A 69,682-nucleotide genomic window follows, 5' to 3' on the forward strand; every position below is an offset into this window, starting at 1 on the left:
TATACCAATTATAATCAGCACTTAGGTGTTTATGTGTTTTTTTTTTGTTTGTTTTTTTCTTTTATAATTTAAAAGATTTTAAAAAAATTTATTTAAAATTTGGTAATTATATACTACTAAAAATTATGAAATTTTTGACCACCTGAAAGTGATCTTAAATCAAGTTGAAAGCCTTGTTCCGACCATTTTTGGTATCCTGAAAAATCTTTGTTGCTATTTCCGATCACTTTTTACCAGGGCCGTTCCAATCAAAATTGGGGTCCTGTGCAATATTTTAATTTGGGCCCCTTTTTAAGTAATTTTTATATATAAATAATAGTTGTTCAAAAAGTTGTGTCAAAAATTCATAATATAAATATTGTATAAAAAAATACATCTAAAATTTCATTTAAAAGTAACATGTGCCGTGCACACTTAGACGAAAATCATCCACCAAATTTTTTTATATGAACTTCTTCTAAAATCTCATTTTCAATAGAGATTAAAGCTAATCCATCGAGTCTCTCTTGAAATGTGTACATCCTAATCTCATTTTTTTGGGTCTAATTGAAATTAGGGGTGTGCAAACTTTGGATAATTTTCGGTTAACCGACCGAACCGACAAAGTTCGGTTAACCGTTTTCGAACCGAACTTTTTCGGTTCGGTTAATGGTTAAAGGAATTTTAAAACTTCGGTTAACGGTTAATTCGGTTCGAAAGGTCGGTTAACCGAAGTTTTTAATATATATATAAATAATAATATAAATATAAATATTAATTTGAAGTTATGGATGTTTGGAATTTATAATTCATGTTTTTTATATTTTGTTATGAATTTATTATGATATTTATTTTATTTTAATTGAATTTATTATTTTAGGTGTTATTTTTAGAATTTTAAATTTTAGCTTTAAAAGTTCGGTTAATCGGTTAACCGACCGATTAACCGAAAAAAATTTCGGTTCGGTGAATTCGGTAGAGCAAACTTCGGTTCGGTTAACGGTTAAAGAAAAAAAAACTTCGGTTAATTCAGTTCGGTTAACCGATTGAACACCCCTAATTGAAATGCTGGCTGAGTTTGAAACTATCATTCAAGAGCATGTTTTACGTGCTAGAAATTGTGATATTCACCATTATTATCTTGGTCATAAGATTCAAAACAAATTGATACTTATGATTGCTACTACAGTTAAAACAAAAGTCATCAAAAAAATCAAAGATGCAAAATATTTTTCAGTGATATTAGATTGTACTCCTGATGTCAGTCACCAAGAACAAATGTCTTTGATTTTAAGATGTGTGGATATATCAACATATCCAATTAAAATAGAAGAGTTCTAACAATTTTTCGTTGTCATTATCTTTTTGCTCATCTATTTGAGTTTTTTGTTGTATTGAATTTTTCAAGAGCTCCCTTTTGAGATTGAGTTAGTTGCTCAATCTTTCATTTCTTTTTACGCTTCTCAAACCCAGATGAATATTTTCTAGAATACATAAAATCCTAAGAACCAAAATAAAAATTTATTTAAAAACTCTATGAATAAATTATTAATCAAGAAACAAAATCTTGAATATATATTATTCTAAAAGCAGAATTATGAAGTCATGATAATAACACAATAAACAAAAATTGTGAAACAATACGTAATTTTAATTACGTGTCAATAGGATTGAAGAACTTTAGAGTTTGTATGATATAAAAAAAAAAAAAAAAAGAATTGAAGAATCAGTAGCAGACGAGTTAAATCTGTCGTTTTTGCGTCAATTCACTAAATTGCACTGCTTGAACAAAAAATAAAACTAAATTGTCTGATGCTTGCAAATTGTCATCTTTGATAACTTTTTATTGACTGAATTAAAAATTCCCAAATTGACAAATTTGATTTGTAATTTTGCATAATCAGTAACTCGTAAACAACACTACTTGTATACTCAAATACTCAAATTAAAAATTCAAATTAAATCTTTCAAAAAAAAACTCAAATTAATTATTTGAATTAGTTAAAATAGACAAATACCTAATTTGTTGTAGACTCTGTAGTTCTCATGAGTCATCAATTCCACACGACTTCCCTAATTTCCATCTTTGTTGTATGATAAGTGCATTTATGTCCATATTTTTACCCCTTGTATAGACATATTTTGAGTGACAAACACTTTGATTTTATGCAAAGAAGTGCCTTAATTCCTTTGTTTATATCTTTTGATGCATAAATTGTAGAGTTGCAGGCAATTGTGTGCTTTTGAGGTATTTTGGATGAATTTGGAGTCAATGAGAGCCAAATATGAAGCTATGGAGATGGATGCAACACTTCCAAAGGAGTCTAGGGTGGTTCTTTCAATGGTCTTGGTCATGTGGGCAAACCAAAGCAAAAGAGAAGCAAGCGACCATGCAATTGCAATTCCCGACCTGCACGTCGACGTCATGGTTTTTGGATCATATATCAAGCTAAAAACATCCAAATTACATGATTCTTGTCCCATTGCAAAGAAGACTCAAAGGGCTACAACTTATATTCAGACATCAAAGCCTAAAAAGGAAGCCACAGTGGTCAAAATCATCCTTGAAGTTGAAGTTCCGAACTTACAGATTTCACCCGAAACTGACCACTGTTTGGTAATTTGATCATATCTCGGCCTAGAAATGTCCAAATGCAGTGATTTTTGCTCCAATGGAAAGAAGACTCGAAGAGCTACAACTTTCATGAAGACATCGAAGCCTAATTCTGAGCATAAAGTGGTCAAAATCAGCCTACAAGTCGGAGTTGCGTTGCAGAGAAGCACTCGACGCGTCGAGAATTTTCGCGTCGAATCTGGGCAGTGAGATCGCGTTTTGCAATCTGTAAATGCTCGACGCGTCAAGAATTACTCTCGACGCGTCGAGCCCCCCATCTCTGCTCTATTTTAGCTAAGTTTTCACTCATTTTTACTCGGTTTTGAACCCCATTCGAACCCTAACTATTTTCTACTCTTTCTTTTCATATTTTAGTGTTAGATTAGGTGTAGATTTAGGTTCTTTATCATATTTCAAGCTTGTATTCAAGGAATCAACACTTGGATTCCAAGATTTACCATCCATGTCTTAGTGAAGTTTTCTTCTCCCTTTTATCTCTTTATCTTGCAATGTTTATGCTTTACATTTATGTTTTTGTGTTCTTTATGCTATTGAATCATGAGTAGTTAGTTTATGGACTTGAGTTAGGGTTGTATTATATATCTTGATGCTTGATTTGTGATTATTGCATAAAGGGGATTTTGCCTACCTAGGGTTTTTGAGTTTATGAAGGATTTGTGTTTATATTTTGTTAATGCTTGGTGTACAACATTCATTGACATGTGTTGGAGGATTATTGGCCTCAATGAGAGTTGGGTCAAGATTTCAAGCCACTCCTTGCATAAACCCGATTTTTCCTATGAAAATGGAAGAAATTGGGGGTTTTAGATGCTTTGTGTTCTTGAAGAACTTGGAGTTGATTCACCACGAGAGTGGGGCAATTCCTTGTTCTAATCCTAGCTAATTTGCTCACGTGAGTGACTTATAGACTAGGATTCCTACGTGCATCCCCTCTATTCCTTGGTTGTGTGATTTTCCCCAATCCTTAGGTTGTGCTATGCATCTAGATGATAATGCTCCCTAGCTTGAGTCCTATTTCTTTATTTTGTGTTTATCTTTGTGTATATGTGTTAGTCTTATCATTTCCTTAAACTTGTAGTTTGCTTAGCTTCTTGTTGATTTCCTTATGCTAGTGCCTAGTTTATTGTGATTGTATATTGCGTGCCATATCCCCCAATCCCCTAAGGACGATATAACACCCGAGCTCACATCTTATTTTTGCTACATCATTGTAATTCGTAATTCATGCGCTAATTAGGGACTAGGCCACTAGGGTAATATGTTTGCCGTTTGCGTTTATCGGCTACACCGCTTGGCTTTGTTTGAAACTTCACGCTGAATTTGTGAATCGGTAATATATATACGTAATTTTTTTTTTTTTAAATTAAGGGGCCCCCAAAATTTGGGGGCCCTGTGCGCCGGCCCTGGGCAGACATGCCCAGGGACGGCCCTGCTTTTTACTTTCGACTTGATTTAAGATCACTTTCAGGTGGTCGGAAATTCAATAATTTCCAACAGTGATTAAACTATTTAATATTTTAATTGTTAGTACGTACTAAAATATTAAATATTAACCTAAAAAATCTAAAATTGTAAATTGTATAAAGATTTATAGAATCAAAACACAACACAAAGTCACAACTTACAAATCATCAATATTAGAGTACCTATTTTGAATTTTTTTTAGTACATTTTTTGGATTTGCTACTGATTTGAACAATTTAGTGTTATTTCACTAAAAACAGCGTCACTTTGCGCAAAATAACCATATAAAAAGCACGAAAAAATAGCTAATCGACAGCCTAAATGTCAGACGGCTGTCGCGACCTAGTTAGCGCCTAAGCCGCCTAGAACGGCAATTCTGTCAAAATTCTAGGCGGGCGGCCACCACCTAGCACCTAGGCGCAATTTTTGCAACATTGAACTCATATTTAGCTTTATTTTACTTACGAAGTGCCACAATGGTGTTAAAAATTATCCTTATTTTATTCATTTAATCAATTATTAGGCACAATTCATCATCCAATTCGAGTAGAAATGAACAATTTTGGATCATTTTGGATGCATTTGAAGTCAAGGGAACCAAGGAGAAGCTAAGGAGATGGCTAAAATACTTACAAGTGAGCCAAACAGTGGTGTAACACCCCACTTTTCTTAAACCTTAATTACAAGACTTAACTTAAAAGGGAAATTAAACAGTATTAAGCTAGATAGCATTAAAAGCTTAACAGTCAAACTACAAGAGGTGTCACCGCCACAATCACCACACACGGTGATTGCACAGGCAAGGAAAAGTTCTAATTAAAGTCAAGCTTAAACAACTCCAAACAAACTTGGGGGTACTCCCCGGTGTCCGAGACCATAAAAAACAGCTAACAAAAACTAGCTTCCAAAATCTTAACAAAAAACTAATAAAGAGCTTAGACTACAACTCGCTCTCTAAGCTAAGCTAGTCTAATTCGATCGCGCTCAAGAACTGGGTCCATCTGAAAGGGGTTAACAAACAAACAAGTAGAAAAACAATCGGTTAGCACGAAGCTAAGTATAACGCCACTCAACCCTGTAAAGTACTATAGAATATACTTTTGGAAAACATTTGTCACGTTCACTGTACTTAGATCAAGTAATCTTAATCACTTCAAACAACACTTAAACATACTCAACAATAAGTTCTAGATGCTTGCAACCTAGTACATTATATTAAAATTTTAAATGTATTCAGATTTTAGATATTTAAATTTTAAATTATTATAAATAATAATTAATAATGTAAAACATTTTTATAAATTTGATATTTATATTTTAAGTAATAATGAACATATAACTCAACTATATAATGTTTATATATTATTATTAATGAAGAAGATAAGAAAATATATGGTGGATGCAAGTGCATGGTAACAATAGTGGAAAAGATAACGGAAGTTATAACGGTAGAGGTATGTTTGTTCAAAATATTTTAAAGTACAACTCTTATAGCATAATGTATAAAAAACTTAACAAAAAAGCCAGACATAAATGAGGAATATAACTTTCATTCACACTTATTATGTTTTTATTTAAATTAGATTTAGATATAATATATATTATAATTAGGTAGGATTACTTTATTATATGGATAATGGCTACAGTTTTTTGAGTTGGGTCAATTGTTTTGGGTCCAAGAACAAAAACGAAGTATACTCCTTGGGCTTAATAAATGGATTTAGATACTTGGGTCAAGATTATTTACAACATATGCTCATATGTATCTCTATCTGGGCTTAGCAAAAAATAAATAAAATTGGGTAGACTTCAAGGAATAACATGATTTTTGGGCTAAAACCTTGTAGAAATAAAATAACTTTATTTTTGCCTAGAATTCAAAGCAGTTGCATAAAAATTCTACTTGCAGGTAGGCACGGCCGAGGGCACGTCCATTCGCAAATTATGCTGTGCAACCGAATGCACCTTGCAAGGTGCATACGGTTGTAAAACGGCGCCGTTTTGGTTAAAAAAACGCGCGTTCCACTTAAAGAAGAAATCAGGTTCGATTTCTGGCAATAGCATTTTTATATATCCAGAAATTCATAACTATATAACCACAATTTCATAACTATATATCCACAATTTCATAACTATATATCCACAGTGAATGAATGAAGTAAAAATCCACAATGAATGAATGAATGAAGTAAAAATCCACAATGAATGAACTAAATATCCACAATATATGATTGAACTAAATATCCACAATGAATGAACTAAATATCCATAAATTCATAACTATATAACCACAATTTCATAACTATATATCCACAATTTCATAACTATATATCCACAATAATGCTATTGCTGAGAGTCGAACCTGATTTTTTTTTTTTAAAGTGGGACGCGCGTTTTTAATCAAAACGACGTCGTTTTGAACCGTATGCACCATGCGCATGGTACATTCGGTTGCACAGCATAACTATTGACGTCCATTCTTATGGACGTGCCAATCCGAGGCAGTGTGCAATGCATTTTTGGACCTATTTAGGCAAGGTCGTGCCTACCACGCTCTGTTCATATTTAAGTTTATTTTTAGCATTTCCAACTCGGCTCTGACCCTGGATGAACCTTAGTTGATTTCTTTTACTTCATTTCATATTTTTTAAGTTAGATTAGGTGTAAATTTAGGTACTTAGCTTATTCATCTTTGAAGCTTGTATATTGAATGATTACACTTGAATCTCAAGATTCAATCATTCATTTCAATAAAGAAGCTTTATTTTCCTTCTTTTTTTTTTTCTTTTTTTTTTTTTTGGCAATGATTATATTTATTACTTAATTGTATTTTGCTTATTCTTGAGTTAACTCTATTTTTTGTCTTAGATTTATAGATAGCAGTCCACATTTAAGTCTTTTTTTAATTAAAAACATTCACTATTGTTGCTAGTATTATTGTAGGCGGAAGATGGTGTTTGGAATGGTAGAAGAAGATGACTGCCACGGTTACAAGTAAAGCATGACGCAGAAACCGCCATATGCACCAGAAGTAGTAGTTATTCTCCCAGTATTGGAGCGCAATCATCTGGGTGAACATGGCCTGATACATGAAGTTGAGTTCCATTTCAAAGTCTTAATAGAAGTAGTAAATAACAAGAGTTGTCTCAAAAGGTTACACATACAATTAATGACTTGAGAATGGAACTTGTATGTCAAGATATGCTAGATTCTTGAAACATATTACATTGTAACAAGTTTGATTTTAGATCAGTGATCCACTATATTTTTAGATCAATCAGAATATGACATCTCAGGGAGTAAAAAGTGAGAATAAATATAGTATTAATAAGGTAATAAACTCTTCCCCTCTACTAAAGTATTATTATTGAACATCTCCTCTGCAATGGCTATCTGTATAAAGAACGCAGCAACTCCATCCAAACATAAAGAGAAAACTATTTCATTATTCATAAACTATTTTATATGTTTTAATTTGAGTATACTCTAACCTTTCTATAGTATCTGTTTAACAAATTATACCAACCCTTAATTTGATTAGGATGAGCACTCATCACTTTGATCTTCATGTACACCCTAAGACCCTAAAATAAATTAAACTTTAAAAATATAACTTTGATTTGACCGTACCATAATTGGATATGATCACCCACCCGGCCACCCTTATTATACATATATACAGAAGTATATTAAGAATGAATCTGATTGTGGAGTTAAAATGGACGATCCGCTTTGAGACTTTTTTCTAGCCCAAAATGAGCCATCAAAAGGCGAACAAATGTATAAAACTGTCCACCTTTGTTGAGGTAGTAAATATCTCCTCTACAATGGGCGGAGGCATAGACCAGCAACTCTACCCACACTTCACTCAGAACTTTCCAAAACTCCTGACGTTGCTGCTGCGTATTATTGCCAGGTTCTGGATCTGCATATTGTCTACTCATTATTGCGCTTGCAAGTTCAACAGCCTCAGGCAACACTGATTTCTCATATTTTTTATGATTATTATTCTCCAATTCTTCTTCATTGCATCTAATGTACTTGCCATTTAGCAGGTCTTCGCAGGCTATCTGTCTACGTGTTCGCTTCCAACATGGTATACCTGTATGTATGTATGTATGTATCAATGTATGTATATATGCATGTAATTATTAATTAATAAGATCGAAAAGGGTACACGAAAACCTGAATCTGGTTGATGGAAGGTATCGTAGAGCTGGTCAAAGGTGTCCCGGACATGTTCCCAACAAATATCTTTGAATCTCATTCCTATACTTCCCGGAAGTGCGGCCGTGATTTTCCCCTCCAACACCAGAAGGTGCGCCAAATATTGGGAGATTTCCATGCACGATTTTGCATCATCACTTTGGCTTTCCTCAGTGGCGGCGGTGAAGTAGCATATCTCAGTAGCAACATGCAAGATTAACACACACGTGGCAAATTCGGAAGTATGGCGGCGCATTATGTCCATGATCGTCTGATTCCCGACATCCTGGGAGTTGTTGTTGTTGTTGTTTGTTTCTGCTTCTGCCTTCCTTTTGATGTCCTCCACAACCAACTCCTTTAACCTGCGTCCAACCTTGGCGGTTTTAGTGAACACACAGGAATCAATAACATCCTTGAGTGAATAGAATTCCAGTTTGGGCTCTGCACATTTCAACCGTCCTGCTAACGAGTGCTTCACCAAACTGTACTGTATAATCTTCTCTGACCAACACTTATCCACCGTAACAACTTTCAGTCCAACATTAATGAGTGGGAGAATTTTGTTTCTCACCACCTCCTTAGTATTCATTATTTTAACGATTGTCCAGTGGCTAAATATGAGATGAAGGAGAGCTATCTCGTCCAGCACAACCTGACCCCCCAGCAAGCAGTAGGTGATACCAATGTCAGTAGGCTTAAGATTGTGTTTGGAATGGCAGAAGAAGATGACCGCCACGGTTATAAGTAAACCATCACACACAAACCGCCATAAGCACCAGAAATAGTTATTATCCCAGTACTGGACCGCAATCATCTTGGTGAACATGGCCTGATACATGAAGTTGAGCTCCGTTTCCATCACTTTAAACGCATTCTCTACACTTAGCTTGCTGAACCACTCCTTCTCCCTCCCACATTCGTCCTGGGTAAACGTGTGATCAATGATGAAGCCTTTGAATGTTTGGTAGAACTCGTAACCCCACGTTACAGTCTCGTAGTCGTCAAGTACCCCCGCAGCAGGAGGAGGAGGAGGAGGCTTCTTAGAATCTTGGCGCCGGATGGACTTCCTGACGAAATTGAAAGACGCGAGCTGGAGAGAGATGATGCGCTCAACGCACTTGACGATTCCGATGACGAAGACGATGGCCGTGGGGAGCAGCCATTCGCTTTGGAAGATTTTGTATTGGTAGAAGACGACCGAAACTGAGCAGATCTGAACGACTTGGGTGAGCAAATGGCGGTGCCATAAATTGTTGTCCTCCATGGCCAGTGCAGTGATGGTGTGAGGCCCGCCCAGGTGGACAAGAAGAAACGGCGCCCAGAAAGGGAAGATGTTAGATTCACTCACCTCATCTGGTGCGTCGTTGTAGATGAGGGATAAGGCGAAGGTGGAAAAGAAGCTTGCCAGTAAATACACAGCCCAGATCACCAGATACATGAATCCGTTGTTTACCCATCTTCTCATCGGCGCAAGGAAAACTAGTATCATTTGGAACACAAGGCTAGCCATCACGTAGAATTGGATGTTCCATTTTACCAATACGTCCTTTATAAATGCAGGCCTCATCATCGCTCCCCACACTAGTATATCTAAATCTATACTATATAAAAACATAATAAGTTTTAATATCCCCCTGATTTTATGTCCATTTTTTTTGTACCTTATACTATAAATTTTGTACTACATAATTTTTTGGACAAAAATATCTCTGTCCTTATAACTTCTATTATCTTTCATATTATTATTACTATGCACATGCATATACAATATCTTTTTCTTACATTCTTCACTTGGTAAGTTTGATTTTATTTGGGTTTTAATTAAATGTTATCATAGTTATATTTAGTAATATATCATTTCTATAATTCTTACTTCATTAATATTAATATGAATATGAATTCTACAATTATATATATATCATTTCTATATATATAGAACTATATTATATTGCTGCTAATAATTAAATAAGTGATTAAATATACCTGCTGGCTTTTGTAGCTTATCCTTGTGTGCGTGTTTTGTTATTTGTTATCCTGGAAAGTAATTTTTTATTTATAAGCATAGAAGAGAATATAGATAACAAGCTACTCAAGCTAAATGTCTGTCACAGTATTCCTTAATTCAAACACAAAATATCCCAAAATACTTAGCTTACCTTAAACAATACAATAATGCTTGTACTTAGCTTTATTCTCTTTTATTATATTCCCCACCATGCATGAGTTTCACGAGTGGATCATTAAATTAAATTTCTTATTCTTTTATCAAATATTGAATTCGACAGGTCACCTTAAAGTCTTGTTCACCTTTTTTTTCAGTTTGAAAATGCGTCCAACAAGTGTACTGTGTCGTTTGTTGATATATATATATATATATATATATATATATATATATATATATATATTAATTTGTTTTGTTTTTCATTTTGTCTTTACACATTGTGACTTTACACATAAGCGTTGCCAGTTTTTACAAGTGAATAACCGATTATTGGTGATGTAGCATAAAGAGAACACAGGTAGTTTCGTCGTTCTTTAGTGATTGTAGATTATAGCACGCAATATGCAATAACTAGACACTAACACTATGAAATCAACAAAAGTTAAACAAACAATAAGTTTAAGGCAACAATAACTAAACAAAATAATACCCACACATATTAACAATAGATACATAATAAAGAAATATGGCTCAAACTATGAAGCACTATCTTCTACATGCATAGCACAACCTAAGGATTTGGAGAAAATTAAATCACATAACCCTAGTCTATAAGCCACTCTTATGATCAATAAACAATATAATGCTTAGAACAGTGAATATAATTGTCTCACTCTTATGATGTATCAACTTCAAGCACACAAAGTATCAAACTAAAGGCTCCAATTTCTCCTATTTTTATAGAGAGACAAATTAATATGGATCTGTAGTACTATATCAAAGTATACTTTTGAATAGTTGATGTGTAGCAAAAATGAGTGATGGTGAGTGTATGGGTGTGTTATGTCGTCCTCAGGGGATTGGGGGTTATGGCACGCAATATGCAATCGCAATAAACTAGGCACTAGCATAAGGAAACCAACAAGAAGCTAAGCAAATCGTAACGGAGTTAAGACTACGGTAACTAAACAAAATAACACGAACACGGAACACATATGAACAAGATGTAAACACAAAATAAAGAAATAGGACTCAAGCTAGAGAGCATTATCTTCTAGATGCATAACACAACCTAAGGATTGGGGAAAATCACACAACCAAGGAATAGAGGGGATGCACGTAGAAATCATAGTCTATAAGTCACTCACGTGAGAAAATTAACAAGGATTAGAACAAGGAATTGCTCCACTCTCGTGGTGAATATAATCAACTCCAAGTTCTTCAAGAACACAAAGCATCTAAAACCCCCAATTTCTCCCATTTTCATAGGAAAAATCGGGTTTATGCGAGGAGTGGCTTGGAATCTTGACCCAACTCTCATTGATGCCAAGAATCCTCCAAAACATGCCAATGAATGTTGTACACCAAGCATTAACAATATACAATCACAAATCCTTCATAAACTCAAGAACCCTAGGTTAGAGTTCTTCCCCTTTTTGCAATAATCATAAATCAAGCATCAAGATTACAACCCTAACTCAAGTCCATAAACTAACTACTCATGATTAAATAGCATAAAGAACACAAAAACATAAGTGTAAAGCATAAACATTGCAAAGGAAAAGAGATAAGGGAAAGAACACTTCACTAAAGAAATTGATGGTAAAACTTGAAATCTAAGTGTTAATCCTTGAATACAAGCTTGAAATATGAAAAAGAACATAAATCTACACATAATCTAACACTAAATTATGAAATGAAAAAGTAGAAAATAGTTAGGGTTCGAATGGGGTTCAAAACCGAGTAGAAATGAGTGAAAACTCAGCTAAAAAGGAGCAGAGAGGCGGGGGGTTTCGACGTGTCGAACATTTACAGTATGAAAATCGCGACTTTCTGCCCAATCTCGACGCGTCGAGTGGTACTCTGCAACAGAACTTCGGTTTGTAGGCTAGTTTTGACACTTTTTCCTTCAGAACTTCGATGTCTTTATGAAAGTTGTAGCCCTTCGAGTCTTCTTTCAAATGGCGCAAGAATCACTTCATTTGGACATTCCTAGGCCGAGATATGGTCAAATTACCAAAAAGTGGTCAGTTTTGGGCGAAATCTGCAAGTTTGGAACTTCAACTTCAAGGATGACTTTGACCACTGTGGCTTCCTTTTTAGGCCTTGATGTCTGAATATGAGTTGTAGCCCTTTGAGTCTTCTTTTCAATGGAACAAGAATCACGTAATTTGGATATTTTTAGCTCGAGATATGGTCCAAAGACTATGATGTCGATGTGCAAGTCGGGAATTGCAATTGCATGATCGCTTGCTTCTCTTTTGCTTTGGTTTGCCCCAAATGACCAAGACCATTGAAAGCACCACTTTTAGGCGCTCTTGGAAGTGTTTTTTCCATCCTCTTAGCTTCTCCTTGGATCCCATGGACTCCCAATCCATCCAAAACGCTTCTTTTGACTCCAATGACCACCAAAGTGCATGAAACTACTCATTTTTGCTTCCCATGCTTTCCAAAGCAAACTCCTTGCAAAATAACACAATTTAGTCCTAATCTCATCAAATTTGAAATGATCTATATGCAAAATAGCTTAGTGAAAGGAGGGAAAATATAGACAAATAAGCACTTATCAAAAGTACTTACAAATTTTTGGCATAAATCAAAGACTTGGGGTTGAAGTATCTACCTAATAATACATCGATGATCATCCATCCATTTAGAAAAAAAAAAAAAAAAAAAAAAAACAATAAGCAACTAGTAGATAGATGCTATTATTATTCACAAATTAAACAAATTAAAATTAAAAATTTTCCTTACATGCCATTATACATGATTCAATATAAGCATGCATATATGCATATAAATACAGGACAAAATTAAATTTGCAAGAAAGTTTGATTAATTTGAGCATCATCAACTTGGTTCCCACCAGCTGCTGCTTCATCATTGAAGCGTTGTTTGAGCCCAGAATAATGGGCCATCATAAGCTGAACAAACGTAAGAAACTCCCCACCTTTGTTCAAATAATGAACATCGTCTATCTCCCCTGCAATGGCTGCCTGCATACAACAGCAACTTCACCCACATATCACTCAGAAACTCTCCATTCCTTCTTTGACTTGGAGATGGAGGGCAGAGCTGAAAGACCAAGTGGCCTGGGGGCCAAGGTGGAGAACAAAGTGGAGTGATGTGGGGAAACAAAAGAAAAGTAAAAAAGCAAAAGAAAGAAGATATAGAAGAATATAATAATAAGCATTATTATTTATTTATTTATATATTATGTATATATATTAATAATTGTACTGTAATATATATCTTGATGTATACGTTATAGCTTAATATAATTGGAAGAGAGAGGGGATGGATGAATATATAATATAATATAATAGGGAGACAATTGAAAGCTTAAACCTTTGAATTGAACTTCTTAATACACACACTCTTTCATACACTCATGCATTATCTTACATATATGAAATGAAAACTATGAAATCTACTATTTATAGTGACCAATATGCAATGTCACTAATTTTAACAAACATGCACTGCACACAAATGAAATTAATCGATAAACCTAACACATGAATGCACTTCAAATCCCACTACTAACCACTTCAATTCATCACATTTTGACTTGTTACGTACTAATTCATTATATTACATACTAACCACTTCAGATACACCATTTTAATTTGGTTTACCAATTTTAGCATTCAGGAAGAAGCTGAGTTCAGGAAATGAATGTTTTTCGCCTTCGAGGATTTCTTGTAGCCCATAATGAGCCATCAAAAGGCGAACAAATGTATAAAATTGTCCACCTTTTTTGAGGTAGTAAACATCTTCTCTACAATGGCTGGAGGCATACACCAGCAACCCTGCCCACACTTCACTCAGACCTTTCCAAAACTCCTGAGGCTGCTGCTGCTTAGTATTATTATTTTCTGGATCTGTATTCATTATTTCCCTTGCAACTTCAACAGCCTTAGGCAGCACTGATTTCTTGTATTTATTCTCCAATTCTTTCTTATCATTGCAGCTACTGTAATCCCCATTTAGCAGGCGTTGGCAGGGTTTCTTTCTACTTATTTGCCTCCAACACAGTATACCTGTATGTATGTATGTATATATGCATGTAATTAATTAATAAGATCGAGGGGATTAAGATCAATGATAAATTAAAGGGTTTAAAGGGTCAAGTCCAACAACACCAAAACCTGAACCTGCTTGATTGATGGAAGGTATATATAGTAGAGGTGGTCAAAGGTATGCTGGACTTGTTCAAGGTGATGCGCACCCGCCAGTGTCTCTTTTATGTACACTTCATCCTAACAAAATTCACTAGTATTCTCTCCATCTTATTTTGTTTGTCTAATTCGGTTTATTTTTAATTCAATTTTCATAATATGTATTAGTATATAAAATTATTCTATCTCTATAATATAAAGCAAATGAAAATGATTAGGGAAAAATTTTCCCTCCAAAGTGTGAAAGCATTTATTGTATTCAGATCATATTAATTTATAAATTCATGTAATTTTAATTACAAATCAAATTAACATGAACATAATTATTAAATAAGTCAACATAACATGTTACACCTTCACCAAGGATTGAACCTAAGACATCCCACATAAGGGGCCAACCAAATACCAATGGACTACAAGCCACTTAGTACATGTCTATATCATTAATTTATAAAATATTACATATATTATATATTATATCTCTATCTTACATGGATCAGGTCAAAAAATCAGACCCAGACTCTTCTCTATCTCTATATCTCTATATATATTTAAGCAAAATGCGCAGATGTGAAGAAAAAACTGAGGATAAAAATCATACCTTGCTTCTGAACCTGGGGCTTCGATTCTTGGAGCTCTGGAAGCAGAGGCAACTGTTAGTCGTAGCTCATGAATGCGAAGAAGAAGAAGCAGCTTACGTAAAAAGACTATTTTGTAATTGTAATTTATAAATTCATGTAATTTTAATTACAAATCAAATTAACATGAACATAATTATTAAATTAGTCAACATAACATGTCTATATCATTAATTTATAAAATATTACATATATTATATATTATATCTCTATCTTACATGGATCAGGTCAAAAAATCAGACCCAGACTCTTCTCTATCTCTATATCTCTATATATATTTAAGCAAAATGCGCAGATGTGAAGAAAAAACTGAGGATAAAAATCATACCTTGCTTCTGAACCTGGGGCTTCGATTCTTGGAGCTCTGGAAGCAGAGGCAACTGTTAGTCGTAGCTCATGAATGCGAAGAAGAAGAAGCAGCTTACGTAAAAAGACTATTTTGTAATTGTAATTTATAAATTCATGTAATTTTAATTACAAATCAAATTAACATGAACATAATTATTAAATTAGTCAACATAACATGTCTATATCATTAATTTATAAAATATTACATATATTATATATTATATCTCTATCTTACATGGATCAGGTCAAAAAATCAGACCCAGACTCTTCTCTATCTCTATATCTCTATATATATTTAAGCAAAATGCGCAGATGTGAAGAAAAAACTGAGGATAAAAATCATACCTTGCTTCTGAACCTGGGGCTTCGATTCTTGGAGCTCTGGAAGCAGAGGCAACTGTTAGTCGTAGCTCATGAATGCGAAGAAGAAGAAGCAGCTTACGTAAAAAGACTATTTTGCCCTCATGAATATTTTTTTTTAAAGTTTAAGTTTTTCCGGCCAATTTCCACGGATGATTTGGCCGGAAGGACCAAATCTGCTAAAAAAAACATAGTTAAAGGACTAAATTGTTAGTTTTAAAAGTCATGGAGCAAAATTAACACACCCCCTATAGTCATAGGACCAAAAGTGTAATTTGCTCATTTGTTAAATTAATAATAGTCTATGCATCGCACATGACACTTACTAGTATATATATATATATATATATATATATATATATCATTATTGTGTGGACCTGTGGACCATACTATCAAATAATGTACATTCAGTACAAAAATAATATACTTTTATTATATTAAAAATATATATTATATATATTCAAAGAATGTACACTATTATTTGAGTACTAAAAATATATTATTATATTTTGTATAATATATATTCAGTACACAAATAATGTACATTTAGTATATTAAAAATGTATTTTTTATTATGGTTCACACAACACAATATATAATTTGCCATATAAATATATACAAAAAAAAAAATTAGTTAAAGAGGCAATATATATATATATAGCTTAGCTAGCTAGGGTATGGGTAGGGGGGTACGTATGTACCTGGTGCATTGAAGGATTTGAAAGTATCGCAGAGGTGGTCAAAGGTGTTCTTGATTTGGTCCTTACAAATATCTTTGAATCTCATTCCTATACTTCCCGGCACTGCCGACGTGATTTTCTCCTCCAGCACTAGAAGGTACGCCAAATATTGGGAGATTTGTATGCACAATAATTTTGCGCCTGCTTCATCATCACCACCTTTTGTTTTGTCGGCGGTGAAGTAGCATATCTCAGTAGCAACATGCAAGGTTAACACAAAGTTGGCATAATTCTCGATGTCGTCGTCGACGGAGACGACGACATCGTCGGAAGAACTGTCGACGACCTTCGGAGCGAGGTGGATTTTTTTTATTTTGTCCATGACCTCCTGACGATGATAAGTTTCTTTTTCTGGTTCTGCAGCTGCTTCTTTAGCCTTTTCTCTTCTTTTGATGTCCTCGAAAACCAAATTCTTTAACTTTTCTTCAACCTTGGCGGTTTGAGTGTGCAGACAGGAATCAATAACTCCCTTGAGTAAAAAGTGTTCCAGGAAATCATCTGCACATTTCAACCGTCGTCCTGCTAACGAGTGCTTCAACAAACTGTACTGTATAATCTCCCCTGACCAACTCTTACTATTCACTACCGTAATAAGTTTGTGTCCATAATAAATGAGTGAGATAATTTTTTGTTTCAGCTTCCTGGCCACTGGTGTATCCACAGTTTTTTTTTGTTTCAGCTTCCTGGCCACTGGTGTATCCACAGTTTTTTTTTGTTTCAGCTTCCTGGCCACTGGTGTATCCACAGTTTCCATTTCTATTTTAACCATTGCCCAGTGGCTAAATATGAGATGAATGAGAGCCATCTGGTCCAGCAGAACCGCACCGCCCACCAAGCAGTAGGTAACACCAATGTCACCAGGCTTCATATGGAGTTTGGAATGGAAGAAGAAGATGAGGGCCACGGTTACAAGTAAAGCATTACATACAAACCGCCATATGCACCAGAAGTAGCTAGCTATACCCTTCCACTGCTGGACCGCAATCATCTTGGTGAACATGGCATCATACATGAAGCTGAGCTCCATTTCCATCACTTTAAACGCATCCTCTACATTTAGATTCTTGAACCAGTCCTTCTCCTTCCCACACTCGTCGTGGAGAAACGAGTGATCAATGATGAAGCCTTTGAAAATTTGGTGGCACTCGTAAGCCTTCCTTACAATCTCGTACTGATTCATAATGTTGTCCGTCATATCCTTCCCCTCCGCCCTAATAAGCTCCTTAGAGGCAACAGAATCTAGGCTCTTGCCGATGGACTTCCTGACGAAACGGGAAGACGCAAGCTGGAGAGAGAGGATACGCTCAACGCACTTGACGATTCCGACCAAGAAGACGATGCCCGTGGGGAGCAGCCATTCGCTTTGGAAGATTTTGTATTGGTACAACACCACCAACACTGAGCAGATCTGAACCATTTGGGTGAGCAAATGGCGGTGCCATAAATTGTTGTCCTCCATGGCCAGTGCAGTGATGGTGTGAGGCCCGCCCAGATGCACAAGCAGAAACGGCGCCCAGAAAGGGAAGATCTTATTATATTCTCCCACTTTTGGTGCGCACTCATATACACTTTCCTCTTTTGGTGCGCTGTTGTAGATGAGAGATAAGGCGAAGGTGGAAAAGAAGCTTGCCAGTAAATACACACCCCAGATCACCAGATACAGGAATGCGTTGTTTGACCATCTTCTCATCGGCGTAAGGAAAACCAGTGTCATTTGGAAGAGGAGGCTAGCCATAACGTAGCATTGCATGTTCCATTTTTCCAATATGTACAGTATACAGGCATACTTCTTCATGCTCGATCTGATCTGATCTCATCTCATCTCACAATTCAATCAATTTTATAAGTAAACAACTAACAAACTCAGATTGTTCATGTTGGTTTCTTAAAAGTTTTAGAGTGTTAGTGTTCGTTTGTTAAGCAAGGCCAAGTTTTTAAAAATCCTGTTCGTGTTCGTTTGTTAACAAGCAAGTTCACCAACATATGTTCGTGAACACTTAATAACCAAACACTTGTACGTGTTCATCACTACTACAATTCATTATTGGTGAACAATAAATAATCTAACTTCATTAACAATAACCAAACAAACAACACAATTACAAAACTAATTAATACAATTATACATATATATGTGTGTGTTTCTGATCATTATTAAACCAACACTAAATGAGCTTGTTAATGAACATTATTAAACGAACACAAACGAACTTAAAACTGTTCAAACTCTGTTCGTTTATGAATCGGCCTCAAAAATTTGTTCATTTATGTTCGTTTACCTTAATAAATGAACGCTTACCGAACACAGACACGAATAATACAGTTTACCAAAAACTTTGTTCGCTAATAACCCTAATCCTTACTCAACCAAGACTAATTAGCAGGCATCAAAAGTACATATAGTGCATGCATGTATATGATCTTTACTTTAGTATATAGATTATAGAACTATACTATATATATTGCTGCTAATAATTAAATGTGTTGAGTAAACTCACCTGCTGGCTAATCTGGCTTTTGTGGGTTGCCCTTAATTAGCTTATCCTTCTGTACGTGTTTTTGTTGTTAGTCATTGTGGATAATAATTTCCATTTATAAGCATATAAAAGAGAATATAGACAGCAAGCTAATCATTACTCAAAGCTCACTGTCGCTCAAAGTATTCCTTAATTCAAACACAAAATATTATTCTAAAATGGCAAAAACTTGTGTGAGTTATTCGTGAGATGTGTTAGATTTTTTATTGAGTTAATATCCAAAATTGTCATCGACTATAGTGATTTTTCTCAATTTCGTCCTAAATGATTTTGGTGACCTAATATTGTCCCAGACTTTTGTGTTTCGCTCAATTTAGTCCTCCATTTGTTATTCCGTCAAATTAGTGTTAAATAAAGGGACAATTCAATAATATCAATATTGACCTCTCTTTACTTTCAACATGCGAAGTGAGAAATCTTTCTTTTTTGCACGAATTACACCCAGAATTACTCCCAGACCTACGATTCAAATTTTATATTCGTAGGTTTAAGAGTGATTTTGGGAGTAATTCGTAAAAAAAATGGATTTCGCACTTCACATGTCTATGAGTAAAGAGATGTCAATATTAAAATGACTGAATTGTCTATTTATTTAACAACAAATGGACGAGATAACAAATGTGAGACTAAATTGAGCAAAAACACAAAAGTTTGGGACTAAATTGAGTAAAAACACAGAAGTCTGGGACAATATTAAGTCACCAAAGTCATTTAGGACGAAATTGAAAAAAACCACTATAGTCGAGGACAATTTTAGGTATTAACTTATTTTTTATTATATGAATAAAAATGCACATCTCACACCCAAATTTACGATTCAAATTATGTTGACCCGATCTATTTCATAGATTATTAAAACTCATGAGACGATTACACACAAATGTGACCCTTCTAAAATTCTAAGCTTTATCTTAAATAATACAATGCCTATACTTTATTCTCTTCTATTCTCCACGATACATGAGTTTCACGAGTGGATGGATCATTAAATTTAATATTTTTTTTTTATCAATCTTTATTCTCTTCTACTCCCCCACCATGCGCGAGTCTTGATCACCAGTACGTGGATCATTAAATTTTGAGGGGAAAAGTATTAAATTGTCCTCCGATCAGATAGTACAATTGGGTCCCTTAACTAAAAAAAAACTCTATTCAAATCCTCTAAACTTGTAAAATTGTTCAATTAAGTCCAAGGTGACTTGTTTAACCGGTTAAATCTTCACATTGTTAACACGTGTCATTTTAAAATATTTTTTTTTTGTTTTTTTTTTTTTGTTTTTAAATGATTTATTTATTTATTAAAACATATATTATATATAAATAAAATAAAATAAAATAAAATAAAATAAAAAAGACACAGCCACCTAAACAGCTTTGTATTTTTTAAAAAAAGATTTGTTTTTTTTTTAAAAAAAAAAACTTTGTTTTTTTGTTTGTTTGTTTTTTTTTATATTTTATTTATATATATATATAATATATATTTTAATAAATAAATAAATTATTTTAAAAAAAATTTAAAAAAAAAACATTTTAAAGTGACACGTGTCAACCATGTGAAGATTTAACTTGTTAAACAAGTCACCTTGGACTTAATTGAACAATTTTACAGGTTTAGGGGATCTGAATGAAGCTTTTTTTAGTTAGGGGACCCAATTGCACTATTCGGTCGACTTAGGGGGCCAATTTGACATTTTTCCCAATTTTGAGAAAATAGCACTTTTCCCTGAATTATATGCTTATAGCACATTTTCTCCAGAGTTATTCATGCATTCACATTTGACCTCTCAATTATTATAAAAATGGCAATTTTTCTCCTAATATATTAAATGGACATTTCTATCCTTAAAATAAATATTTTATTTATTTTTCTTCTTCAACAAATTATTACTTATACATAGGGATGACCACGGTCCGGTTCAAACTGAACCGGGCACTATAGCAATCAAATCGAAATTTTTTGATTATGATTCAAAACCAGAACCCAATATTTAAGTTTCCGTTTATTAAAATCGTGAACCGAAAAAAAAAATAATCTTAAACCGTGAGCTGGAGGTTCAAATCAAAATAACTACTAGCATTAGCTTGAAATTAGAATTATAATATTATAAATAGTTTATATGTTATGCGTATTTAAAAAAAAAAAATTACTACTCCCTATATTAATATTTTTATTCTCTCATTTTTTTTATTAATCTTCCAAAACCAATTGTTTTTCCTCACTTATTTGTTGGTTCATAACTACTTTCTCAACCTACTGAAACATAAAGAGCCAATAACACCTCTATTAAAGCTCGAACTCACACCTTTTCATATAAAAATCCAACACAAATATCATTAGACCACAAAGTCTTAGCCCTACTCATTTTTTTTATTCACTCTCAAGTCTTATCTTTCTTTATTATTTTCCCAAGACCCTTTTCCCCACACATTTTGTATTCAATCTTATCTTTCTTTATTATAATCATCTTCCAAAAGACCATTTGCTTTTCTCAGTCTTGTCTATTATCTCATCAGATTCATTGCTTTCTCTTTCTCTCCCCCATGGAGCCCTTTGTTTCTTACTTTATTACTCACAAATCACATCTATATGTGAGCTTACAAGCACGCCAAGATGCAAGTGGCAGTGACGGCAGCGGTGACGGATTGATAAAGTGGATAATTATTCATACTTATACACCATAGCTAACTCATACAAGGTTGTAAAAATCTCTAGACATTCCTCTACTGTCTGAAGGCGCCGATTAAATAAGCACCTAGGCATGTGTTTTTTTTTTTTTTTTAAATTTAAAATATTTTTAAAAAAATTATTTAAGACTTGATAATTATAAACTATTTAATACTTTTTTTTGAAAGCAACCAATGTGATTATATTTAGAGATAAACTGAAATAAAGTCATGAGGGACAAAGTCGCAGGCCAATACATAGTCGTAGAATGTTCTAAAGTTGTAGATGCTAAAGTATGAGCTAATAAATAATGTGATTTAAGAATAAAATTAACAGAGTAGAAATTAAATATAGACATGCAAGCTTTGCAGCCATCAATAGCATAACCAATATACGATCTGGCGTGGGGCCCTGATAAGTGCATAATTGTTCATATTTAAACCCCATGTCTACCCCATATTTAGCCTTGTTTTGCTTATGAAGTGTCACAATGTTGTTCAAAATGATCTTTATTTTGCTTATTTGATCCATTATGCACAATTCATTATCTTTGAGTAGAAATGAAGGATTTTAGATCATATTGGATGCATTTGGAGTCAAGGGGAGCCAAGATGAAGCTAAGGAGATGGATGCAACACTTCCAAATGAGCCAAAGATTGATGTTTTCAATGGTGTTGATCATATGGACAAATTAAACCAAGGCAAAAGTGGAACAAGCTGAAATTCTCGCATGATTTGGCCACTGTTCTGTTTTAGGACCATATCTCAGTCTAGAAATGTCCAAATGAAGTGATTCTTGCACCATTGGAAAGCCAACTTAAAGGTCTACAACTTTGTTGAAGACCATAAGTGAAAATAAAATAGGTTTAGTGGAGGAAAATAGCCTAGAAGTCAAAACAAGTGCACAGAATTCTGTTTCCAGAAGCATCGTACGCCCTGCCGTACGCCCATACGCATGCCAGTACGCATCTCTTCTCCCTGATCCAGTTTTCACTGGAAATGCACCAAAAATCGTACCCCCTGGCGTACGCCCATCCCTGAGGCCATCCCAACCTGCTCTGCCTTTTTTAAACCCCGTTTTCTCTCATTTCTACTTGGTTTTGGACCTTGTTCCAACCCTAGACATTTCCTTTCACTTCCTTTCATATTTTTAGGTTAGATTAGACTTAGATTTATGTTTCTTAACACTTTTGAAGCTTGTAATCTTGGATTTGGAGATTGGATTTCAACATTTCAAGATTGTTCTTCCATTTTCAATACATAAGTTCTTCTTCCTTTTATCTCTTTACTTTGCAAGATTTATGTTTATTACTTGTGTTCTTGTATTCTTTATGCTATTTAATCATGAGTAGGTAGTTTATGGACTTGAGTTAGGGTTGTATTATCTATCTTGATGCTTGATTTGTGATTATTGTAAAAAAGGGGAAGAACACTACTTAGGGTTCATGTGTTTATGAAGGTGTTGTGTTTATATCTTGTTAATGTTTGATGTACACATTCATTAGCTTGTTTTTGGAGGATTCTTTGCCTCAACGAGAGTTGGGTGATGAATCCAAGCCACCCCTTACATAGACCCGATTTCTTCCTACGAAAATAGGGGAAATTGGGGGTTTTAGATGCTTTGTGTGCTTGATGAACTTGGAATTGATTCACCACGAAAGTGGGGCAATTCCTTGTTCTAATCCTTGTTTATTAATCACGAGATTGGTTCGTAGACTAGGATACCTACGTGCATTCCCGCTTGATTCCTTGGTTACTTGTTCTCCCTAATCCTTTAGGTTGTTAAAGCATCTAAATGATAATGCTCCCTAGCTTGAGTCCTATCTCTTTATTTTTGTGTTTATCTTTGTGTATATGTGTTAGTCTTATCATTTCCTTAAACTTGTAGTTTGCTTAGCTTCTTGTTGATTTCCTTATGCTAGTGCCTAGTTTATTGTGATTGCATATTGCGTGCCATATCCCCCTATCCCCTGAGGACGATATAACACACCCGTACACTCACCATCACTCATTTTTGCTACACATCAGGCCCCTGGTGAGAATAGATAGCACGACAATGTATGACAATCCGTGTAAAGCTAGATGTCATGTTCACCACGCGCTCGTAACCATGATAACGCTTCTTTGCACGCGAACGCCTCGGCCATGAGTGGGGAGAAACAACTCGGTAAAGAGGCACTGTACGTCGTGATGTATCCTCCGTCGGCGTCGAGTAATACTGCACTTACCTTGGCTGAGTTCATGGCGTGATAATACTCGGCATCTATGTGACACTTCCTTGGCTGTATGCCGGTAGTGTCCACCGTAGCAGCAGCCACCGGCAGTGGAGGTAGTGCCAGTCCGGCAGTGGCGGCAGTAGCAGTGTTGTCGGCAGCATTCCGATCGGCAACTGTGCAGTGTACACGTCGCCAAGCATGGATGGTGGTGGCCACCACGGCAACCAGCTTCCTGGGTAGTGGTAGACATGCGTCCCAAACCGCTCCATTCCGAGCTCTTCAAATATGATATAGAATTGCAGCTGCATATATAATTCCATTAGTGTCTAGAAGTCTAGAACATTCAAGATTGCACTAAACCACTCATAGAAAATATTTGTCACAATATTGGAGAGTACGTAAAAGATTAGATTGAGTCCATATGGAATTTATATAACCACACGATACTAATGAGTGCATAGTATCCTCTTGCATAATTCCACACATAACACACATCAGATCCACATCCATCCTCTTTAGGTCATTTCAATGAATTATATTCCACCTCGTATTTGTTAATGTTATCCTAACTCAACGAAGACTAACTAGCTGGCATCAAAAGTACATATACTATATATTATTATACTATATTGCTGCTAATAATTAAATGAGTGAGTAAACTTACCTGCTGGCAAACGTGGCTTTTGTGGGTTGCCCTTAATTAGCTCATCCTTTGACGTGTTTTTGTTATTAGTTGTCATGGATAGTAATTTTTATTTATAAGCATTTTTTTGGAAAATTTTTATTTATAAGCATAAAAGAGAATATTGACAGCAAGCTACTGCAAGCTAACTGTCGCTGACAGTATTCCTTAATTCAAACACAAAATATTATTCAAAAATTCTTAGCTTACCTTAAATAATATATACTGTATTCTCTTCTATTCCCCACCATACATGAATTTGACGAGTGGATCATTTAATTTCATATTCTTTTATCAAACTTTATTCTCTTCTAATCTATTCCCCACCATGCATGAATTTCATGAGTAGATCATCATTAAATTTTTCTATTCTTTCAAAAGACTTATTTATGTATGGTAGTATTATTAGTTACATTAATTTAAAAGGAACTTAATTAATTTATAACATGACACATTATAAATTTGTAGTCTACTTTGCATCTAAATACTTTTTTTTACCTATCAATATCGGCATAAAGTAGAACAACTTGCAACGCAAAAAGTTATTGCATATTGGTTTGTGCATATTTAATACATGCATATGGATCCATATTAAATTTTAGCTAAACGACCCCAATAATGTTAACAAAAATAATCTAGTTTAAACCCTTTGAAGCTAAGGTAGGGGTGTAAATGAGCCGAGTTGCTCACGAGCGGCTCAGTCAAAATCGAGCTCGACCCGAACTCAAGCAGCACGTTAACTTATCGAGCTCGAGCCGAGCTCACATATCCTATGCCTGTGGCTCGACGAGCCGCTCGCGAGCCATAATAATAATAACAATAATAATAATAATAATATATAATATTACTATTTCCCCATATTAACATTTTTATTCTCTCTCATTTTTTATTATCTTCCAAGACTAATTGTCTCCACCTACTTTTTAGTCACTCTTATCTCTTTCTTTATTATCTTCCCAAGACCCTTTTCCCCACACATTTTGTATTATTCACTCTTATATATCTTTCTTTATTATTATCATCTTCCCAAAGACTATTTAATTGCTTTCCACATATACACTTTATTCTCAATCTTATTTAATATCTCATCAGATTCATTGCTTTCTCTTTCTGTCCCCCATGGAGCCCTTTGTTTTCTTACTTTATTACTCACAAATCACATCTGTATGAGAGATTACAAGCACACCATGTTCCATGTAGCAGTGACGGTTACGGAATGATAAGTGCATAATTATTCGTACTATACCACATATATCTAATTCATACAAGATTCTAAAAATGGCTAAATATTCTTCGGGCATCCGAGAATACCGATTAATCATCAGTTAGGCGTTTTTTTTTTTTTTTTTAATTAAAAAATTTTTTAAAAAAATTATTTAAAACTTGATAATTATAAACTATTTAATACTTTAATAGTTAGTACTAAAATATTAAATATTAACCTAAAAATTTTAAAATTGTAAATTGTATAAAGATTTATAGAATCAAAATACAACACAAAGTCACAACTCACAAAGCATCAATATTAGAATACCTGATTTTGAAATTTTTAGTACATTTTTTGGGTTTGCTACCGATTTGAACAATTTAGTGTTATTTCACTAAAAACAGCGTCACTTTGCGTGAAATAACCATATAAAAAATACGAAAAAATAGCTAATCGACAGCCTCAATGTCAGGCGGCTACCGTGACCTAGTTAGCGCCTAAGCCGCCTAAAAAGGCGATTCTACCGAAATTTTAGGCGGTCGGCCACCGCCTAGCGCCTAGGCGCAATTTTTACAACTTGAACTCATATTTAGCCTTATTTTACTTATGAAGTGTCACAATGGTGTTAAAATTTATCATTATTTTATTCATTTGATCAATTATTAGGCACAATTATATTCATCATCCAATTCAAGTAGAAATGAACAATTTTGGATGCATTTGAAGTCAAGGGGAGCCAAGGAGAAGCTAAGGAGATGACTAAAATACTTACAAGGGAGCCAAACAATGATGTTTTCAATGGTCTTGGTCATTTGGACAAACCAAGGCAAAAGTTGAGCAAAATATCAAGGCGTTGCAATTATCCCACAGCATGTCGACGACTTAGTATTTGGACCATATCTTAACTTAGGAATGTCTGAATCACGTGATTCTTGTGCCATTGGAAAGATAACTTGAAGGGCTACAACCCTTTGCAGATCATAAAGGATAATTCAAAGGTTTTGATGGTGAAAATTTGCCTAGAATTCAAGGCAGTTGCATACAAATTCTACTTGCAGGTAGGCACGGCCGAGGGCACGTCCATGCTTATGGCCGTGCCAATCCGAGGCAGTGTGCAATGCATTTTTGGGGCTATTTAGGCACGGTCGTGCCTACCACGCTCTGTTCATATTTAAGCTTATTTTAAGCATTTCCAACTTGGTTCTGACCCCTAGACGAACCTTAGTTGATTTCTTTTACTTCATTTCATATTTTCTAAGTTAGGTTATGTGTAAATTTAGGTACTTATTCATCTTTGAAACTTGTATTGAATGATTTACACTTGAATTTCAAGATTCAATCATTCATTTCAATAGAGAAGCTTTATTTCCCTTATCTCTTTTCTTTTGCAATGATTATATTATATTTATTATTTAAATTGTATTTTTGCTTATTTTTGAGTTAAATTAATTCTATTTTTGGTTCTAGATTTATAGGTAGCAGTCCACTTTTAAGTCTTTTTTTAATTAAAAACATTCAGTATTGGTGGTAGTATTATTGTAGGCTGAAGATGGTGTTTGGAAGGATAGAAGAAGATGAGCGCCACGGTTACAAGTAAAGCATGACGCACAAACCACCATATGCAGCAGAAGTAGTAGTTATTCTCCCAGTACTGGACCGCAATCATCTTGGTGAACATGGCCTGATCCATGAAGTTGAGTTCCATTTCCATCACTTTAAACGCATCATTTTCACTACTTAGCTTGCAGAACCACTCCTTCACCGTCCCACACTCGTCGTGGATAAACGTGTGATCAATGATAGATGAAGCGTTTGAAAGTTTGGTAGAACTCGTAACCCCTGGCCTCCTTACAATCTATAGCTCGTACTCGTCAACACCATTAATTATTGTCATCCTCCTACGTTGTTTTCCTAGAATCTTCGCCGCCGCCGCCGCCTTTATTGCGTATTTGTGTTGTTTGTTGTTTATCATGGCCGGATATATAGAGCAACAACATTAGATATTTATAGAAAAATGTTTGGTAAATAAATATACAATAGTATAAAAAGTACACAATATATAATTTAAATGAAAAATGACACAACCCTTTAATAAGGGTACAATACAGTACAATGTACATTCACTCACTCTGATCTTCATGTACATTCTAAGACCATGTCTGCTGAACCATTGAGTCACCCAGAAGAATGAATCTGATTGTGGAGGTTAAATGAACGTTCGCCTTTGAGGCTATCTTGTAGCCCAAAATGAGCCATCAAAAGGCGAACAAATGTACAAAACTGTCCACCTTTGTTGAGGTAGTAAATATCTCCTCTACAATGGCTGGAGGCATACACCAGCAACCCTACCCACACTTCACTCAGACCTTTCCAAAACTCCTTCTGTTTCCCAGCTTCTGGATCTGCACTACATCGTCTCTTCATTTTCCTTGCAACTTCAACAGCCTTAGGCAACACTGAATTCTCGTACCTAGTACTTATCATCACTTCACAGTACTCGTCACTTAGCAGGTCTTCGCAGGCTTTCTGTCTACTTGTTCGCTTCCAACACCATATACGACCTGTATGCATGTAATTAATTAATAAGATCAAGAGGATAAAACTTGTTAGGCGGAGGTCGGTAATAAAGGGCTTAAAATTAAACAAACCAGTATCTAGAAACTACACTTGATCCTAACAAAACTAATACGGAGTATATAATATAATTACAAAAAGTAATTAGGGTAGCTAGTATAGGTGCGTGGGTACGTACCTGTACGGGTAGCTGCTGCATTGAAGGTAGAGTAGAGATGGTCAAAGGTATGGCGGACTTGTTTCCAACAAACATCTCTGAATCTCATTCCTATACTTCCCGGCAGTGCGGACGTGATTTTCCCCTCTAACACTAGAAAGTAGGCCAAATAATGGGAGATTTGTATGCACAATTTTGCATCTTCTTCTTCTTCTTCTTCTTCATCATCACCTTCTCTTTTCTCGGTGGCGAAATAGCATATGTCAGTAGCAACATGCAAGGTTAACACAAACGTGGCATAATCATCGTCAGTATGGTCCTTAAAGAGAGGGAGTATTATGGCCATGACATCCTGGGAGTTGTTGTTGTTTATGTCGTCTGCAGCCTTCCTTTTTATGTTGTCGACAACCAACTTCTTTAACCTGTCTCCAACCTCGGCGGTTTGAGTGTGCAGAAGGGAATCAATAAGTTCCTTGAGTGAAAAGAGTTCCAATTTGGGCTCTGCCCATTTCCACCGTTGTCCAGTTAACGAGTGCTTCACCAAACTGTACTGTATAACCTTCCCTGACCAACTCTTCTTCTGGGAAATAAGTTTCATTCCACAATTAATGAGTGGGAGAATTGTGTTTTTCACCACCTTATTATTTTTATAACAACCAGAATTCATTATTTTAAAGATTGTCCAGTGGCCAAATATGAGATGAATGAGAGCTATCGCCTCGATCAGAATCGCACCGCCCAGCAAGCAGTAGGTAACACCAATGTCAACATGCCCGAGATAACGGTGTTTATTAGGTTGGTTGAAGAAGATGACCGCCACTGTTACAAGTAAAGCATGAGACCCAAACCACCATATGCACCAGAAAAAGTTTTTCTCCAAGTACTGGACCGCAATCATCTTGGTGAACATGGCCTGATACATGAAGTTTAGCTCGGCTTCCATCACTTTAAACGCATCCTTTTCACTTAGCTTGCTGAACCACTCCTTCATCGTCCCACACTCGTCGTGGATAAACGTGTGATCAATGATGAAGCCTTTGAAAGTTTGGTAGAACTCGTAACCTCTCCTTATAATCTCGTACTCGTCAAGACTATTAATATTATCATCCGCCGCCGCAGCCGCAGCAGGAGGAGGAGGAGAATCTTGGAGGCGGATGGACTTCCTGACGAAATTGGAAGACGCAAGGTGGAGAGAGAAGATGCGCTCAACGCACTTGGCGATTCCGACGAGGAAGACGATGGCCGTGGGGAGGAGCCATTCGCTTTGGAAGATTCGGTATTTGTAGAAGACGATCAACACGGAGAGGACCTGAACAACTTGGGTGAGCAAATGGCGGTGCCATAAATTGTTGTCCTCCATGGCCAGTGCAGTGATGGTGTGAGGCCCGCCCAGGTGCACAAGCAGAAACGGCGCCCACAAAGGATAGGTAGTTCTTCTTGTGAAATTTATAAACTCAAATTTATTCATCACTTCTTGTGCCTGTGCGTGGTTGTAGATGAGAGATAAGGCGAAGGTGGAAAAGAAGCTTGCCAGTAAATACACACCCCAGATCACCAGATACATAAATCCGTTGTTTACCCATTTTCTCAGCGGCGCAAGGAAAAGCAGTATCATTTGGAAGAGGAGGCTAGCGATAACGAAGAATTGGATGTTCCATTTTTCCAATATGTCCCTTGTAAATGCAAGCCTCATCTCGATCTATCGCTCCCCAGCCTAGCCATAACCAAGAAACGCCACCGGTTACTTTTTAGCAGCTCCCGTACTTATAATAAAATGAAACTAAAATGCAGTGTATTTAAAATTAACAAAAAAGAAATAGTTGGTTTGACCAATGAATAGTAAGTAAGACAGATAAAATGGGATAGATGGGGTATAATTCAGTGGTATTGTAAGACTATAGTGAGTATAAATGAAATTCAATAACATGTTTCATTTTAATAAGACTATTATATGTATAATGTCAAAACAAAATGAAACTTTAGTTATGCTGAAATGAAACTATAATGTATATGAAATGAAACTGAATATGTGATACAAACTGAATTGATTACATAAAATAAGATAACATGTGTCGTTTCTTTAAATTAAAAAAAAAAACATTACCGTTTTGAACTATGGTCCACGATACTTTGTGAGCCATGGTCCACAATATAATTTGCCTAAAGCTATGGTCATTGGACAAGTTTAACCTCAAACGCACGTTCAGGTATCGATTATATATATAATTATGTACTTTTTAATAAATCAAAGTTATTTATTCTAAACTTACAAAAACTTCAATAATAAATATTTTACTTAGCTTGTGGGGTGATTTTACTTCATTTTATTCTATATTATCTATTATATGTAAGAATAATATATATAATTCATTAGTTATAAATATATTAATATAACAAGGCTCAAACTCACAACCATCCAAATGAAAGTCTAACCTAAATATCATTAGACCACATAGTCTTAGTAATATAATGTCATCTTAATTATACAATAAGGTAATACTTTCTGCGCCTCCATTTCAGCGGCAAATTATTGTGTAGGCCATGGTCCACACAATGTTGTGTGGACCATAACAAAAAGTACATTTTAATACACTAAATGTACATTATTTTTGTACTGAATGTACATTATACAATATAATGTACATTCAGAACAAAAATAATGTACATCCCCTGAATATAATGTACATTATTTTTGTACTGAATGTACATTATTTTTATACTGAATGTACATTATTTTACAGTAGATAAAATATGGTCCATACAACTTGTGTGGACCATGGTCCACACAATAATGATTGCATTTCAGCACCCCTATTATTTATTTATTTTTCTTCATTTATTATTCCTTTGATTTGGCCTATTAGTTGGGATTGAGTCCATTATTTTATTATTTCATTCTTTAGCCTAGCCTGTTAAGGCTTGAGTCCATCCTTTATTTTAGTTTCTTTATATTAGTATAGACCCAATCTCAATGGCTGAGTATGTGTTATGGTCACTTTTGGACCATCAGTTGTAAGACATTTTAATTCCTTTGCTAAATAAAATTTTGTTTTAAAAAAAAAATACATGGATCATATTCAAATAAGAACTAATAGTCCTTTGAGAATTTGTGGATTAATCTCATCTGATCTAGAATATCAATAGCTAAAATTAAGGAAAATAGACCCAAAAAAATAAAATTGTAGTGACATTTTTGTAATTAAAACGGTGTAACATTTGAAAATGTTTAATGGTGCATTCTTGTACAGATAATTAATAGTGTACACTAAAATTGTTTAATGGTGCATGCTTTTAGACTAAGTATTTAGACTAGCGTTATTACAAAGTTACAAAGATTTATTTTAGTGACAATTATAATCAATCTTTCATATATTAACTTACATTTATATGCTTTAAATTACCGATTTAAATAAATAAATTCAACATTTATTTACTTATGTATGAACATCTCTTATATAATATTACATTAATATATTTTAAAATACTTATTTATAAATAATTATTGAGCATTATCCAATTCGCGTAAAACACTTAAAAAAAAAAAACTAGTAATTAAATAAGTGAGTAAACTTACCTGCTGGCTTTTGTAGGTTGTCCTTAGACTCCTTAGCTTATCCTTGTGTACGTGTTTTTTGTTATTAAATATCATGGAAAGTAATATTTATTTATAAGCATAGAAGAGAATATAGATAACATGCTACTCAAGCAAAGTGTCGCTGACAATATTCCTTAATTCAAACACAAAATATCCCAAAATACTTGGCTTACCTTAAACAATACAATAATATAATGCTTTTACTTTATTCTCTTCTATTTCCCATCATGCATGAGTTTCACGAGTGAATCATTAAATTTCCTATTCTTTTATCAAATATTGATGTATTGTGTATTATTAGTTGATTAAAAGGAACTTCACTTGTCTCGTAGATGGAGTTAACTTAGTTTGACAGGTCACTTTAAAGTCTTGTTCCAACAGCATTAAGAGATTTTTAGTGTTTCATCACTTTCTTTTTCACTTCGAAAAAGTGACCAATGAGTGTTTCGTTTGTTGCCAATCTCCGACGTATGTATATTTTACTTTGTTTTGATTTTTTTTTTTAATTGTGGTTTTACACATAAGCGTTGCGAATTTTTACATGTGAATAAGTGGTTATTAGTGATGTAGCATAAGGAGCACACAGTACGCAGTTTTGTCGTTCTTTAAGAATCTAAACAAGCAAGTTTAAAACAACGATAACTAAACAAAATAATACACACATATTAAATAAAGAATCTGGACTCAAGGTATGAAGCACCAAGGGATTGATCAAGGGGATGAACGTCGGAACCTAGTCTATAAGCCACTCTCATGATCAATATATAAATAATGATTAGAACAATGAACTGTCTCACTCTCGTAATGTAACAACTCTAAAAATATATACTTTCGAATTGTAGTTGCAAATTTTTGGCATAAATCAAAGACTTATTGAAGTAGCTACCTAATAATACGTTGATCATCCAACCATTTAGAGAAAAAAAAAATCAAAAAGCATCTAGTAGATGCTATTATTATCCACAAACAAAATTAAAAATTTTCCTTACATAGTTACATACAGCGCCATTGTGATTCAATATAAGCATGCATGCATATACATACAGGACAAAATTTACAAGAAAGTTTGATTAATTAATTTGAACATCAACTTGGTTCCCAGCAGCTGCTGCTTCATCTTTGAAGCGTTGTTTGAGCCCAGAATGGGCCATCATAAGCCGTACAAACGTAAGAAACTCCCCACCTTTGTTCAAATAATGAACATCTCCCCTGCAATGGGTGCCTGCATATAACAGCAACTTCACCCACATATCACTCAGAAACCCCCACATTTCCTTTGAACCTCTTCCGCCATTATCACCTTCTGCGGCGGCGGCGTTTGGAACACGATCACTGAAGCGTTTCAAACCCTTTGCAAGCTGAACCGCCTCTTTCAACACCGACTTACTCCCGATACACTTCCCTTCCTCATCTCCCACCTCCCACAACAACTTCTCACTACCCACTCTCCTTTTCATGTCTTCCCACCTCCTTATGTGTTGCTCCCTCCTTGTTCGCACCCTTTTCTTATTCCTACCTGTTTTGGTACATGTTAAATTTTTTTAAGTGACTAGAAAAACCCACATGGTCCAAGGTCCTAGTGTGGATGATGTAGTATCTACGGTGAGTATTCTCTACGATCTACGGTTCTAGGTCAGTTCTGGGTTTGGGTCCTTAGCCTAGTCTGCTTGTAGTAGGTATCTGAGCTTACAGCTAATATGTAAAAATAGCCAAAAGTCCCCTGACAGTCATAAATGCAATATTTATAGGGGACGTGAGGGGACAGGTCTCGGACCAGCGACATGCGTGGTGCATGGAGACCATGCACGGGTCCATGATGAGGCCAAGGGGCCTTGGCCACATGCTGTGATACTCCTGAGCACACTGCATCATGTTGCGAGGTACCAGTGGGTCGGCCCGACCTAGACAGGTCGGAGAGTCGGGGCCATGAAGCCATCCACGAGTCTATCCTTCGGCTAATCAAGCCTGGTGAGCTCAGAAGGTCAGGAAGGCATGCCCTTTAGGTCGGTCGTGGTCGGGTCAGACTTGACCCGCCCCAAGGTCTGTCACCGACCATCGGACATGCAAAGTGTTCGGGGAATAATCCCCATCAAAGGATCCTAAGCAGCAAAGATTACAAGGGGTTAATCCAGTTGTCTATACCTGACGGGTTCAAATCGAAAAGGTCAATATGCCAATATATAGGGTCGAACTTTTAACCTTAGTTACTAAATAACCATGGCTGGGTAGGCCCATACTATGTTAAATTTCAATTCAAGGTTCCTTAATTAGATACGTTGTACTAAGGTTAATTAGGTTAGATATGTACCTGCAGCATTTTTGTTTCTGGAGTTTTTGAGGTTAGTGAAGGCCTCCTTGATGTCCTCCCAGGTTGATTCCAACATGTACTTCATGTATTTGACGTAAGAAGGTTGTTTTGAGGCTAACCTGCAGGTGAGTTCCTCGCGGGTGTGTTCAACTTCTTCCCAACATATGTCTCTGAATCTCATTCCAACGTTTCCGGGCATGGCCGATGTGATTTTCCCCTCCACCACCAGAAGGTACGCCAAATATTCCGAGATGTTTTGGCATGTTTCTCGGTTCTCATCTTCTTCTTCTTCCTCGTCATCAATGGCGTAATAGCATATATCGGTAGCAACATGCAAGATTAGCACACGAATGTCGTATTCGTACTTATGCAGGATGGAACATATTTTACGAAGCTCCGGAATCTGTCTGTCTTTATCTTCCGCCGGTGCTGTTTCGCTGCCGTTCTCCGCCGCATGCCGGTGGCGCTCCTCCGCCTCATTCTTGATGTGCTCGAACACCATCTTCCTCAAGCTCGTCTCCACCGGCTCAAGTTTGGTGTACTGAAACGAATCAATCCTCTCGATGAGTCCGAAGTAGTCGAGGATCTTGTCCACCCATTCCCACCGGCTGTTCAACGAGTGGTTCAGCAGACTGTACTGATTCATCGTCTCCGACCACCGCTGTTTCCGAGAAATCCGGTTCTTTATGAAGTTGACAATTCTTATGATTCTCTCGTTCCTCTTCATGCACAAAACCCATCCCCCGATCCGTTTCTTTACATACTTAAACATCCCGAGAGGATCTCTCCGATCTTCTTCATCCGGCCATTGTTTTAACCGTTCGTACTCCTCCTGCGCGTCCTTCATTATGGCTACGGTCCACTCAGAGAATACGAGCTTCACCATAGCTATGGAGTCCAAGAGGACGGCGCCGCCCAGCAAGATATATGTGACAGAAGTGTCCCGGGCATGAATGGTGCTCTTGTTCCGGTAGAAAAAGATGAGTGTGACGACTATAAGTGCGATGTGGAGCACGAATCTGTATAAATAGCCGAACCAACTGATCCACTGGACGGAGGCCATCTTGGTGAACATGGAGTCGTACATGAAGTTGAGCTCCACTTCCATCACTTTAAACGCATCCTCATGCCCCAGCTTCAAGAAATCTTCCATGGCCTCCTTACTCTCAGTAATGTGAATAAATGTATGGTCCAGGATGAACCCTCTGAACATTTTGTAGAGCTTGTACCCTTTGTACATGATCTCCACTTCATCTCTGCAGATAGGCCAGGGGCCAGTTAAGCCTTTCACAAACTATTGGATCAAATTAAAATTCGATTTGATAATACATATTTTAATATTTTTTACTATTAAAAGTAGAGTAAATATATTACACACCAGTATTACCAAAATGATAGTTTTGATGCAACATATTTACTTCTACCAATTTTCATTCCCGACTAATGTTTTAGTATCAATTTTAGAAAAATGACAGAAATGTGAAGATGAAACATGCAATTCCCCAAAATATGACAAACAAAAATTAGTTGGACGAAAATATGAAAAACACATTTAGAAAATGTGTTTTATCATATTTCCGGTCAAATTTATAACGCAAGTTTCACTTGCGTTTCTCGAGAAAAGCAAACTTTTTTTTTTTAAATTTTGGTTTCTCCGGCGAAGGAGAAGGTAACCAAACTGGTCGCCTTCTCCTTCACCAGAGAAACTAGCGACCGGTTTTGTCACCGGCTTCTCTGCCTTCTCCTTCGCTAGAGAAGTCGGCGACCAAAACTAGTGTCGTTGGCTTCTCCGGCGAAGGAGAAGGCCACTCGTTGCCTTCTCCCCCTCCGGAGAAGCCAGCGACACCATTTTTTGTTGCTGGTTTAATTTCTCCAGCAACGAAGAAGGCGACCAGTTTAGTTGCCTTCTCCTTCGCCGGAAAAATCAAAATTAAAAAAAAAAAAAAAAAAGTTCGCGGTAAGTGGGATTTGCATTTGAGAAACACAAGTCTCACTTGCATTTTAAGTTTGACCGGAAATACAATAAAGCGCATTTTTCAAATGTGTTTTTTTTTTTTGTCTAACTTTTTTTTTTTGGTCATATTTTGGGGAATTGCATATTTCACATTTCTGTCATTTTTTTCAATTGTTTTAGTGTCAAAATTTATCAGGCCGATCACCCATTGTTTAAGACATGCTGAAATCTACAATTTTTAAATGTATTTTTGTCATTTTCACCTTAAAGATTCCAAGTTGAGCATTAATAAATGAATTTAAAAACTAAGATGATCTTAATTTGTAGTTCTTCTCATTCTACCTTAATTTAATGAGGAAAACTGTAAATTGGAACCGATCTTAGGGGTTAAACTGAGATCCTAATTTTAAAATAACAAAAATACTCTTATAAAATGAAGCAACTTAGATTATTTGAGCTCATTTATAAATTTTTTAAACTCCAAGTGAAACAATATAGAGTTCAGCTCAGCTCATTTACACCCCTACCTGCAGGTGCCGGCCTCCAAGTCCCGGTAGCCGGTCTCTTGCTCCGCCGGCGTTTCATCTCTGGGCTTTAATTCCTTGCGCATGGAGCGGCGCATGATCGACTGAGACGCCAAGTACAGCGACCGCGTGCGCTCCGCATACTTGACGACTCCAATGACGAAGACGATGAGCGTGGGGACACGTAAGTCATGGCTGAGGTAGATCCGGGAGCGGTAGAAAACGAGCAGGACCAAGAAAACCTGGACGACGAGGGAGAGAAGGTGGCGGTGCCATAGATCATTATCCTCTATGGCGAATGAGGTGATGGTGTGCGGGCCGCCCAAGTGGAGCAGCAGAAACGCCGCCCAGAAAGCGGCGATCTGGCTGGGGTCGCCGCTGTTGATGAGACCTATGGCGAAGCTGGCAACGTTTTCAGCGGTCAAATATATGACCCAGATTAGCAGCAGCGTCATAGCGCTCTTCCTGTTCTTTCTCATCGGCCCCAGTAAAACCAGTATGGTTTGAAACAGAAGACTCCCCAATATAATGGTTTGGATGTCCCATTTCCCCCACACCGACCTCAGTACCTTCTGTAATTGTTTTTCAGGATTCCCTACCCCCATCAATATTTTTTTGGCTTATATCTCAGTCAGACACAATGACTAATCTCTTACTGAATTACAGGCACCGACTTTCTTTTCAGTGGAACAGCTGTTCATCCACCGCCCTGCAAGTCCCATCCCAACATAATTAATTTAAGATGAGGATATATAGGTACAACAAATTTGGAACATTTTATGTCACACTATTATATATTAATTAACCACATATACATACATAGACTTCTCCTTAAATGCGGTGGCGTCTTAACGTGCGATTGGTACGATCGCTTAAAAAAACACCAATAATTTTACACAAAATAGTCAATAGTATTAGAAAAAATGCACATCAATGAAATACATAAATACACCACAAAACATCCAAAAAATGCACCATATCTCCTCCACACTTAATTATGCATTTTCAAACACTGTGTGGTGCGTTTATGTCTATCTAATGATGAGTGCATTTTTTGATGTACTTGTGTATATTTTTTTGTGTGCATTTCCTAACACAATTAATGCATATTTGCATGACTATTGGTGCGGCCGCATCCTGACCGCATGTTAAGATGCGACCTCACCTGAACTAAACATACATATAACCAAAATACCAATACGTAAACATAACAGATATAATATGAGACAGAATCATTGATAAAATTAAGATTAAAATAACTATAACATAAATACTAAAACTGAAGACACAAAATCAAGTGAACTTATTATCAGATAACTACTAAATTAGAAAACGTTGCCATAATCGAGTAATACCCATGAAATTGAAGAGTGAAGACATACATATATGGGAGAGAGAGAATGGAGTGAACTTACCTGGTTGGTGGGTGGTTTTGTTGAGGTGTTTATACACTAGCACTTGTTACTTTCCATATATAAATATAAATAAAAGAATATGGACAGACCCTTTGAGTTACTCAATTGGAAACATTATTCTTAGCTTAAAACCTTTAAAAAAAATTGTTATTCTCTTCCTTTATTCTTTTGTCTGCCTCACAACTCCACGAGTATCACGAATTGTAAATTTCCTTTTCTTTTTCTTTTATTTTTTTTCCAACTAAAAACTAGTAAATGCATGAAATCATTAGATTTGCTGAATATTTTGTGTTAAATAATATATAAATTTAATTTTATCCCTTAATTTTGAACAAATTAATTAGACATTCATTAATATATTCACTTTCCATTTAATAATTTATCATAAGTCACTAACAGGGCGTTTGGTTGGAAGGATTTTAAATTCCCTTCCCACTTAATTCCTACCTAATTCCAAAGGCCATTAAATTCCGTAGTTTGGTTGGAGGGAATTGCAATTCCATGGAATTGCAATTCCCCCATTTTCATGGAATTAAAATTTCATGTCCCCCCTGGGATTTTAATTCCTGGGAAAAAAAGATAGTGATGAGTCAAAATTACCCCTTCATTTTTTAACCTAAAATTAATGTCTAACAACAATAATGGACATTTTTTACTTTATACTACTTATTCCCTTTCAATTCCCATGTATACCAAACATTGGAATTGAAATTCCCAGTAATTTTATTCCTGTCAACCAAGCACTGAAATTTAAATTCTCACTTTATTCCCAGTAATTCAACTCCCATGAAATTACAATTCCTTTCCCACATAATTCCCCCCCTCCAACCAAACGCCCTGTAAGAGTGAGTGGCAACCAAAGTCTAGCAGAAGCTAAACTTTAGAAAGAAAGAAAAAAAAAATTATAGCAGAAGCAATATATAATAGAGAAAAGGGTCAAATAGGCCCCTAAACTTTACCTTAAAGGTCAATTAGCCCCCTCAACATTAAAAAAGGTCAATTAAACACTCAAACAAGTTAAATTGGGTCAATTAAGCCCAAAAATTGATAAATGACCTATTATTACAGGTCATTTTAATTCCGGCAATGGATTCCGACCACCGGTGACTAATTCCGGCCACCGGTGACAATTTCCGGCGGCCGGCAACAATTTCCGGCGGCCGGAGAGATTTTCCGGCCGTCTTCCACAGGAGAAGACGACCGTCCGGTCGTCTTCTCCAATGGAGAAGACGACCAGACGTCTGGTCGTCTTCTCCATTGGAGAAGATGACCAGACGGCAGTCTTCTCCATTGGAGAAGATAACTAGACGGTCGTCTTCTCCATTGGAGAAGATGACCAGATCTGGTCGTCTTCTCCACTGGAGAAGGCGGCGGACGGCCGCCTGCCTGGAGAAGGCGGCCGTCCGGTCGTCTTCTCCAGTGGAAGACGACCGGACGGCCGGAAAATCTTGCCGGTCGCCGGAAAATCTCGGCGGTGGCCGGAAATTGTCCACGGTGGCCGGAATCCGTCGCCGGAATTAAAATGACCTGTAATAACAAGTCATTTACCGGTTTTTGGGTTTAATTGACTCAATTTAATATGTTTGAGTGTTTAATTGACCTTTTTTAATGTTGAGGGGCCTAATTGACCTTTAAGGTGAAGTTTAGGGGCTTATTTGACCCTTTTCTCTATATAATATTATAACAAATTAGATATTTATTTTTTGTGCGGACATATATTACTTTAAAGTTATTATCATTGAGGCAGTGTTTAAGATTAGTTGTATGCTGAGTTCATATCTTCGTTTGAATTATGTTGAAAACTATTGAATTAGTGTTTACATGTTGTGTTTATGTATAGGTGGACAAAATTTTCTTACTGTCATTTTGACACGTTCGAATATGTATTGATATTAATTATAATAATAAAGTTAAACATGTTGAAAGAATGGATAAACGAATTAGATTATATTACTAATACAATTGTAACATTGAACATTTGAATTGGATTAAATATAATTAAGAACAAATTGCACTTTTGGTTTTTTGAGTATTAGGGTACTGACAATTTGAGTACGTGATTTTCAAAACTCCCAATTTAAACCTTTAACTATGCATTTTTTGGCACATTTGGTCCTCCGGGCCAAATTGCCGGCCAATTTTGGCCGGAAAAAGATATAATCCTTCGAATTAATTTCTGATGAGGGTAAAAACGTCATTGAGTGAATGTATTTGGGGGGAAAACACCTTCCGGTCAGTTAGTCAACAACACCACTTGCAAATTGGGGGGAAAGCAACGAATTGGGGGGGGGGGGGGGCGGGGGGGGGGGGGAATCCAAAGAACTTCATCTTCGACTAGTCATCTTCTGGAGCATCGATTGTGTCAAGTGGTCTGGAGCATCGATTGTGGACATCATCTTCTGGGTTTGAAGAGGGCGAGCTTCATCATCTGCGACTGGAATGGGTCTACAACTAAGTAAGAAAACTTTTGTTCGGAGTTTAAATTTGAAGAAATTGATAGTGTCTGAGCATATTTGTTGTTTGGGTTGCCTATTTTGGGTGTGTGTGGAGTTGAATGACAGTGTGTACATATCTAGGGTTTTGTCCTGGCTTTTAATATGCATAGAATATATTATGTAGTGTTGTTTTGTTCTGCGGGGACCATTTATGGGCAAGTATTTTTAACATTTCGTCTTATTGTGTTGTGTGGGCACCACCACTATACTAATACTTTTGTCAAGCATGCCATGTGCATAAACTGGGAGTAGGAACAATTTCTGTATACCTTTATTACTTTGTGGTCTGTGGGGTCCAATATGTTGACAATTGCATGTGTTAATGGTTTCTTTACAGGGGATGGAGTTGGTCCTTTTTCTGTTTTCGTTTGTGGCCTCTCATTACATATTCAACTACATTTCCTAGTTTTGGTGTATTATGCCTGAGTTTACTTATCATGTTTGTTTGTTTTGTCCCAGTTGAAGCCAAAAAAAAGAGTCATTTATACTGCCACACAAATCCCCATCCACCTTCCTTCAGGGCACAACCAGCCTCATGAGGCTGTATCTGGACAGCATCCACCTGAGACAGAAGAGCACATTCCCTCTGGTGACCAGCAGCAGCAGGAGCTAGATGACCTACCAGCAGCACAGCAGCTAGATGAGCAGGACCATAGTCAATCCAAGGACAGTAAAGGCAAAAGGAAATTGAGGTCCTCCAATAGGAAAAAACCCTATTATACCAGGAGCAAGACCACCTTCAAATCCAAGTTCTTTGGAAATAAGGGTGAACCAATTGACCTTGACTGATTGCAAACTAGGTGCTTGTTAGGTTGGCTTATGACTGTGTTTTGAAAACATGATGGATAAGTTAAGGTCTCTTAGCTGTTTTGTATGTATTGTTTAAAACAGTCCAGTTAGTCTCTTTTGGGTTGTCTTGGCTGTTTTGTATCAAACTACTCAATGTACACTGGTTTTTGTGAATGGTAATGCAGCAGGGATCATGCTTTTGTCCAACATATGTATCCAATAAATTCATTACCAAAAGCAAGACTGGAATTCATACAGTACCAAAACATATATATCCAAAAACCAAGCCTAATTCATTAATGACCAAAACCAACCATAATTCATACATTACCATAATACATTACCAAAACCAACCATACTACAGACATTACACAACACCATAACTTGGAAATTTCATTACCAAACCCTACTACCAACTACTGCTACAAATATCACAATCAATACTACTAACACCTTGTTGATGGACTTCAAACCTTGTTCACTTCTCAGTTTCGAATTCAATTTTCGTATCTCTTCATCTTGTCGGTTGATGCGTTTAAGCAATCCTGGAATTATTCGCTTTGAACGATAGCACATTGGAGTATCATACCAATCAATAAAATCACATCCCACCTTCCTCTGCAATAATAAACAAATTGCCAAAAAAAAAGGATTTAAAATAATTCCTAAAACAAAAAATATCTGGAAATTTGGTGTTCATAAATTAGGTATTAACTAATTAATTGTGTTTAAATTAGTTTCAAACCCTAATTTATGAACACCAAATTTCCAGATATTTTTTGTTTTAGGAATTATTTTAAATCCTTTTTTTTTTTTGGCAATTTGTTTATTATTACAGAGGAAGGTGGGATGTGGTTTTATTGATTGGTATGATACTCCAATGTGCTATCGTTCAAAGCGAATAATTCCAGGATTGCTTAAACGCATCAACCGACAAGATGAAGAGATACGAAAATTGAATTCGAAACTGAGAAGTGAACAAGGTTTGAAGTCCATCAACAAGGTGTTAGTAGTATTGATTGTGATATTTGTAGCAGTAGTTGGTAGTAGGGTTTGGTAATGAAATTTCCAAGTTATGGTGTTGTGTAATGTCTGTAGTATGGTTGGTTTTGGTAATGTATTACGGTAATGTATGAATTATGGTTGGTTTTGGTCATTAATGAATTAGGCTTGGTTTTTGGATATATATGTTTTGGTACTGTATGAATTCCAGTCTTGCTTTTGGTAATGAATTTATTGGATACATATGTTGGACAAAAGCATGATCCCTGCTGCATTACCATTCACAAAAACCAGTGTACATTGAGTAGTTTGATACAAAACAGCCAAGACAACCCAAAAGAGACTAACTGGACTGTTTTAAACAATACATACAAAACAGCTAAGACCTTAACTTATCCATCATGTTTTCAAAACACAGTCATAAGCCAACCTAACAAGCACCTAGTTTGCAATCAGTCAAGGTCAATTGGTTCACCCTTATTTCCAAAGAACTTGGATTTGAAGGTGGTCTTGCTCCTGGTATAATAGGGTTTTTTCCTATTGGAGGGCCTCAATTTCCTTTTGCCTTTACTGTCCTTGGATTGGCTATGGTCCTGCTCATCTAGCTGCTGTGCTGCTGGTAGGTCATCTAGCTCCTGCTGCTGCTGGTCACCAGAGGGAATGTGCTCTTCTGTCTCAGGTGGATGCTGTCCAGATACAGCCTCATGAGGCTGGTTGTGCCCTGAAGGAAGGTGGATGGGGATTTGTGTGGCAGTATAAATGACTCTTTTTTTTGGCTTCAACTGGGACAAAACAAACAAACATGATAAGTAAACTCAGGCATAATACACCAAAACTAGGAAATGTAGTTGAATATGTAATGAGAGGCCACAAACGAAAACAGAAAAAGGACCAACTCCATCCCCTGTAAAGAAACCATTAACACATGCAATTGTCAACATATTGGACCCCACAGACCACAAAGTAATAAAGGTATACAGAAATTGTTCCTACTCCCAGTTTATGCACATGGCATGCTTGACAAAAGTATTAGTATAGTGGTGGTGCCCACACAACACAATAAGACGAAATGTTAAAAATACTTGCCCATAAATGGTCCCCGCAGAACAAAACAACACTACATAATATATTCTATGCATATTAAAAGCCAGGACAAAACCCTAGATATGTACACACTGTCATTCAACTCCACACACACCCAAAATAGGCAACCCAAACAACAAATATGCTCAGACACTATCAATTTCTTCAAATTTAAACTCCGAACAAAAGTTTTCTTACTTAGTTGTAGACCCATTCCAGTCGCAGATGATGAAGCTCGCCCTCTCCAAACCCAGAAGATGATGTCCACAATCGATGCTCCAGACCACTTGACACAATCGATGCTCCAGAAGATGACTAGTCGAAGATGAAGTTCTTTGGATTCCCCCCCCCCCCCCCCCCCCCCCCCCCAATTCGTTGCTTTCCCCCCAATTTGCAAGTGGTGTTGTTGACTAACTGACCGGAAGGTGTTTTCCCCCCAAATACATTCACTCAATGACGTTTTTACCCTCATCAGAAATTAATTCGAAGGATTATATCTTTTTCCGGCCAAAATTGGCCGGCAATTTGGCCCGGAGGACCAAATGTGCCAAAAAATGCATAGTTAAAGGTTTAAATTGGGAGTTTTGAAAATCACGTACTCAAATTGTCAGTACCCTAATACTTACAGGACCAAAAGTGCAATTTGTTCTATAATTAAGTTTTGTAGTAGTGAAATATGGGATGTTATATAATAAATTAAGCTCAACATTTTATTTTTTTTGGGATGAAGGAGTTATAGACCCGACCCGAACAGAAATAAAATAAATTGCCCCGATTCGAGCCCCAAATCTTAACATTGCTCTTGTGGCGGGAAAAGAAACCTAGGTTTATACATACTGCTTCCTGTGCTTGTTTAGGGAGAGAGGGAAGAGGCAATAGCGATGGCGGATGACAAAGAGAAAGGAGCAGCAATGCCGGAAGTGGAAGTAGAAGACCTGCCGAAGACTATCGTTCGCCGGCTAGTGAAGGATAAGCTCTCCCAGCTCTCTAAGGACGGTGAGATGTCACTTCTCCGCGAGGCTCATCAAGCCTTCTCCGAGAGCGCACGTATCTTCATCCATTACCTCTCTGCTGCGTAAGTTCTCTGGATCGCCCAAATAACCTATCTCCGCCTTTGGTTTCTCCGTAATTCCATTTTTGTTATTCTTTTTGGAGTGATAGCTGATATGGCTTTGTAACAATTAGGGATTATTTAATCTTTGCGGAATGATAGAGTTGCTTTATGTAACATGAATTAATAGCTTCGTCTCACTAATTGTTGTAAATTAATTGATTAATATTAAAAGGGTTTTTTGTCACTACTTAGAAAATAAAGAAAAATTCACAAAGTGCAAAAAAAAAAAAGTTTGCTTTTTGATTTCTTGAGTTGGCTTCATATGATTTCGAGTTTATCTTGTTTACTTTAGTGCAAATGATGTATGCATGGAGTCTAAGAGGCAAACGATGAATGCAGAAGATGTTTTCAAGGCTCTTGATGAAATAGAGTTTAGTGAATTTATTGATCCTCTCAGAGCTTCTCTTGAAGGTTAGTTTTTGTTTATTTATTGGTGTATGCTATTTTCAAAGATCCTGCTTTTGTATTGGTTGACTGCTTTTGAGTGATCCCAGTTCTACAATTTTCTCGGTCATTACTGGTTTTTTGTCATCCTTCAATTATTTTCCTGTCCTTTAGATAAGTGTTACTGTTTTCGGTTTTAGCCAGATGTTTGCTCCAGTTATGAACTACACAATGTTAATCATAAATGGCTTCGCTTAGTTTGTCTAACAAACGTGGAATAGCAAGGACCAAAATACTTTCACCTTGCACAATATTGCTACTGACATATGTGCCTTACCTTATCTCTGTACAGAACAATTTATATTTTAGTTTCTTTCTCTAAACCTCATTGTTTGTTAGAACGCCTTTAGTGCTTCTATAGCAGGAGTAGCCATCTCTATTGACAGGAGCAGAACAGTAATTATGAACAGTAATGACCAACATATTCACTAATTGGAGGAACTGGCTGGCATGAAATTTAACTGCTTTAATTATCCAATTTTTGTGCTTCTGTAATATACACCATTTTGTAGACATTTATGTAGTTACATATGTTTAGGATACATGATCTATTTCTTTTTTGAAACTTTTTTCCTGCTAGAGCCATGTGTGCCTTTTTTCTATATCATATCCATTTCACTGAAAACTATATCATTTTTCCTTAAATTTACTTGGTGGAATTACTTTTTTTTTTTTTTAATCTCCAAATAGCCAAATGTTATCATTCCTAGCATCCACAATGCCAGCCAATTTGTCCCCATATTTTATATGCCTCCAGGAAATGAAAAGAGTTCTGTCAACTTTGATCTGCCTTTCTTTGTTGCTTCTTCTTCCATTCCCCTTCTACCAAGCTCTTCAGCCCATTACTTGCTTGAAAGAGTGTTCAATTGAATAGTTGAACCTACAACTTGCCGTGATCAACAAAATTGCATCCTAACAGCCAGTCATCATTGTTATACACTTTGTTGTCAACCATCTTTTTTTTTTTTTTTTTTGGGTAAACCCCTCTTTTGTGTAATAGCCTGCAAACCAATTGCCAATCATCTTTAGCATTACTGGATAAGTGAGTGCCTTGAAAGTTTTAACTCATTCAAAAACATGTTGGCTATGGAGTTTGACATTGTCAGTTCATTATTATCTTAAGTAAATTCATAAACAAATTTGTCTATTTGTTAGAGAAGTTGATAACTTCACAGCTATCTTGTTTCTTTTATTTTAAAAATTTTTTCCCCTGTTCTTGACAGAGTTTAGGCAAAAACATTCTAAAAGGAAAGCAGCAGCATCAAAGTCAGTGGAATCTAACAAAAAGGCTAAGAATGAAGAGAAACCTGCTGAGAATGGAATGAGTAAAAAGAAACAGGAATCTACAGACAACAAAAAGGGTAAGAACACCAAACCTGCAGTGAAAGAAAATGGTGCAAGTAAGGCACAACCGGTCGGAAGTGAAGAGAAAGATGGAGAAGAAACCAATGAAAGTGAAGAGGATGATGTACAAGAAGGCAATGAAAGTGGAGCGGAAGATGGACAAGAAGGCAATGGAAGTGAATCGGAAGACGAACAAGAAGGCAATGGAAGAGAAGCAGAAAACGGACAAGAAGAAAATGGAAGTGAAGCAGAAGATGGACAAGAAGGAAATGGCAGTGAAGAGGAAGACGGACAAGAAGACGATGAAAGTGGGGACACTGCTGATGATTGAAGAGGCATTTCATTCCTATATTGGGGAAAATGGCATAATTTGAATATACTTTTTATCATATTATTATTCCCCACCATGTTCACATGTTGTGAAGCTGGTAAATTAACAGCAGACACTCTGAACTCTATAAGCCTTCTCCTCTGGTTGCATGGTGAAGTAGTAGTCTAGTATTGAAGGGGCTGAGTAAATGAAATAGTTGTAAATTTTTTTCAAGATTCCCTATGTGAACTTTCCTTTTCCCTGTAATTTGGTGCCAATTTTTGAGGTGTTATGCAGGTTTTCTTACTGCATTTCATATTCATGTGAATGGTGATATTTTGTTCAATTATTAATACATTGAAGGCTTCTCAATATTAGGGGTGTTCATTCGGTTAACCGTTCGGTTAACCGAACCGTTTTAACCGAACCGAATTAACCGAACTTTTTTTTGCTTTAACCGTTAACCGAACCGAAATTTACTCTACCGAATTGACCGAACCGAACTTTTTTTCGGTTAATCGGTCGGTTAACCGATTAACCGAAATTTTTAACCCTAAAATTTAAAATCCATAAAATAATTCCTAAAATAATAATTCCAATTAAAATAAAATACATATCATAATAAATTCATATTATTATGTATTCTATTTGACATTTTGACTATTTTTTATTTTAGTAATTATATATTTAATATTTAATATATTATATATTATATATATATTCTAAAATTCGGTTAACCGTTCGGTTAATTCGGTTAACCGACACTTTCGAACCGAATTAACCGTTAACCGACACTTTCGAACCGAATTAACCGTTAACCGAATTTTAAGAAAACCTTTAACCATTAACCGAACCGAAATATTTCGGTTCGAAAACGGTTAACCGAATTTCGTCGGTTCGGTCGGTTAACCGAAATTTCTCCGAAATTTGCACACCCCTACTCAATATCGACCTTCTTCCTTGTACATGTAAATAAAAATGACTTTACATAGATGATAATAAGAGCATCTACATCAATGGTTTTTTCAAAGTTTTTGAGGATAACATGGCTTAGAGCATCCACACTATGAAGTTATTTTTACATTAATTCTCTCAAGCCAAAATTAATAGCTGATGTGGAGAAGGGTTATTTGAAAAAGATTTGGCCATAAATAAAGAAGGTTGTGAGACGCAGTTGGGTCTCACTGCCCACCCAGCGGGCGCGTGTACGGCACGCACTCGCCTGGGTGATTGGAATCTGGCGGTCACTCTCAAATTAATTAATTAATTTTTGGAGCAACAACGGCAAATCCAGTATGCATATTTCATTGTAAAAGCAAATTGATGTGGGTTAATTATAGTATGCATGGTTCATAATTCCATAATTAAAATTATAAATTTATAAATAAAATAGATAAAGAAATAATTAAAATATAGTGGGTTTTTTTTGAATGCTAAAATATAGTGGGTTAATTCCATGTTTCATTAAAATTATAAATTTATAAATAAGATAGATAAAGAAATAATTAAAATATAGTGAGTTAAATGGTGGATCCCCAAAAAATTGAGAAATAACTTCAAACTGATGTGGAGAAAATTTTTTTGTGATATACTGAATGATAAGGTGGATGTTGGGGGCCCACAAATAATTCATAAAAAACCCCAACTGATAAGGTTGCTCTTATATGGAGCAAGAGGAGTTTTGTGGGTCCCATCAGAAGAGAGAAAAGGAAAAAGAAAGGCTCTATAGCGGTGCGTGGCCTAATAGTGCCAGCTAGCGCGTCCGAAGCTCTATTTTTTATTTTCTTTTTCTTGTTAGACCTGTTTTTTAATTTTTTTTTTTTCATCTTATTTCCTAATTGACATTTTAAAAATTACAAAAAAATCATTGCTATTGAAGATGATGGGAATATGCTCACTCTATCATAGAATTAAAAAAAATTTATTGTTTTCATTGGAGAGCGGGAAATTCTACTATTGATTTTTCAATCGTAATGAATTTTTAAATTTTAACTTGTTTTATTATTTTTGTAGTTTTTTATTTAAAAATATTAAAAGTCCTCCGCCTCCAACTTGAGGAGTTGGGAAGAACAATCTACATACTAGTCCACACTGGTGGTCTTATTTTCTGCTAGGGTTAGGGTTTCCTGGATACGCAATGGCTAACCGTACGGACCCAACGGCGAAGAGCATACACGGAACCAATCCGCAGAACCTTGTGGAGAAAATAGTGCGGTCGAAGATTTACCAGAACACTTACTGGAAGGAGCAGTGCTTCGGGCTGACGGCGGAGACGCTGGTCGACAAGGCTATGGAGCTGGATCACCTTGGCGGAACCTTCGGCGGAAACCGCAAGCCCACGCCTTTCATGTGCCTCGTCATGAAGATGCTCCAGATCCAGCCCGAGAAGGACATCGTCGTCGAATTTATCAAGAATGAGGATTACAAGTACGTCCGTGTCCTCGGCGCCTTTTACTTGCGTCTTACCGGAACGGATATCGACATTTATCGCTACCTTGAGCCTCTGTACAATGATTATCGCAAGTTGAGGCTCAAATCATCTGAAGGAAGTAAGTTACAGAGTTTTATTTTTCCCTAAAAGTGTTGTGAAATTTGTGCTTCCTCTGTTGTGTTGATATTCTGTTTTGATTTGTCTGATTGTGCCAGAGTTTACTTTAACTCATGTGGACGAGTATATTGACGAGCTGCTAACAAGTGATTACTCTTGTGATATTGCCCTGCCTAGAGTTAAGAAAAGGTATGCCATGGTTTCATTTCTTTATTAGTATAGCAAGTTTAAGACTTGTAAAATTCAGTCCCTTTCTTGAATGTTCATATAGGACTTAATTTAGTTATCTGTCCTGATAAATTAGCTGATAATTGTGGGGCTATTTGGCTATAAATGTGCAACAAGCTTTAGGGTGGTCATGAATGGATATATGCTTTACATTTTGTTGCTATGGTCATTTGAATCTAATCAGCTCCTTCTATGTAAACTTTGAAATCATCCCCCTTGTGTTGTCTTGAATAGTTGAATGTTGCTTGCTTCTTCTACATGTCTAGTTTCTCATCTCTTGTTTTTCTTTTTTTCAGATGGACCCTTGAATCTCTTGGTCAATTGGAACCCCGAAGAAGTGCTTTGGAAGATGACTTTGAAGAGGAGGAGGAGAAGGATGAGGATGAGCAGTTAACTACTGGATTAGATGATGGGCATGATAAGGTTTGTGTTTTAGTTTTGTGGTTATCACATATATTTCCATTTAGTTATAGTTTTATATGTTCTTCCTTGGATTGCAATTTGGATGCAGGATTATCATCATGGTCACAGTCCAACAAGGGAAAGAGATAGGGACAGGAGGCGAGATAGAGATAGTCACAGATACAGGTACTATCCATTATCTTTGATCGAAAACTTTGTGGCTGATGAAGAGGGATTTGCTTCCCCTCTTGGGACTTTTATACCACTAATCATTTTGCAGCACCAGACAGGGAACTGACTAGTAGGAATTGAATGCATGTGACTCTTGCTTTTATACTGGATTAGTTTCTATGCATGTGATGACATATAACTGCCCCATCCTTTTCTTTTAATTCTTTTGTTCTTGCCTTTTATCCTTTCTATTATGTGTATGTTGGACTTTACATTTGGGATTTATATCTGTTGATACATCATGATAGAAAGTATTTTACATTTGGGATTTACTCCGTGTCAAGCGGAAGCTGTTTCTTGAAATATACCACGTTTTTTCACACACTTTCACGTATTGCAACCATCATGGCACTTGAAGCTACTGGTGGACTGAAATGGCTTCCGAGAAGAAAGTTTGATCTTGCCAGGTTTCTCTGTCCTGGCAGTGGGCAGTGAGAAGTATGATAGATCACACATTTCATTTGGTGTTCAAAAGTTACGATAGTACATTAAGCAATGTTTTGTTTGTTTCCTGTTTTACTTGGTTGTCTGTGCAGCTTTGTTGCCCATGTATACTTTATGCCATGTGTTGAGAGCGCCAAACAGCCTCATTTACTCTTTCCTTTGCCAGGGATCGTGATTATGACAGAGACCGAGATTATGATAGAGAGTATGACAGGGATCGTGACTATGATAGGGAGCGGGGAAGAGGACGTGACAGGGACAGGGATAGAGACAGAGATAGAGATAGGGACAGGGAACGCCATCGGTTGAGGGAAGACAAGGACTATGGCCGTGATAGGGATCGAGAAAGGGACAGAGAAGGCAGGGAACGGGATAGACGTGATCGGGGTCGCAGAAGGAGCCACTCTAGAAGCAGAAGCAGAGACCGCAAGGATCGTGATGATGAGCGGCGTAAGAGACATGCTCGCAGCAGTGCTAGTCCCACTAGGGATGAACCCAAGAAAAAGAAGAAAGCTGAGAAGAAGGAGATGAGAGAGGATGGAACCGATCATCCAGACCCAGAGATTGCCGAAGCAAATAGACTGAGGGCATCCCTTGGGTTGAAACCTTTGAAGTAGTAACAAATAGAAGAGCAGTGGCTTGCAGTATGCATGCAATTTGTGTAGTTTGTTTCTAATACTATATAAGCTACTGCAGCTTGTGCTTTTGAATGGTTACTGTACCAAATATTCTAAACCCCTTGGTGCTTGTATAATCATCTTACCCTTGGAGTTGCAATATTTTAGTGGACCAAATCTTTAACCTCAGTCTCAATATTATATTTGTGTTAGAGATTTTTTTTTAAAAAAAAACATTGATTTGATTAGTAACAACTTAGTAGGTAGGAAATTGTTATATCTTGGATCTGAGTTTATTATTTTACCATGCACTGCTCAAGAGGCGCATTGTAGAGGTGATTATGAACAATCAGGCTCGGTCAACTAAAGGCAATTGATAGGGATTATCCCTAGGGCCTCGTGCCTAGCACTTGACTGGTCCAGTGGTCCTGTGCGCCCGGTGCTTGGTTGGCCCAAACCAGTCGGCCCCTACCGGTAAAGCCAACCTTCCCGGTCACTTTTAGTTGCCGAGCTCCATCTAGAGACCTATCGATCCTGGGCAGAGCCCTCCCGGTCTGAATTGGCAGACTGATTGATTTGACGATGGTTAGGAATCTATTATCACGTAGCAACTTCGGACCGGGCAGAGTCTTGCATTCGATGCATGGCCAACACGCGGCTAACATGCCGGAGGTCCGGGTATTGTTCCCGTAGCCTCTATAAATACCGAACCCAACTAGCCATGTAGCTTGAGAGGAACTTTGAACCCGAACTAGCCAAGTAGCTCGGGAACCTCTAGCCCACTGCCACGTTGATCGGGCTAAGGGCAGTGAGTGCGAAGTAACTTAGGTAACCCAGATAGGTAACCGCCCTTTGTAACTCCCTTCGTATCTCATCAATAATAACCGTATTGCGACAGTATTTTACAATACCAGCAACCAACTATAGACAATCAGGCTCAGCTATAGGCAACTATGTTAGTTTACTTTCTCTTAGGAAACTATATTAGTTTACTTTCTTATGGTCTTAGGCAACTATGTTAGTTTACTTTCTTGTGGTTTTTCGCACTCTAAGATTCGAGTTTCTCCAGTTACTAAAAATAAAAATAAAATCAAATAATGATAGAGGGAGAGGAAGAGTTTTAACATCAACAAGATGCTTTATTCATGACATGACATACATGCATATACAAGAGAAGTGGGCAACAACATATGAGACATTAAAGGTGCAGGCAGGCAAAGGCAAAGGCTGATCTGATTACATTTCAAGAGGAACAAAATCCAACTCCTTCAGGACTTTGGCGCATTCTTTAGAAACCTTTTCCTTCATGAAGAACAGCGGGTTGGCATATCGAACGTTGCTGTGCATTCCAACTTTGTCGCTGCAAACCACCTGCGCCTTCTCCAACCCAGCCGCCGCCTCCTTGCAATCCTCCCTCGGGCTCTTCTCCACCGTCACATCGCAGATCTCCTCCTCGTGCTCCCCCTCCACCGTCATCATATACGTCCCGTCGGCGTTTGTTGTCGTCTCCTTGGTGTACGTCACCTCCTCTGTCGTCATATTCCTGCACTCCAGCCGCACAACAGCATCCGCGATGTTCTCGCTGATTCTGGTCTCGAATTTGAGGCGGCAGGGGTCGCAGTAAACCTTGCCCTTCACGGTGAAAGATTCTCCGGGGTGGCAGCTGCCGGAGCCTGCCATGGCGGCCAAGATGCAAAGCGCGGAGATGATTGCAAGAGCCGCCTTTGCCATTGTTGTTTTGTTTGTTTTATTATTGCTTCAATTCTCTTGATGTGTTGTGATTATGGGAACGTTTGAGGTGCCATTTTATAGTACAGTGGAGATCAGAGAGTGATGAAGTCTAATGGTTTACAGCATTCTTCTGCTATCTTTATTGCTTAAGAATGGCTTACAGTTTTTTGTGTTATAACAAAAATTATGCGGAGTACCTTTTAACTCCCACCACTCCCTAAATATTTAATGTCACATAATACCGGCATAGACCCATCAGAGTCGCAAGGCGGGCCGGCGCACCGGACGGAGACGGACATGCAAAAAAACATCATTGGCACGCGTCGTCGGGCAATCGAGCAACCGTGAATCTGCAACATACCGCTTCTTAGGGGGACTACGGCCTTTCAAGCCGCGGAAGTTTGAGGCAATAACAGGTCTGTGATGCCCTTAGATGTTCTGGGCCGCACGCGCTACCCTGATGAATGCTTTGTTTTAATTAAACAGTCGGATTCCCCTTGTCCGTACCAGTTCTGAGTTGGCTGTTCGACGCCCGGGGAAGGCCCCGAAGGAGCCGTTCTTCGAGCCCCCAACTTTTGTTCTTGATTAATGAAAACATCCTTGGCAAATGCTTTCGCAGTTGTTCGTCTTTCATAAATCCAAGAATTTCACTTTGGCCCTGTTTGGTAAAATGGCGGTTAGCTGATAGCTGATAGCGGTTAACTGATTGTGTTAATTAGAGGGTATAAATAGTTGATAACATTAACTGATTGTAGAAAAGTGTTTGGTAAATTAGCTATTAGCTTATAGCTGTTTGGCATATTTTTTTTTCTCAAAAAGCTAATTGAAAAAGTTGTTTGGGGTAGCATTTTGAATTTTAGCCTTTTGGAGTTGTAAAAAGCTAATTAACCAAACATTTATATTGATATTTTAACTAAATCAAACAATTAATAGTGATCAAATAAGTCAAAATTAACCTATAGACCAATTTTTTACCAAACAGGGCCAATATATATTTAAAATTGAGGGTATTAAATATTAATGCCTGTTATCAAGTTGCTTGTGGTTCACTGGTATCCGGTTGAGCCTCAGTGGTCTTCAGGACGGAGGCAAAGCTCATCATTAGAATTAGATCTTTAAAACGAAATTAAAACAAAAACATTCTTATACAAAGTATGTTTGTCCAAATATTATATCTTGCAAAATATTTACACATAAAGAACAAATATAACTTTTTGCATGAATTATATATATAGTAGTCAATCATCTTTGGATATTTAGGATTACATAATATACTTCATAACAATTTCAATTGATCAAGACATACTAAACTGAATCTCTGTCTATATGAGTTAGAGTGAAACTCATCATTCAAATCGAATTAAAATTAAAAACAATGAAAAAAATCAAGAAAAAGTCCAAAATATCAAAAAAAAAAAAATAATAAATAAATAAAAAATACTCCGTACTATGTAAACTTCATAAAATATACTTTACAATATACTCTGACTAAGTGCAGTGTAGGTGCACTATGTGTGTGTTTAATTGTTAAAAAATAAAATATTTATTCAATTAATTTATTAATATATAAATTAAATTTAATTGGCAAAATCTAATAAATATTACGGAGTATATATTTTTAAATATTTGTAATTATATAAAATTGGGTCCCAAATCCAAACCCTCGCTTCATTCAAGGCGCAATCCTGCAGTCAAATTTTTCTCTTACCATTTTATACACGGTACGATATATGCATATATATGAGTAAAAATGCAATAATTATGCATATAATAATGTGAGTTCATGATTGACACGTCCCCAGAATCCAATCTGGCCGATTCTTGAATCCAACTGGTGTACAGCTCTTTATCGAAACCTATGCCACCAATCACATCAAAGAATTGGTCTTTTTCCTTCTCGTTTTACAAAATCACAAAATATCAAAAATCAATTCTTTATTGCAGAAACCAAAATTTGAATCTTTGGGGTTGGGGAAACAATGACAGAGGTCCTCCATTCGTCTTGCTCCTCTCCATCGTCTTCTCCTACAGTATCCGCACCCACCCGGGCATTGTCTTTTGAGGATGAGGAAATAGATAAGGAGAGAGATCAGTTGTCTCTGTTGGCCATTTTGGTGACTTTGTTCAGAAAGAGTTTCTGGGTGACTTGCAAGACTGATAATGGGGAGCTCTGTGGTCCTGCCGCCGCCGGGGGGATGGAGATTGGATGGCCTACTAATGTGCGCCACGTGGCTCATGTTACCTTCGATAGATTCAATGGATTCTTGGGTCTGCCTGTGGAGTTTGAGCCCGAGGTTCCCAGAAGAGCCCCTAGTGCAAGGTACAATATCTCATCTCAAAATTTGATATAATTCTTCAGTTGGGGTAATCATTCATTGCAGTAATGTGAGTTAATCTTGGTCTGTCTCTTAGATATTTGCTGCTCCTAATTCCTAAATGGGTTTCCAATTCAGTCATTTGTAGTTTCCTAGGATGCAATCTAAGTTATTGTTTTCAAGGTCAAAATAATGTCTTTAAGATTGTTAAAGTTTGTTCCTTTTGCTTAGGGTGCTACTAGAAATGCTATATATTTGCTAGTTGAATTGAGAATAAGTGACCATTTGGATGGCTGTGTTTTGTTGTTTGTTTTTGGAACTGCAATTGAGCATGAGAACCTATCTAATGGAGTAAGAAAGGGTATTTAAAGCTGAGATCTTGATTGCCTAAAAAAGCTGAGGACATAATGAAACTGATGATGATAATTAGTAAAAGTGAAACTAGAGTTTCATTTGCCCGCTTGATGATCTAACTATGTTTGTTTCGCTTTTACAATCTAAACTTCTTGCAGCACTACTGTTTTTGGAGTGTCAACGGAATCTATGCAATTATCATTCGATTCCAGAGGGAACAGTGTTCCGACTATTCTCCTGCTGATGCAAAGGCGTCTATATGCTCACGGGGGCCTGCAGGTACCACATTGTTTTCTTCACGTTTATACTGATTGAAGAATTGGTAGACTCACGGAAATCACCTGTAACTTTATTTGTTTATTTATTCGCCTTGCATATATGTTGTTCATGGCATTGGCTCTTTAGCCCTGACCAAATTATTGACCATTATGTGCACAGGCTGAAGGAATTTTCAGAATAAATGCAGAGAACGGCCAGGAGGAGAATGTAAGAGACCGGTTAAACAGTGGAGTAGTTCCAGAAGACATTGATGTACACTGTCTGGCAGGCCTCATTAAGGTTTTAACTTTGTCACAATTCCCGTGTTAATTATTTATTCTGGTCAGACAAATCTGTAGTTATTTCCCCTTTTATACCTTAATTATTTACAGGCTTGGTTTCGAGAACTCCCGAGTGGGGTGTTGGATTCTCTTTCTCAGGAGCAGGTAATGCAATGTGACTCGGAAGAGGACTGTGTGGCGCTTGTGAGACTATTGCCTGCCACGGAAGCTGCTCTGCTCGACTGGGCCATCAACTTGATGGCTGATGTTGTCCAAGAAGAACATCGAAACAAGATGAATCCACACAACATCGCAGTGGTGTTTGCCCCTAACATGACACAGGTAACATTGGATTGCACTTCTATTTTAGTATCCTTTGTCTCTATGTTGTCCAATAAGAATTGTTTTTGTTGAATTCGATTGTGCAAATGGTCTCTGTGTTCTTTTTTGCAGATGGCAGACCCATTGACTGCAATGATGTATGTAGTCCAGGTGATGAACTTCTTGAAGAGACTTATCGAGAAGGCATTACGGGAAAGAGAAGATTTCCTTGCAGAACTATATCCGACTTTCAGCCTCGAGCCATCTGGTGAGAATGGCCACCAAAGTCCACCACAGCTTATCCTGGGGAAAAACGAAAAGTCAGTTGAAGGGTTGGCAGAAGTGTTCTCCGAAAAGGAACCCTACCCGGAGAGTTTTTCTGATTCTAATGAACTTTCTAACCGCCATTCAACTTCTACGGAGGAATCTGATACAAGCGGGTTCAGTGTCCACACTATGACGAATGCAAGAGAAGCTGGTGTCTTGAATTTCGTGCTGAATGAAGAGCAGACAGACCGGAAAGTAGGCCGGTCTAACAATTATAAGCAGGGTAATGGCCCCGTGACAGTTAATGTGCTTCGGGCTGTTGTTCAATCTCTAGGAATCGATGTTAAATTCCAAGGAATTAGCCATTTCAGCCGAGTCGATTCCATTTCAGAGCGGGTTGAGACCTGGAGATGAAGAAAGGCATTATAGCTTCCAGTCTTCTGTTTGATTCTGAAATTTGTGGATTGGCATTTGTTTGATTCTTTAATTTGTGGTGGCTGTGAAGGTTTGATTAACTTGTTGCAGTTTCATGTACATCAACATTCTGCTAACTGAATACTAGAATTCAATTCGATCTCATGTTTTGGTTTGACTCTCCATCTATTATGCAACAATATTGTCATGACTAGAAGTTTGTGTGGGAGAATTGCCTTTTAGAACTACTTTTCATCTGATGTGCCAGATTTAGAATATACCCTCAACTTCAATGGTTCATGGCCAAAATATCTGCAAGAGAAAACTTTGAAACAGACAACCTGGTTTAGGATTATGATGACTGAGTTTTCAGAGCTCAGATGAACATACATAATAATGTATGCATCATCATATATATCATATCTGATAAGAGTGGTTGGAGGAATGTTAAAAGAAAGAAGGAATAACAAGATAACCCAACCCAGGATAATGTGCTAGTAATGGGTTTGTAACCTTCTCACCATCACCATCAATCAATTTGTAAAAGCACCACGTTTGCTTCATATGATGAAAAATTACAAAAAATGTTGCAGACAACTTTGAAACTTTGACCTGTCTTCATAGTAACATAACAAATTTAGTTTAACTCTTTATCCACAAACTCTTAGATTCCTCAACATCAATGTTATTCGCCAAATAAACTTACAGTCCGGGAACATTCCCCCTATAATATCTTATTTAAATAAAGATTATTGAACATATTTATCGTGAACAAAATAGAGTTGTGGACTCTTTGGCAGGTTGGATGCAATGGGATTTCAACAACATTTATCATTGTCGAATGCTGATGTATATTCAGATTTTTTTTTTTTTTTTTTTTTTTTTTTTTTTTTTTTTTTGGAGTTAACCCTTATTATATTACTTTTTTTATTACAAAAAATATTCTTAAACAACATCTTGGTTATATAATGTTAGTTGACCAGCAGTAGTGTGGGAGCAACCTCTCAAAGTGAGGGGGGTTCCTTGTGCGCAGTGAGCACAAGTCTAACCTCTGTGGTTCATGTTCAGTTGAGTTAACATGATTTACATCCTCCCCAATGCTTTGTCGGGTCGGGATGCATGTGGGGGCCATTAGGGTAGGGGTTCAATCTTTTGAAAAGAATGTTAGTGGACATATAATACCAGATTGATTCTTGAATTTTATAATAATTAAAAATGTTAATACCTATCCTCAAAAATGTTAATACCCTTTATGGTCGGATTTTATATATATATATAATATGATATATAAAATAAAGACCACTAATGAAGAGGAGATTAATAGCCAATCCAAAGTGAGAGGCATTCCAAGAAAATAGGATTTTGATGCTCTCTCAATCTCTTCTTATCTTTATTGACTTTATCCTATTCCTATTCCGATTCCATGCATCATCGATCTCTCCCCACTTAGCCCTTCATCATATCACACCCTAAATACAAGTCTTGTTTTGGCATATTTCCCCCAACAAAACAATCGTCCATAAAACACACAGAGCCAAACCAACAACGTTAGGTTAACAGCGCAGCTCTGGAGGGACAATCAATGGCAGCCCTCGAAATCCCCCAGAACATCCTTGATAAGCCATTGCCGGAGATACCCACGTTTCTCGGCCCCCTTTCGCCGACATGGAACCAGATTGCGGCCATGAAGCCCCTCCAGAAATCATCCTTCGCCGAGATTTTTGGAGAACTGCTGTTCAAAGAACAACAACAACATCATCATCAACCTCAACCTCAATCATTCTCTTCATCGTCCGTCTTCTCCCTCTACTCCGACTCTTCTTCTTCCTCTTCTTCCACTTCTTCTTCGTTTTCCTCGGCGGCGTCCTCCTCCGCGGACGCCACCGACACCGAGAACGACATCGAAATGTTCAACATTGAAACCAGCGAGGAGATCATCATCAACAAGAGCCCCGGGTCAGAGAGCTCCGACGTTGTCGACCCGGACGATGAGGAGCTGATGATTACCGATTTGGGTATCGAGGAAAGGCCGCCGGTTCTTTGCCGCCGGCATTTGTACGCGGAGAACCGATGCAGCGAGTGGAAGAGATCGAAGATGATCAGAGCGGCGTTCCCTCCCCCAATTTCTTGCATAGGCCGGAGCGGGAAGCCGTGGGTTCTGTTCAAATCCTACCGGGGAGACGGGCGGTTCGTTCTCAAGGAGATCAGAATCCCCACGCAGGAATTCATGCATGCATGCAGAAAAGACGGGCGCTTGAAGCTGCATATTATCCAGTCCGACGATGAAATCCCCGACGACGAAGATGAATACGATGAAGACGAGGAAGAGATCGACGATAATAATGACACGACGACAGAGGATGACGAAGAAGTAGGAGGCAAAGATGATGATGATAATAATAATTATGCAGAATCCAAAGGAATTTTAGGAATTATTTAGCAATTTTCCAAAATCCAACCACTATTTTTGCATTAATTATTTCCATTTATGTTCTTTTTTGCATGCATCACTGCAAACAAGAAAATTTTGGCCCCCTGTTTCTGCTGAAATTGCAAATAAGCAGGGTGTAAATGCAAATGCATAGATGTTCTAATTTATTTATTTATTTTTTTTTTTAATTTCTTCATGAATTTTCTTAATATTTTTTAAAAAAATTTTGAATTTACAGATCTTGTTGCAGCAACTTCCTTGAAAGAATTATATGTGGATAACTGCGGTCTGCGATAAATCAGTCCAAGTTGTCCCGCGATCTCCAAGAATATATTCATTAAGAAGACTAATAGAAACTCTATGAGGTATCAAGACAAGGTTATCTCATAGAATTGCCAACCAGGTGACAATGCAATATGCAATAAAGATTAACATGTTTTAATTTATTCAAAACATGCATTTAAATATACAATAATTTACAGCATATGATGAATCAAACTGAAAAAATTGCAATAAGCAAGAACCATAAACAACAACAATTGACGACAAAACCGCCGTTCTTAGGGCTGCCTTTGTTACTTTTACGATTATGATTGTGAGCTCCAGCAGCGGCGTAAAATGGGATCACCGAGGCGCCGCCGCCATGAGTTTGAGGTGTCTTGTCGTCACCGCGGCCATACTCACCGAATCCGCGCCCGTGACTACCACTAATGTGCCCCCCGCCGCCATGACCACTACCTCCACCGTGCCCACCGCCACCGCGTCTATTAATTGCCACTAATTCTTCATTCTTCTCCTCCCAAACTAAATTGTTCATACAACCAACAACAACCTTATAAATATTTAGTAACATAATAAATTAATAATTAACATCGATCATATCGTACAACAAACAACGTTATAAAGAAGTGTATATGAACTCGAAAACTTACATGGAAGTTGCAAGGGAGTTGCAGTGTGAAGAGATGCATGAAGGTGAAGAAGAATCAAGAACAATATTATGCTCTTCATCAATGCTTGTTTGTTATCATTTCTGATGATCACAGAGTATATTTCAGCTTTCACCATTTTATGTTTGAAAGCTTAACACCAAAGCAAAGTACAATAAATATTCCCATGATTTTCTCTTTTGTCGGAATGTTTCTTCATGAGGAAACTTGTTGAACCTCCTTTAATTTACCACTAAAGTCTAGAAGATGTATGAATGCCAATATATATTGTTGGTTTTATTGACCAGGGTAGTCAAATTCACTCAAACAGTGAGCCAACACAACCGATTAAATAAATAAAATATAAATAACGGAGAAGAAAAATAAATAGACATGCTAATTTTTACGTGGAAATTGAAGGTAAAAATCACGGATCTTTTTGGGTGGTGTCAAAATGAAATTCACTATATTTTGGTAGTTTGGTACATGTACAATAGGGTGTTCTTTAGAGAGGTGTGGTATGAGAGGATTTTGATGCCTCTTCTTTGTGACTGGCTAAGGCTTTTATAGGAGAGAAATAGGTAGTGCATTTGGAAATCGGGATCTATATGGTAATTCGGTATTTATGGTAGAGTGGAATATTTTATGGGATGCAGAGAGAATTAAGAAATATAAAGGGATTTAGGGAATATAAAGGATTTAGGTAGTGGAGGTAATTTTGGGGAATAAAATGGTATTTAAGAAAGTAGTTTATATACGTTGACTTTCCCAATCTCGTAGTTGTCATATAATTCCTTCCTTTACCATTACGGTTGACTAGTCAAGCCCCGAGTGCCAAGTCCGAATGCTGATCTGACTACCATCTAAAACTGACTGCTTGGTTGACTACTCGTAGTCCATGTTCCATCAGACAATATAATTATGATCTAATCTCTTTGCTTAATGATTAAGATCAAGACTTATCTCATCTCATTAATTGAAACTTAAATCTCTGAGACGATCCCAAATTAGATTCATTGGAGATTGTAAAGTGGTACTTAATTAGGGTCACTCATTAATTAGCTCTAATTTTGTAGCAGTGGAGTTAAGTCTTGACTTTAGTAATGACGCATTATTCGGTACTTTCGTTGAGAGGGCATGGTAAAAGACTATACTTGAAGAATTAATCCTCTCATTGAGAGACTAATGCATAGTAGAAAAGAATCGATCCTCTCATTGAGAGGCTACTAATGCTTGGTGGAAAAGAACTATTTAAAAAATTAATCTGCGAGTTTTAATGGTCTGTCTAAAGCTATGCGAGTTTTAAGTTACGTTGAGATAATAGTCTATTTAAAGGAAAATATATTCATGCAACAAGCTAAGTTAAATTTGAAAGTGTTTTACCCTTTGCAATTTATTCAGTTCTATTTTGTCCTAAGTTCATAACTATTAAAAAGACTGAAAAAAGTAAAATAAAAAAAATCAAGTCTAAAGTCCTCATCCAACTACCCCTTTTATTGACTTATGAACCCTAGAACGATGAGGTGCTGTACAGTAGTACGGATGTTGAATTTGAAGTTAGGCCAATCAATGGTCCAATAAATTATATTAGTCGTATATATTGACTTGTAATTTGGTGACTATATGAATTTAATATATTCAACATTTGTAAAGTTATAGATCAGAGTTGTAATAATTTAGAACAACTTTATTAGGCTTTTTGATTTGAGCATATCAATTATAGATAATTGAGACGGATTTATCTATGTCGATAGACTTCACCCTTTTTCTCATAAATCAAAGAGTTGTAATAATTCTATTGAACAAAAAATTAGTATTTAAAGTAAACATTAATTTCTTACCCCAAAAACATTAATTTCTTATATTTAGAACAAGACAGCCATATACCTTATATCCATACAATATAAATATTACAAATTGAGTTAATAGTTAGAGTAAATATCAGCTAAGGTCTTCCGAGTTTTGTAGTTTTGCCACCTTTAGTCCTACCCTTTTAAATCGACCACCCGTGATCTTCTGAGTTTCGAATTCGACCTATCGTAGTCCTTCCGTTAACATATGCCGTCTGCGCCGTGAAAAGTAAGGGCAAAACAATCTTTTTATTTCAACCTCAGCCAAAACAATTCGTTTCCCTCAAAAATTAAAATTAGCCCTAATCTCCTCCCATTGAACTTCTTCTCTAATAATTCCCACTTACGCAAACACCGTTCTTTGGCGAGCCAAAACCGCAATTTCAATCTGAAGATTTCACAACTGTGGATTCGTTTCATGCAAAGAAAACTCTATAGTTCTATCGTTTTTTAGGGGAATTATTTGTTTTGGTTGGGGTTGAAATAAAAAGACTGTTTTGCTCTTACTTTTCACAATACGGACAACAACAGTTAACGGAAGGACTAGACAGGTGGAGATTGAAGTGAACCCTTTAATTTAGTCATATATATCAATACATCATCTTTACCGTGGGTGTTGGGTATGAATGCGGAGTATGGTTGGGGAGAGGGAGAGGGCAACTACCATCTACTTAATTACACATTTAATTCACTCACTTGGTTTCTGACAAACAACGTAACCCCATGCATCTTGGAGCTACTATACCTTCAATTATATATTCAGATAAAATCGAAAATAGGGTTTAATTTATCCAATTCAATATATATATATATATATATATATATATATATATATATATATACCATTAAATAGTAATTGTGGATTTTCTTTATTATTTAAAAAAATTTAAATTGATGACCGCTCTTATTTTAAAGTTGAAAACGTGCACTGTCACGATGTTTGAAGTTGTGTGTATGTAGTTCTTTGAATAAAACTCAAATCTCCAGATATGTTACACTAGTTTTTAAGAATAGTTTCTTTTATTTAGGTGTTCAAATTAAAGAGATTATCACAACATAACAATCTCTTTTCCATACTTTGATTTAATTTAAGAAAAAACATGTCATCATATCCCTATCCAAAAGTGCTGTATGGGGTAGTTAGCCTTGTTAACTTAGCTGGTAAAATATCATAGTTATTGAGTTAAATGTATGTCCGACCAACTTAAGTGGAGTTGCATCGGTCTCTTCTCCACACTGTGTATAATAAGTATTATATGCATGAATGCGGATATATATATGAGGCATGAAAGATCCATGGAGTGATGGAGAGCTTAGGTTGCAATTAAGTGAATTGTTTATGCCGCCGGCAAATGGTTGTCCGGTGCCATTACATCTCCATGCTGCCGCCAGGCCAGGCCAGCTCGATCGGATATATCATACAGATACAGATACAGATACATACAGTTGAATTGAACATCTTACGTACGGTGATGATAATGGCTACATGCATATCAGTTCAACTACCCACTCTGACTTGGGTCCCTTCCTCATTTAATTTACTCATCTCGATCTTCACCCAGGCACGTTTATATATATTCAGCCAGGCACCTCTTCGATCTGCATTCTGTCTTGCATTTAAGTGGTGTCATATTATCTACAATATAATGGCTGCCGCCTGTCATCAGCTCGCCGGAATCTTGCTCTCCGTCGCGTTAGCTCTCGCCAGCTTCGACCTCTCCGCCTCCCATGTCTTCAAGGGCTCTGTCACCTGCCTGGACTGCACCCATACCCATAACCATCCTCCACATCTCTCAGGTACGTTTAACTACTCCCATTATTACAACATACTCCCTTTATCATCAAATTTATATTATCTCAAATTTATCATCAGGTGTGAAAGTGTCAGTGAAGTGTGGTGGGGAGAAAAACATGGCCATGGCGACAACAGAAGAAGATGGGAGTTTCGAAACAACTGTGGTTCTCCCTTCTTCAAAATCCCCATCCTCTGTCGTCAGCTGCAGCGCCAAGATCCTCGGAGCCACCCGACAGCTCTACATTCCTATGAAAGCATGTGAATCCAAGGTTGTCGTCAGAGCTGCCGCCGGAGAATCCGACCACAGCCGCCACTACATCATGACCACCTCGGAGCCTCTTAGGTTTTACACAAAGTGTCCAAATGCAAAATGTGTGGGTGGGGGTGGGGGTGGTAGTATTGGTGGGTCAAAGACAGTGGATCTGCCTCTGCCAAGGGAGTGGGGACTTCCACCAACCAGCTATTACTACTTGCCCTTCATCCCCATCATCGGCATACCCTAATAACTAATTAACAACGTTTTCCAAGACTTTGTCATGTGTTAATTGGGTGTATAATTTTGACAATGTAATAATTAAATAAGTCTTACTGCGTCATATCATGTTAAATAGTTTTTATAGTGCTTAGATTTTCTTTTGAGTAAGAGTTGAACTTTGCAAATACAATTTTATCAAATCTAAATTAGTTTTGTTGTAATGAATTCTAGGTGTTGTATGTAAAATTAAATAAATAATAGTTTCAAAAGTTGTGTCTGAAGGGTTAGAGCATGATTCTTGTATGAAAGGTTACCAATTTGATTCTTGACAATATCATTTTTTTTTTGGGAAAATAGCACTTTTTCCCCTGAGTTATGTACTTATAGCACTTTTCCCCCCTGAATTGTTCAAGTGGCTGTTTTTCCCCCTGAAATGTTAAATGGACATATTTACCCTTAAAATAAACATTTATTTATTTTTCTTCTCCAACAAATTATACCATAATTTGGTTCAAACCAAACAGACATTATAGCAACTAAACCGAAATATTCCAATTACAATTTAGAATCGAAATTCGATATTTAGATTTTATTAAAATCGTGAACCGGAACGGCTGGTTCATGTTCCAAATTGAAAAAATAAAATACATTTATTGTTGAATTCAGACTATTTTAAAATAAAAATAAAATTTTAAAATAAAACCGGTTCAAAATCGCGAACCGGATCCGGAACCGCCCGTTCACGGTTCAGGATCTAATTTTTTTAATTCATAATTTTAATAAATTGAAATCCAATATTGGGTTCTAGATCTAAATCATAACCGAAAACTTTTAATTCGATTGCTATAGTGTCAGGTTCAGTTCGAACCGAACCGTGGTCATCCGTACGTATACGCAATAATTTGATGGAGAAGTAAAATAAATAAAATGTTTACTTTAAGGGTAGAAATGTCAATTTAATATATCAGGGGGAAAAACCACCACTTTTAGAATAATTGAGGGGGCTAATGTGCTTACCTAAGTAATTCAGGGGGGAAAAGTGCTATAAGTATACAACTCAGGGAGAAAAAGTATCATTTTCCTTTTTTTTTTTTTATTTTTTATCGAACCCTTGCCATGATTAAGTTTATGACTATAAGGGGTGTTTGGTAAATGACGGTTAGCGACCGCAAATTATATCGTGCATCGCGGTGCATAATCGATTATGCACCGCGCATCAAAACGACGTCGTTTTATTTAATGAAAAAAAAAAACAGAATCTTCGCAAAAAATAACTATGTTCTTCAGTTTAATTTTGTATACACTGCAGTTTCAGTTCAACACAACTACAATTTCATTTCGATATAATTACAGTTTCATTCAATATTTATACACTCGAATATGTGAAAATGTTATTTAATTTTATTTTATATACACTATAGTTTCATTAAAACACAACTACATGATCATTTCAATATAATATTATAATTACAGCTTCATTGTACGGTATATACTCAAATATGTGAAATGTTATTCAGTTTCATTTTATATATACTATAGTTTCATTTCACCACAACTACAATATCATTTTGATATAACTGCAGTTTCATTTGATAATATAAAAATAATACGTGAGACAGTGTCGGTTAATTAGACACACTGTAGTGTCACTCCATTATAACTACAGAAACGCCGCCATTTTGATGCGCGGTGCATAATCGATTATGCACCGCGGTGCACTATATAACGACTGGTTAGCGACTGATTGGGTTAGTGGGCTTGACTAGTTGATAACATTAGCTGATTTGTAGAAAAGTGTTTGGTAAATTAGATGTTACTTAGTTGATTACATACAAAATGACTTTCTCAGAAAGCTTATCGAAAAAGCTACTTGAACAGCTTTTTTGAATTTTAGCATTTTGGAGCAATAAGTTGCTATAAAAAGCTAATTAATCAAACACTCATCATATTAATTGTTTAACCAAATCAAACAGCTAATAGTGGTCAAAATAGCTAAAATTCACTGATAGGCTAACTATTTTACCCAAGAGGGCCTATGTGTACTAATACTATAGTGTGACTCATCGTTGACTGATATATTGTAGCATATGAACACTAATTTGTTACAATTCAAACATTATTGATCAAGTACAAACAAAGTTTATAACTATGTCTATTGTATACTAGAGTGTGACTCATCATTGATGTATGTATTATAGCACATGAAAACTAATTTGCTACAATTCAAACATTATTGATCAAGTGTATACAACTATATATACTTTTATAACATGCATAACGACACATTAATGTTGTTGTCGTGAGTAATGTAAGTTGTTTTTTCCCGGAGTACTACTCGTTCATTTGCCCTGCCCCCGCCGCAAAGAATCCAATTTCCCCTTTATCATAGGGAATGGTTTCATTCATCGCCAAAATTGCAATACACTTGTAAATGTGACAAAAAGCACATTTGTTTTTAACGATTCTCATACTACAGTACGTGTACTTCAACGAATAGAATGTTTTGTAATAGGTATTGGTTCTCCTACCTAAAGTGTAATTAATTCGATAGTGTGCACTGAATAAATTTTATTTATATTTAATAGTTCGTAAACCACACAAGAGAAGTAAACGACCAGCATAAATCGACACGACTAATCGGAGCCTTAGTATCTCATCTATCACGAGAAAGTTCTTAAAAAATAAATTTGATAACAGCTCAATGAAGCTAATAGAATTATTGACTATTAATTATTAAAAGTCGTCCTGCCAAACTTTTTTTTTTAAAGGAAAAACAAAGCCAATAAGGTTAAAATTGAATAATGCTGCAAGAAAAATCCCATAGTCTTTATTATTGCTTAAATGTGACCGACCCATAGAATGTTGATGCTTTAATATGATTTATTGAAGGGTCGTCGGAGACTTGCATGTAGACTATCCAGTTGACCCTTAAGTCAAGGAGGTATATTCTTTATATATTAGCATAACGTATAAAAATAAAGTAACGGAAAATTATAGCTATATCGCTCATTATGTGTTGTTTGTTGAGATTAATAATAATACAATTTTATAACCAGTTTGATTGACGTAAGTGGCTATACCGATACAACTGAAGATTAGTTGGTACGGGTTTAAAGGTGTCTCTTACAGTTAGGGGGGTACTCAAGACATCTCGTGGTCTAACCAAAAAATAATAATACAACAATTTTATATAATATCTTACGATACAATGACGCATCCACGTACGTATAAATATATAAGATCATATGAGAACTAGTAACTCCGTGATAACATATGGACTAATCTCAGTTTATTCGTTTTTGTATTACGATGGTGCATTATAGTATCTTATGATACAATGACGCATCCATGTATGTATTAAAGAAAAAACACATGACATTTTTGTATTACGATAGTGCATTTAAAAACATTTGATAATGCATTAGTGAATATTGATAGTACACTCAGAACCTATAGTAACACACTCATATGTGTACGGAATTATTAATTATCCGTAAATGTACTATCAAGCATTTCCAACTGTATTATCGTAATTATATATATACCACTGCACATTTGTTCTCATTTTTTCTTTAAATTCTACCTCTTAAGTTTTTTATCAGCCTAAATGAATATGAAATTTGTCTATACTTTCTCACGAGACTACTAAATTTCATAGTAGTCTGGTTATATATATATATATATATATATATAAAATCAAATGAGATCACCTATTTCCATGAGCCTCTTCGAAAATGCACACAAACTACTACATGAATGTATAAATAGTAAATTGTGTGCAATTCACCTCACATGAATGCATACAATTTACCATGTATGCATTCGTATAGTAACTTGTGTGTATTTACGAAGGGTCTCACGGAAGTCACAAGAACACGGTGAGAGTATGCACTTGAACATTAGCATATATTCAATGGTCTAATACTTGGACAAGAACAAGAGCGCAGCGTGTGGACCAAGCAAAATCCTACTAACTCCACAAATTTCCAAACATTTTCCCCATTCACACGGTAAAGCTAAGTCTATCCCACACGGATACATTCATCTTTTCATATATACTCCCACACCCTCTCCCTATATATACATAGATTTCTCAAGAACAATTGCTCTTGCTAGCTTGCACTAAATTAAAGAAAGTAGCTTAGAAGAAAAATGGCAGAAATTACACCAGGCTTTAGGTTCTATCCGACTGAAGAAGAGTTGCTTTCCTTCTATCTGCATAACAAGCTTGAAGGCACTCGACAAGATATCAATTGTGTTATTCCCATGATCAACATCTTTGATCTTGAGCCTTGGCACCTCCCAAGTAAGCAAATACATACACTACATACAGTTTCTCTCTCTCTCTATCTCTTTTTTGATGTTTTTTAATGATCGAGTTGTGTTATCTGATGATTATGTTATTTGTTGGGCGTCGGCTGTATTAGCCGAGTTTAGCCCCTGCTCAATTCGAGACATGACATTGTAGCTTATATGAATGTAGTTAAATATTTAATGTCTACCTACTTATCAGAAGATATGACACAACAGTCACATGATGGGTGACTCTATGTAAGCATAATCCTACCCGTATTTGTTTTGAGTGCAGAGGTTTCAGGAGAGCTATGTGTGGGGGAGACTGAGCAATGGTTTTTCTTTGTGCCGAGACAAGAGAGAGAGGCGCG

At 36.5% G+C, this 69,682-nt stretch overlaps 10 protein-coding genes across 19 annotated transcripts in view; 5 read left to right on the forward strand and 5 right to left on the reverse strand.

Moving 5' to 3' along the window:
• Positions 1 to 7,634: 7,634 nt before the first annotated feature.
• On the reverse strand, positions 7,635 to 10,287 carry LOC109169293. The gene is made up of 3 exons (XM_019318173.1): positions 10,268 to 10,287; positions 8,264 to 9,874; positions 7,635 to 8,180 (listed from the first exon to the last, which is right to left on the reverse strand). Exons 2-3 carry the CDS (start codon positions 9,852 to 9,854, stop codon positions 7,792 to 7,794), a joined length of 1,980 nt encoding a protein of 659 aa, XP_019173718.1. The 5' UTR covers positions 9,855 to 9,874; positions 10,268 to 10,287; the 3' UTR covers positions 7,635 to 7,791.
• A 3,492-nt stretch (positions 10,288 to 13,779) lies between these two features.
• Positions 13,780 to 32,376, reverse strand: LOC109169291. 6 transcript variants are annotated; one of them, XM_019318166.1, is made up of 6 exons: positions 19,211 to 19,278; positions 16,674 to 18,519; positions 15,958 to 15,993; positions 15,593 to 15,628; positions 15,228 to 15,263; positions 13,780 to 14,488 (listed from the first exon to the last, which is right to left on the reverse strand). In XM_019318166.1, the coding sequence occupies exons 2-6, from the start codon at positions 18,505 to 18,507 to the stop codon at positions 14,070 to 14,072; spliced, it is 2,361 nt and encodes a 786-aa protein (XP_019173711.1). In that variant the 5' UTR covers positions 18,508 to 18,519; positions 19,211 to 19,278; the 3' UTR covers positions 13,780 to 14,069. The 6 variants fall into 6 exon arrangements, with proteins under 6 accessions (XP_019173711.1, XP_019173710.1, XP_019173712.1 ...); XM_019318165.1 differs by having other exon boundaries at positions 16,674 to 18,524; positions 19,211 to 19,256; XM_019318167.1 differs by lacking the exons at positions 15,593 to 15,628; positions 19,211 to 19,278 and having other exon boundaries at positions 16,674 to 18,708.
• An 894-nt stretch (positions 32,377 to 33,270) lies between these two features.
• LOC109169237 lies at positions 33,271 to 37,837 on the reverse strand. Of its 3 annotated transcripts, none has more exons than XM_019318089.1 (3): positions 37,142 to 37,837; positions 34,654 to 35,913; positions 33,271 to 33,861 (listed from the first exon to the last, which is right to left on the reverse strand). In XM_019318089.1, the coding sequence occupies exons 1-3, from the start codon at positions 37,734 to 37,736 to the stop codon at positions 33,416 to 33,418; spliced, it is 2,301 nt and encodes a 766-aa protein (XP_019173634.1). In that variant the 5' UTR covers positions 37,737 to 37,837; the 3' UTR covers positions 33,271 to 33,415. The 3 variants fall into 3 exon arrangements, with proteins under 3 accessions (XP_019173634.1, XP_019173633.1, XP_019173631.1); XM_019318088.1 differs by having other exon boundaries at positions 34,654 to 35,909; positions 37,135 to 37,837; XM_019318086.1 differs by having other exon boundaries at positions 34,654 to 35,912; positions 37,135 to 37,837.
• Positions 37,838 to 44,708: 6,871 nt separating this feature from the next.
• On the forward strand, positions 44,709 to 47,482 carry LOC109169235 (DNA polymerase epsilon subunit 3). The gene is made up of 3 exons (XM_019318084.1): positions 44,709 to 44,990; positions 45,322 to 45,440; positions 46,697 to 47,482. Exons 1-3 carry the CDS (start codon positions 44,797 to 44,799, stop codon positions 47,146 to 47,148), a joined length of 765 nt encoding a protein of 254 aa, XP_019173629.1. The 5' UTR covers positions 44,709 to 44,796; the 3' UTR covers positions 47,149 to 47,482.
• Positions 47,483 to 49,177: 1,695 nt separating this feature from the next.
• On the forward strand, positions 49,178 to 51,798 carry LOC109169286 (pre-mRNA-splicing factor 38). The gene is made up of 5 exons (XM_019318160.1): positions 49,178 to 49,676; positions 49,774 to 49,864; positions 50,200 to 50,326; positions 50,415 to 50,491; positions 51,147 to 51,798. The coding sequence occupies exons 1-5, from the start codon at positions 49,265 to 49,267 to the stop codon at positions 51,595 to 51,597; spliced, it is 1,158 nt and encodes a 385-aa protein (XP_019173705.1). The 5' UTR covers positions 49,178 to 49,264; the 3' UTR covers positions 51,598 to 51,798.
• Positions 51,799 to 52,715: 917 nt separating this feature from the next.
• LOC109169250 (anther-specific protein LAT52-like) lies at positions 52,716 to 53,371 on the reverse strand. The gene has a single exon (XM_019318107.1). It carries the CDS (start codon positions 53,326 to 53,328, stop codon positions 52,834 to 52,836), a length of 495 nt encoding a protein of 164 aa, XP_019173652.1. The 5' UTR covers positions 53,329 to 53,371; the 3' UTR covers positions 52,716 to 52,833.
• Positions 53,372 to 55,121: 1,750 nt separating this feature from the next.
• Positions 55,122 to 57,749, forward strand: LOC109169232 (rho GTPase-activating protein 5-like). Of its 2 annotated transcripts, XM_019318082.1 has the most exons (6): positions 55,122 to 55,648; positions 56,156 to 56,276; positions 56,436 to 56,555; positions 56,648 to 56,878; positions 56,990 to 57,287; positions 57,321 to 57,749. In XM_019318082.1, exons 1-6 carry the CDS (start codon positions 55,308 to 55,310, stop codon positions 57,536 to 57,538), a joined length of 1,329 nt encoding a protein of 442 aa, XP_019173627.1. In that variant the 5' UTR covers positions 55,122 to 55,307; the 3' UTR covers positions 57,539 to 57,749. The 2 variants fall into 2 exon arrangements, with proteins under 2 accessions (XP_019173627.1, XP_019173626.1); XM_019318081.1 differs by having other exon boundaries at positions 56,990 to 57,749.
• A 2,642-nt stretch (positions 57,750 to 60,391) lies between these two features.
• On the reverse strand, positions 60,392 to 60,991 carry LOC109169252 (glycine-rich cell wall structural protein-like). Its single transcript, XM_019318108.1, has 2 exons — positions 60,902 to 60,991; positions 60,392 to 60,773 (listed from the first exon to the last, which is right to left on the reverse strand). The coding sequence occupies exons 1-2, from the start codon at positions 60,978 to 60,980 to the stop codon at positions 60,463 to 60,465; spliced, it is 390 nt and encodes a 129-aa protein (XP_019173653.1). The 5' UTR covers positions 60,981 to 60,991; the 3' UTR covers positions 60,392 to 60,462.
• A 3,308-nt stretch (positions 60,992 to 64,299) lies between these two features.
• LOC109169249 lies at positions 64,300 to 65,291 on the forward strand. 2 transcript variants are annotated; one of them, XM_019318106.1, is made up of 3 exons: positions 64,300 to 64,545; positions 64,622 to 65,050; positions 65,123 to 65,291. In XM_019318106.1, exons 1-2 carry the CDS (start codon positions 64,395 to 64,397, stop codon positions 65,044 to 65,046), a joined length of 576 nt encoding a protein of 191 aa, XP_019173651.1. In that variant the 5' UTR covers positions 64,300 to 64,394; the 3' UTR covers positions 65,047 to 65,050; positions 65,123 to 65,291. The 2 variants fall into 2 exon arrangements, with proteins under 2 accessions (XP_019173651.1, XP_019173650.1); XM_019318105.1 differs by having other exon boundaries at positions 64,622 to 65,291.
• Positions 65,292 to 69,063: 3,772 nt separating this feature from the next.
• The window catches only part of LOC109169275 (NAC domain-containing protein 90-like), a 1,504-nt gene continuing 885 nt past the window's right edge, over positions 69,064 to 69,682 (forward strand). The window contains exons 1-2 of the mRNA XM_019318144.1: positions 69,064 to 69,324; positions 69,607 to 69,682. The exon at positions 69,607 to 69,682 is cut by the window's right edge and continues 244 nt beyond it. Coding sequence (XP_019173689.1) covers positions 69,171 to 69,324; positions 69,607 to 69,682 — 230 coding nt within the window. The 5' untranslated portion in view covers positions 69,064 to 69,170. The remainder of the gene's footprint in view (positions 69,325 to 69,606) is intronic.

The sequence above is a fragment of the Ipomoea nil genome, unplaced genomic scaffold (assembly GCF_001879475.1).
Source record: "Ipomoea nil cultivar Tokyo-kokei standard unplaced genomic scaffold, Asagao_1.1 scaffold3267, whole genome shotgun sequence".
Taxonomy (NCBI): Eukaryota; Viridiplantae; Streptophyta; class Magnoliopsida; order Solanales; family Convolvulaceae; genus Ipomoea; species Ipomoea nil.

Bases quoted from the DNA above. Each gene is read 5' to 3' on its own strand.
- LOC109169293 (XM_019318173.1), bottom strand. From the start codon at position 9,854: ATGATGAGGCCTGCATTTATAAAGGACGTATTGGTAAAATGGAACATC. The intron at 8,181-8,263 runs GTTTTCGTGTAC...ACATACATACAG, and splicing joins CTTCCATCAACCAGATTCAG to GTATACCATGTTGGAAGCGA.
- LOC109169291 (XM_019318166.1), bottom strand. From the start codon at position 18,507: ATGAAGAAGTATGCCTGTATACTGTACATATTGGAAAAATGGAACATG. The intron at 15,994-16,673 runs GTACATACGTAC...CTCTGCTTCCAG, and splicing joins CAAATCCTTCAATGCACCAG to AGCTCCAAGAATCGAAGCCC. The intron at 14,489-15,227 runs GTATGATTTTTA...ACATACATACAG, and splicing joins GCCCCAGGTTCAGAAGCAAG to GTATACTGTGTTGGAGGCAA.
- LOC109169237 (XM_019318086.1), bottom strand. From the start codon at position 37,736: ATGGGGGTAGGGAATCCTGAAAAACAATTACAGAAGGTACTGAGGTCG. The intron at 35,913-37,134 runs GTAGGGGTGTAA...CTGGCCTATCTG, and splicing joins TTGGAGGCCGGCACCTGCAG to CAGAGATGAAGTGGAGATCA. The intron at 33,862-34,653 runs GTACATATCTAA...GTACCAAAACAG, and splicing joins CAGAAACAAAAATGCTGCAG to GTAGGAATAAGAAAAGGGTG.
- LOC109169235 (XM_019318084.1), top strand. From the start codon at position 44,797: ATGGCGGATGACAAAGAGAAAGGAGCAGCAATGCCGGAAGTGGAAGTA. The intron at 44,991-45,321 runs GTAAGTTCTCTG...TGTTTACTTTAG, and splicing joins ATCCATTACCTCTCTGCTGC to TGCAAATGATGTATGCATGG. The intron at 45,441-46,696 runs GTTAGTTTTTGT...TGTTCTTGACAG, and splicing joins TCTCAGAGCTTCTCTTGAAG to AGTTTAGGCAAAAACATTCT.
- LOC109169286 (XM_019318160.1), top strand. From the start codon at position 49,265: ATGGCTAACCGTACGGACCCAACGGCGAAGAGCATACACGGAACCAAT. The intron at 49,677-49,773 runs GTAAGTTACAGA...TGATTGTGCCAG, and splicing joins GCTCAAATCATCTGAAGGAA to AGTTTACTTTAACTCATGTG. The intron at 50,327-50,414 runs GTTTGTGTTTTA...ATTTGGATGCAG, and splicing joins TAGATGATGGGCATGATAAG to GATTATCATCATGGTCACAG.
- LOC109169250 (XM_019318107.1), bottom strand. From the start codon at position 53,328: ATGGCAAAGGCGGCTCTTGCAATCATCTCCGCGCTTTGCATCTTGGCC.
- LOC109169232 (XM_019318081.1), top strand. From the start codon at position 55,308: ATGACAGAGGTCCTCCATTCGTCTTGCTCCTCTCCATCGTCTTCTCCT. The intron at 55,649-56,155 runs GTACAATATCTC...AACTTCTTGCAG, and splicing joins AGAAGAGCCCCTAGTGCAAG to CACTACTGTTTTTGGAGTGT. The intron at 56,277-56,435 runs GTACCACATTGT...TTATGTGCACAG, and splicing joins ATGCTCACGGGGGCCTGCAG to GCTGAAGGAATTTTCAGAAT.
- LOC109169252 (XM_019318108.1), bottom strand. From the start codon at position 60,980: ATGAAGAGCATAATATTGTTCTTGATTCTTCTTCACCTTCATGCATCT. The intron at 60,774-60,901 runs GTAAGTTTTCGA...TGAACAATTTAG, and splicing joins AACTCCCTTGCAACTTCCAT to TTTGGGAGGAGAAGAATGAA.
- LOC109169249 (XM_019318105.1), top strand. From the start codon at position 64,395: ATGGCTGCCGCCTGTCATCAGCTCGCCGGAATCTTGCTCTCCGTCGCG. The intron at 64,546-64,621 runs GTACGTTTAACT...ATTTATCATCAG, and splicing joins CCATCCTCCACATCTCTCAG to GTGTGAAAGTGTCAGTGAAG.